Consider the following 64,081-nt stretch of genomic DNA (forward strand, 5'->3'; position numbering starts at 1 on the left):
TTTCATCAAACCCTCCTCTAACCCACTCTTCCTCTAATCCTGTTTTTTGGCTCTGATTCCAACAAACCTCCTTCCACGTGGCCTAATTCTGGTGCCTATCAGGGTTAGGGTTAGGGAACACTCCATTCCAAATCAACAAACGGGAAACAAAAATGCCAACAAATAAATCATCCATGTGTAAATTTGAAATCAGGGTGACATGACAGTTCCATTGCATTCCATTCAGATCATTAGTATCTCTTAATAGGGGCCCATTATTTAGTCTACTTGCCCTCTGAGAACCTAGAAACACAATCGGCAAAACACTAACAACGTACCAGCAATACCACCCCACTACCCAACTACATGCACACACACACATGCACTCAAAAATGCTGTCTCACCCCTCTGCTCAAATATTACCCTGCACACAAGAGCCTCTAAAGTAAACACACACACAAACACAGACACACACACCACCTTTACCTGTGTTAACTGACCTGTAGGTGTGAGATCCTCAGTGGGTTCTGTTCTTAATGCCTAGAGAGAACACAACATACCTGCTGGACCACAGGAACACACACAGCCTTCCACGCAGACCCAGGGAGTGTGTGTGTCCTCACAGCAATAAACACAAACTAAGAAACATAAGCGCAGATACACAAGCAGACACCACCAAACGTACAGAATGAAACAGGGACGCAAACACACTCACAAAGACAGCACTTGAACACAAAAATCACACACATACACACACACTACACAGCAGCTTAAGAAGCGTTTCCTGAGGATAACTTTCGGCTCAGAGGCTAAACCCTGGGGGTGGGATTTATGGCCAATCAGAGTACTTAGAGAGCACTAGCCAATCGAGGTGCCTAGAAAGAACGTACTAAAACAGCATGGAGGTTAGAGACAGGGGTCAAAACTCACCTGACTATTCCCTTTTGACTATCTGCACATACTTCTCTGGAATCCCTGGTGGTTGAGTGTGGCTTCCATCAGGCATTACAGGTCTGGGTTGTGGCGTGAATATAAAGATGTGGCCGATCAGACCTATTAATGATCTGGTCACAGTGGAGGTAAGGGACACACGTCTTATAAGGGAGTTGTTTGAGCCAGTGTCTGTGTGCGTGTGCGAGTGCGAGTGCGTCTGATTATCAGGCTTTAGAGAGAACATGCTAATCGGGCTGACAAGGGATTACCAATCATATGTTGGCTTTTAACCCTGACATCCTCCCCCTTCTCTAGACACCAGAGAGAGAGAGAGAGAGATGTATTAATGTTTAATTTAATATCATCTTAATGTTGGCACACCAGACCAGTCACTTGTTGTGATGGCTGGCTGTAGATCTCTTGCTCTGATTATGAATAGCCATGTCCATCCAGCCCAGGCTTTGATCAAACATGTCAGATAATTTCAGATACTTGAGCTGCACTTGATTGAGCTTGCCCAGTTTAATGGAACCAATGGAATAGTCCTTTCAATTATTAACATAATGACATAATGACCCATGTCTGGGTTGGACATCATTGTCAGTGTTGATTTTATTACCTCTGTTATGACATGCCACCACTAGATGTCGGACCTATAGCTGTATTCAGAGGTAACAGTCTCTCTTACTCGCTCCCTCTCTTTCCTCCGTGACCTCTCCACCAGCTGGTGTTTACACAGGAGTTTACTTATCCTCATTAAGAGGACATTAGAATAAATTATCTGTCTGAACCACATAACCTGTAGCAGAGGAAACTGCTGTGACAGTGTAAAGTCAGCTGTCATAAGGTGACAGCACATCTGTTGTGTCTTTATTGTGACCGTGTTATGTAACCCTTATGGAACACATGAACTGGTGTGTGATCACTGTCCGTAACAGTATCTGTGTGTGTGTGTGTGTGTGTGTGTGTGTGTGTGTGTGTGTGTGTGTGTGTGTGTGTGTGTGTGTGTGTGTGTGTGTGTGTGTGTGTGTGTGTGTCGGCTGGATGCCAGAGAGAGAGAGAGAGAGAGAGAGAGAGAGAGAGAAAGAGTGTGTCATCCGTCACACCGCCTTTAATTCTCCTCTCCGTGTGGTGTTACATTGAAACAGGTCCCCAAACAAACAATCCCCACATTCCAATTGTTCCACTGGTTCCTGCAGTATACACAGTGACACCCGACACAGACCCAGACCAGAGCTGATGACCTGCATAAAGCTAACTAGTCCAGTGGCTCATGGAGGTCTTGTCTAGGATGTGGTTGTGGCTGCCTAGGTTAGTTAGGTAGACCCACAGCTTTCAGATAGATCAGATGCTGGTCCCTGGAGGGGTACAACTGATAACAGGACTTATGTGTCTGTCTGATCAAACACCATCACTGGAACACATAACATGTTGAAACACCCACCTCACTGAGAGCATGTGTGTGCCTGTAGCAGTATCTGGCAGCACTGTGTGACCCTAATGTGGGTTCATTCTCCTCCAGAGTATTGTCTTTACTAATGAGAGAGGGAAAGAGAGGGAGGGGGAGAGAGAGAATGTGGGAGCGGGAGGGAGGGCAGAGTGAGAGAGAGATAAAGGAGGGCAGAGAGAGAGAGATATTACAGAAGGAAGGTCTGCTGATCAGTCTGTTCAGGCAGAATGTTGGAGGATGCAGGGTTTCAGTACTTCAGAGAAGAAACATGATGACATGAATCACTACATCCGTTTACACCCCTCTCACTCTCCCATGCACACGCACGCACGCACGCACGCACGCACGCACGCACGCACGCACGCACGCACGCACGCACGCACGCACGCACGCACGCACGCACGCACACACGCACACACACACACACACACACACACACACACACACACACACACGTCAGTCCTTGGCTCCCCTCCAGTCTAAAAGGCCGAGCCAGGTTTTAGGTCAACCTGAGCAGGAATCCACAACACTCAGCTGAATGTTTTCTTTAAAGGGGGGAGGTACAAAAGAAGAAAAGAGTTGTCCCTGGGGCGGGGGCAGCGGAAGTGGGTCTTTGACACTATGAACAAAATAGAATCTCCTGGGCAGATAGAAGTATGGAAAGAGGGATAGATAGACATACAGAGAAAGGAGTAAATAGAGGCAGTCCATTTAAAGAAGGATATAGAGACCAGAGCAGAGTGAGGCCCTGAGCTGCAGAGTTATTCCACTCCATTAATTCCCAAACTGTGTTATGCGCTGTCGGTCTCCCACATCAAGGCCTCCCACATATTTGTGACCCTAAAAACAGCCCATACAAATGTGTCTAGCCAAATGCTAGACACCAATTATGAAATACTTTTCTCATTGAAAATGTTTTTTTGGGGGGGCTAATTCTTCTGCTCTGTGCGAGTTAACCCACACAGTGCTTAGTGTTGCGACTTTCGGTGTGCTCATGGTATGGCTAGAAGTTTGAGGGAGTTTACCTTCAGGCGAATTGTATGTGCGTGCGTGCATACGTGCGTGCTTGCGTGCGAGAGAGGGGAGAGGATACACAGACATGCCTTGTGCCCAAATTGATGACTTGTTTGTCTCGCAGCTGAGAGCCAAGTGAAAACGAATCGATTCAGTCAGTTCAGTCAGTCGTCCTGATGAGCCCTTCCCAGCAAGCTAGTTTATGCTGGCTAGCTGGCAACGACAACAGCGGTGGCGCTATTTTCAAGTTTTATTAGTCGTATGTACAGGATACACATGGTATACAAGTTTAACGAAATGCTTACTTGCAGGTTCCTTCTCAACAATGCAACAACAATAAGAAATAATACAATTTAAGAATACGAACATGAAGTCAAAACTTGTAAAAGAAAGTGATGTTTATTTTAATGGGCGAGGGAGAAATAACTTATAGTATTGGTCACCATCTGGAATCTTGATGCCACCGTGACATGCCAATTAGCTAACTTAATGACAAGCCAGTGTGAATGACCAGATCAACTGTGTTGTATCTAGGTGCTTCCCACTGATGCTTCCCACTGGGCAGCTGTATCACATGTTGCAGGCGGTAGCTAAAGTCACCAATTTGTTCCATCGGACGTGATTATATTTAGAGTAAGTTAACAGCCTACACGAGAAATAACTTGTAATATGGTAGTAACTATCTGGATGTCACTGTGATACAGTCTCAACACACTATCAAAGCGTCTTGTGAAATAGACCCAAATTACTTATTCAAAATGTGTGACCGGTACACCAAAAAGTTCATTTTTACACGATTTGATCACAACACATTTTGTGTGTATTACACAATTTTCTTTCATCATAACGCATTTGTGTACATTACACAAATTCCAATTTGTTGTGGCGAATATTAGCTAGGCTAGCTAGGTAGCTAAAACTAAAATGATTGTTAGGGGATATGGTTAGGGTTAGGTTTAGGGGTTAAGATTAGGGTTAGGTAACATGCTAGCTAAGTAGTTAATGGGTTAAGGTTAGGGTTAAGGTTAGGAGTTAGGTTAAATAGTTAAGGTTGGGGGAAGGGTTAGCTAACATGCTAAGTAGTTGCAAAGTAGCTAAAAAGTAATAAGTTGTTGCAAAGTTGCTAATTAGCTAAAATGATAAAGTTGATTGTGATGAGATTCGAACAGGCAACCTTTGGTTTGCTAGATGTTCACGTTCGAACACGCAACCTTTGGGTTGCTAGACGTTTGCGTTATATGCCTACCCATCCTCCGACCAACCTCCCTCCTATTGTTTCTGTTTTAAACTTCTTCAGGCTAGGGTCTATTTTCCTCCACTTCCTGTCTGTTTGACGTGCCCAAAGTAAACTGCCTGTTACTCAGGCCCAGAAGCCAGGATATGCATATAATTGGTACCATTCGATAGAAAACATGAGACTATAACACAATTGATATGGTAGGAGAAAATCCAAAGAAAAACCAACCAGAATTTCTTTTTTTTTGAGAGGCCATGCTCTTACAATGGAAAACTATGGGTCATATGCAATTCCAGCTCCCAGATTGCAATTCCTATGGCTTCCACTAGATGTCAACAGTCATTGTTCAAGGTTTCAGGCTTGTTTCTTCCCAAACAAGGAAGAATTTTGAGTTTTGGTACTGGGAGTCAGAGTTGGAAATCAGTCTGTGCGAGCGTGACGAAGAGGACACACACCTGCTAATTTTACTTTCCTATTGAACATACTTCTTTCCGTATGAAATACTATAGTTTAATTACATTTTAGGGTACCTGAGGATTCAATAGAAACGAATTTTGACTTGTTTTAACAAAGTTAGCGGTACCTTTTTGGATTCCTTTCTCTGCATGTTGAACGAGTGTATTACTCAAATCGATGGCACCAACTAAACTGACTTTTTGGGATATAAAGATATAAACAAAACGACCATGCATGTTGTAGCTGAGACCCTTTGGATTGCAAATCAGAGAAATATTTTCAAAAAGTAAGTGAATATTTAATCACTATTTGTGATTTTATGAAGCCTGTGCTGGTTGAAAAATATTTTGATGTGGGGTGCCGTCCTCAAACAATCGCATGGCATGCTTTTGCTGTAAAGCCTATTGTAAATCGGGCAATGCAGTTAGATTAACAAGAATTTAAGCTTTTAACCGATATAAGACACTTGTATGTACCTAGATGTTTAATACCCATAATTTTTATGATTATTTATTTGAATAATTATTTATTCCAATTTCACCGGAAGATGTCGACAGGTGTCCCGCTATCGCAGAGAGGTTTTAAGTCATCTACTGTTTTTATCTAGAGCTGCCGCTTTCAAGGTGCGGGACTCTAAACCGAAAGCTTACAAGAAATCCTGCAATGCCCTGCAACGAACCATCAAACAGGCAAAGCGTCAATACAGGGCTAAGAATGTGGCAGGGCTTGCAAACTATTACAGACTACAAAGGGAAGCACAGCCGCGAGCTGCCCAGTGACACGAGCCTACCAGACGAGCTAAATCACTTCTATGCTCGCTTTGAGGCAAGCAACACTGAGGCATGCATGAGAGCATCAGCTGTTCCGGACGACTGTGTGATCACGCTCTCCGGAGCTGACGTGAGTAAGACCTTTAAACAGGTCAACATACACAAGGCTGCCGGGGCCAGACGGATTACCAGGACGTGTGCCCCGGGCATGTGCTGACCAACTGACAGGTGTCTTCACTGACATTTTCAACATGTCCCTGATTGAGTCTGTAATATCAACATGTTTCAAGCAGACCACCATAGTCCCTGTGCCCAAGAACACAAAGACAACCTGCCTAAATGACTACAGACCCGTAGCACTCACGTCCGTAGCCATGAAGTGCTTTGAAAGGTTGGTAATGGCTCACATCAACACCATTATTCCAAAAACCCTAGACCCACTCCAATTTGCATACCGCCCAAACAGATCCACAGATGATGCAATTTCTATTGCACTCCACACTGCCCTTTCCCACCTGGACAAAAGGAACACCTATGTGAGAATGCTATTCATTGACTACAGCTCAGCGTTCAACACCATAGTACCCTCAAAGCTCATCACTAAACTAAGGATCCTGGGACTAAACACCTCCCTCTGCAATTGAATCCTGGACTTCTTGACGGGCCGTACCCAGGCGGTGAGGGTAGGTAGCAACACAGCTGCCACGCTGATCCTCAACACTGGAGCCCCCCAGGGGTGTGTGCTCAGCCCCCTCCTGTACTCCCTGATCACCCACGACTGCATGGCCAAGCACGACTCCAACACCATCATTAAGTTTGCAGACGACACAACAGTGGTAGGCCTGATCACCGACAACGACGAGACAGCCTATAGGGAGGAGGTCAGAGACCTGTCAGAATAACAACCTATCCCTCAACGTAACCAAGACTAAGGAGATGATTATGGATTACAGGAAAAGGAGGACAAAGCATGCTCCCATTCTCATCGACAGGGCTGTGTTACGTTCCCCAGTTTCTGTGTTGTAGTTTGTATTTGAGTGTGTGTGTTTCAGGAGATGGCTTCCTGAATTCTCCCCAAGCAGCTGATTGGAGCTGACCCCGCCCCCTCGTCAAGTTACAGCTGTATCCGATTAGACTCCTTCTGAAGCTATATAAAAGCCAGTGTTCTGTTCAGAAGAGAGATGATTGCTGAGAGAGGAGGCTGAGGGCTGAGGGTGATATACTGTGTTGGTTGTTCTCAGAGGGAGATGATTAGTGTGTCCTGTATTGGTTGATTGGTTATGTATTTTGTGTGTCAATAGCACGCAGTGTTTTGATTATTGAAATCGTTTGGATAATTCTGTTTAATTTGTTCCCAGGGGGGAAGGGGAAGGGGAAGGCACCTAGGGAGTGCTTAGGCAAGAGGCCCGCGGGCATATACCCGTAGTATATCCACTGTCTAGGCACACTAGGTAAGACCTGGGCGGACCACCCCCTGTATTTTGGTTAGGTAAGTTAGGTAAGTAGTGGGTAGGCAGGTAAGGTAGGAGAGGGGGCTTTGATATTTACATTCTTTGCTTTGGTTCCATCCAGCCCCTTTTCCCCATATTACCGTGTGAAGGAATAAATTCCTAGTAAACGGTAATTCTCTGCCTTTTGTCATCCTTACTCGCACCTACAGTCCATACCTCTTTCACTTGACAGGGAGTTGAGTTGTAGCAGGGTGTTGCGTTCCCTCTTCTTAGAGGCGTGCGTAACAGGCTGTAGTGGAGCTGGTTGAGAGCTTCAAGTTCCTTGGTGTCCACATCAACAACAAACTAGAATGGTCCAAACACACCAAGACAGTTGTGAAGAGGGCACGACAAAGTCTATTCCCCCTCAGGAAACTAAAATGATTTGGCATGGGTCCTCAGATCCTCAAAAGGTAACATCGAGAGCATTCTGACTGGTTGCATCACTGCCTGGTACGGCAACTGCTCGGCCTCCAACCGCAAGGCACTACAGAAGGTGGTGCATACGGCCCAGTACATCACTGGGGCTAAGCTGCCTGCCATCCAGGACCTCTATACCAGGCAGTGTCAGAGGAAGGCCCAAAAAATTGTCGCCACCCCAGTCATAGACTGTTCTCTCTACTACCGCATGGCAAGCGCTACCGGAGTGCCAAGTCTAGGACAAAAAGGCCTCTCAACAGTTTTTACCCCCAAGCCATAAGACTCCATAAGACTATTTGCATTGTGTGCCCCCCCCCCCAACCCCTCTTTTACGCTACTGCTACTCTCTGTTCATCATATATGCATAGTCACTTTAACTATACATTCATGTACATACTCCCTCAATCAGCCTGACTAACCGATGTCTGTATATAGCCTCGCTACTTTTATAGCCTCCCTACTGTATATAGCCTGTCTTTTTACTGTTTTATTTCTTTACTTACCTATTGTTCACCTAATACCTTTTTTTGCACTATTGGTTAGAGCCTGTAAACATTTCGCTGTACAACCACTGTTGTATTCACCGCACCTGACAAATAAACTTTGATTTAATTTTATGTGATTGAAATTCACTGTATACTACAAACTAAAGTTTTTTTGTGTGCCTGTCACGAATTTCCAATCATTTCAAAATAATCTGTGATACTGGGTTGATAGTCTACCCACTGGGCCACACTGGTTGAATCAACATTGTTTCCACATCCAATCAAAACTAGACATTGAAATGAAGTCTGTGCCCAGTGGGTAGCTAGATAGATAATACCAAGCCAGTGTGACAGCTAAAGCACATTTGTTGCTTTTGAAGTCTGATCAAATCTACATGATTCTGAACACTCAAGTCCTGACTTCGGCAGACAAGTTTCAAATTCTAGCCTACAGCATAAACTAGTATAACTACCTAGCTGTGGAGGGCTCATTAGGACGTCTGACTAAACCGAATCCGTTCGTCCCCACTCAACTCGTATGCACCAGGCGTGTCCGTATAGCCTCCCCCGAGATAGAGATCCTGCCTGCATCCAGATGTTTCGTGTTTCTGTGACGCGCATCGCTCGTTGACATCGGGGAAGAAGAGCTGAAGTCCGGGTGGACGCAGTTCAGATAGACGGTGTTGGAATAAGGACATAACTTGTTGGCGCTTCTTTGTTTGTCAAATTAACGTCTCAAATGGATCGATTTGAATGTCAAATTATCGCATTTAACTAGGCTATTTAAATTCCTTGTCACTACTATCGAGTAACTTTTCATGCGGATTTGAGGCGCGCAAAGTGTGAACCGAAGGGGAACTTTCTTTCTGCCGAGGTGTTCACACACTCTCAACCAGCCGTGGGGGAATGGAGGTCCGCTGGCTGAAGACCCTGCTGTGTGTGTTGAGTGTGTGTTCGTCCCTTCGAGCCCACCCTATAGATCAAAACCATGAGAACGGTATGTGTATACGATATTGACTCCCGCAAAACTGTTTCTCAGAACAATGGTTAGGTTGCACGGTGTATGTGTGTGTGCGTATGTGTGTAACATGATTTGATGATAAGATTAAAAGTATGTCTGCCAGGATCTGTTAGTCATTGTATCTCATTAATCAGTGACTGTGTTGAAATGTTAGACTACTTTTTGCATTCATTTAGGATCAGTTACATCATTGGAACATCGACACTGTGTGTAGACCGCACAGTCTCCCTCTCTATCCAGATCTGGCACCACAGGTATAAAAGTGATCTCATGACTTGGTCAGGTAAAACTCTGGGTCCTATCCGTAGGCTATGAAAAACAAGTATTATTTTAGATAGCTTCCCTTTTCATCTGTGCTATGACTATAGGGCATGGGTTTTTCTTGTTGGGTTATGGGAATTGGAAACACTCCTGGCCTCAGGTGGATGAAACCCTTTAAAACTACCAGAAACCTTGTTATTATTCATTCTGAATCTGATATCAAAAGAGCCAGAGACAACCACTTCAATAGACAACATACAGTACTCTGTAGTTTAGTGAACTACTTAGCAGGGCTGAATGTTATGCAAAGAATGGTTATAATGTCACATTAACTCTATACATACACACAATGTTAAGCAGTAGATTTGAAAAAGAAAAGACAGACAGGTTTCAATGCAGAAACGTCATTGAATTTTATGTCAGAATATGTATTATTTGTTCATCTGATCACTGTGCTTTTCTGCAATTATTCATTATGTAAGCTTTATGTGAGAAAGGGTTAGATGTAACACTTTACACAGTGGACTCTGTAACAAGGCAGGGTTACATGTAACACTATACACAGTATGTGCAAGTCATAAAACCACTGACATTGTGTTGTCCTGGTCTCCATTTGGCCGCAGATTATCCATTATATTGACCAGATACTCTAGTGGCCACTCTAACAATGAAAATACATTTCTTAAAAAATGGAAGGCAGTCAGGAGGAGGCTAGATCAGGTGAGACCATTTTAGCCAATGTGTTCTATTTATATCAGTATACTCGTAACAATCTAAACATTACAAAACTTATATTCGATCAAATAAGACACACATAGCAATAAGGCACACATTTACAAATGTTGTTTTGAATTAAAATAAAATTGTACCTAAACACTGAAGAAGGCTGTAAAGCCGAAACGTCTGAGAAAGCTATCCCTGATGCGGTGAAAATAGTTAACATTGAATAATGAAGTAAGCTTTATGCAACATCTTTTTGAGTGCGAACCCATTAAGTGGTTAGAGCGTTGGGCCAGTAACCGAAAGGTTGCTGGATCGAATCCCTGAGTTGACAATGTAAATATCTGTCGTCCTGCACCTGAGCAAGGCAGTTAACCCACTGTTCCCCGGGCACCGAAGACGTGGATGTCGATTATGGCAGCCCCCCGCACCTCTCTGCTTCAGAGGGGTTGGGTTAAATGCGGAAGACACATTTCAGTTGAAGGCATTCAGTTGTACAACTGACTAGGTATCCCCCGTTCATTACACCACTTCCTTTGTCTGAATTTGTAGTATTTACACACCACTCAAGCTTCTGGGAGAGCGCAATGGTTCTCTTGATTACACATAGCAAATAAGCCATTCCATTTTTTTGTTAACCAAATTCGACACTCATTGACCATCATAAAAAAAATCCTCGATTGGTGAGAGAAATAAATAAATAAAATGCCACCAGCTGGAGAAGACAGATTTTGGGCCCAGTTATCTCTCTCGCTTCACCTCTTCCTCTCTGATTTGGCCCACCAGAAGTTGATTCCCTGGCGCTCACTGTAGGAACTGATTGCCTGTAAAATCCATATATTTAATCAGTCTGTTGTCCCCACTTCCTTCAAGATGTCCACCGTTGTTCCTGTAGACAAGAAAGCTAAGGTAACTGAACTAAATGACTATCGCCCCATAGGACTCACTTCTGTCATCATGATGTGCTTTGAGAGGGTATTTTAGGACCATATCACCTCCAGCTTAGCCAACAACCTAGACCCACTACAATTCGCATACCACCCCAACAGATCCAAGGATGAAGCAATCGTCATTGAACTGCACACTGCCCTATCCCACCTGGACAAGACCTATGTAGTGTTCATCACTAAGCTCGGCCCTAGGTCAGAACCCCTTCCTGTGCAACTAGGTCCTGAACTTCCTGATGGGCTGACCCCAAGTGGTGAAGGTGGTCAACAACACCTCCACCACGCTGATGCTCAACACGGGTGCCCCACAGGGGTGCGTACTCAGCCCACTCCTGTGCTCCCTGTTCATCCATAACTGCGTGGCCACGCACGTCTCCAATTCAATCATCAAGTTTGCAGACGACACAGCAGTACTAGGCCTGATTATCAACAATGACGAGACAGCCTACAGGGAGGAGGTGAGAGCCATGGTGGAGTGGTGCCAGGAAAATAACCTCTACCTCAACGTCAACAAAATAAAGGAGCTGATCGTGGACTACAGGACACAGCAGAGAGAGAGAGCACCCCCACATCCACAACGACGTGCCGCAGTGGAAACGGTCAAAAGCTTTATGTTCCTCTGCGTGCACATAACTGATGACCGAATGGTCCCTTCACACAGACAACTACAGGGCACTCCAGAGGGTGGTGTGGTCAGCCCACAACATCATTAGGGGCACACTGCTTGCCCTCCATGACATCTACAGCACCTGGTGTCACAGGAAGGCCAAGAAGATCAAAGACTGACACCGTTATGGCTGTCTCTCTATATATGGGAAAGTTATGGTGGTGCTAGAAAATAAATGATCTCTTTCTGCATTAGCCATCAATCCGTTATGGTTGGACAAATGCGTTTATATTGTCTGTGTAGACTGCTCTGTGGCGGAAGTTTTAAGTTTTTTACTTTTAAGACAGTGAAATTTGCACCACAAACATTTGTAAAAAATTACAAGTAGTGGAAATAAAATAATATGCCAACAAACATTACTGGACTAACAAACTGGCTGACTAACCTTTTCAGGAACTTCAGTATCCCTTGGCCTTGGGTAGCAGCAGCAGATCGTTTCATCTTCGTTATCCTGTGCCAAACACATTTATTCAGTTAGTCTAAATTATTAACATTAGCAGCTGGCTGCATGATTGTATCAACATAGCTGCTAATGTTAGCTAGCTAGCTATCTAGCTAGGCTACTCTAAAGCTAACGTTAGTAGTTGTGTTAGCTAGCTATAGACTGGACCATTCTACCTAGTTTTAGAGGATGATTAAACTGCTTTTATTAACTGCAATTTACCATGAACATTTGTGTTTGCTCTCTCATAAGGCAGGCAACCAGGCATGCAGGATAGGAGGGTTTCTTCCACTAGGTAACACAGCCGCAAAGTCAGATTCCACAGACCGGAGAGGAGCGTGATCGAAGAAAGAAACCAAGTGCAGAGTTAAACAATGAGGTTCTGGTGCAAACGAACAGTTGTTTAAAGGCGTAGTTGATGAGGCTCTGTATAGGCTGTAGCTAGGAGACCACTGTGAATCCACCTGTCGCAACGAGCGTGGGGGTTACCTGCTTTCTTTTCCATTGCAAAACGTTTTTCTATGATGTGAACTAATTAATGTCTGATAAACGCATTCGGGGATGCTGCTTTGAAATTGGTGTGGAGGCGCCCCACCAGATTGAAAAGTACAAGGGCAAAATCTGTCTCGCCACATGTTTTCTGGTGGCTCTGTCTCTTTCAGACCCAAAAATCTGTTTATCATGTCGCATCAGACATGGTCTGAAGCATGAGTGTGTATTAGCCAACCTGACAGTGTGTGTGTGTGTATATGTGTGTGTGTATTTTGATTGGCTCGCTTGTTGATCTTTCTGTCAATTCTCATTCATTGTCTTGTCTGTCCCTCAGTGATCGACCTACTGGAGGCTCTCAACATGTCCCGCCCCTTAAAGGGTGTATCCAAAGTCCAGGGGAAGTGGCCTGGAACCCAGGCCTACAAACTGCGCCCCCGCTCACCTCACCTGACCCTTCCCGAACAATACTCCCACTACCTTGTTTCCTCACTGCAAGGCAGTCTGGGAATTCACCTGATGGGACGTCAGGGTGCAGACTCCAGTGGCAATCTGCTCTCTTTCTCCTCCTCCTCCTCTTCCTCGCCCCTCCTCCAACTCTACTCCTCTACCCGCTCCAAATCTCTGCGTCTGGACCACCAGGCTGGCTCGGAAGGCCAGGAACTTGCCAGTGTCCTGTTCCCAGGAGGAAGTCCCTTCTCTGGGGGAGGCTGGGTGCGGTTGGCCCTGGCCCTGGAGGCTGGCCGTGTGTCTCTGTTTGTGGACTGTAGAGAGGCAGTGGTTATACAGAGAGACAAAGAGGAGAGAGTCAAACTACAGCTGCCCCCAGACCTAGTCATCACACTGGCCAGCACACAGGGTGACATGGAGAGCAAGTTCACTGTGAGTAAACACACTCGCATACTGATAAGAGAATTATGTTCTCCAGGTACATAACCCAATTTAATTATATTACTCAGTCTGCACTCTGACTAGGACTACACATTTATTGATTATGATTTTATACATTCTAATCAATTCCATACAATTATATGTTTCAGGGCGGAATATTCTAATCATTCAATTAACAGATAATTCTCATTTAACACATATACATATTCACATGTACACACATGCAAGTATGCGCTCGATAACGGTTTCTCTTTCTTTCTCTCTCTCTCTCTCTCTCTCTCTCGCCCTCTCTCTCCCCCCTTCTATCACTCCATCACTATCTCTTTGTAGGGTTATGTGCAGACAGCTGAGATCTCTACCAGAGCGTATCAGAGGCGTCCGTGGCAATGTGACAACATTACAGGTACAGGTTTTTTAACCTGGCTACTGGTTTTATGGCTACTTTGCCATTAAGACAAGTCCGTGTCATTCTCTATGAATGAGGAACTGAGTGTACTAATCTATTACTGGAGTATTAGCCCTCCTTCAGCTCCTCACACTCCCTGTCATATAATAATCTAGCCATTATGATTGGCTGGAACAGGGTCATGAATTTTGACCTCTTTGACCTCTAGTCCTCTCTGACCTCACTCTGACAGGACCACCCTGAGGCCAGACCACCCAATCACAGAAAGACGTACGTGTATGTGTGTGTGTGGGGGGGGCTTGTATTAGTATCCTCGTGGAAATCCCCAAAAGTCCCCACAAGAATAGTAAAACAAGGAAAATTCTCCCTCGTGGGACATTTACCAGGTCCCCACAAGGACAAAGGATATTTTAGGCTTAGTGGTTAGGTTTAGGGTTAGGTTTAGGGTTAGGGTTAGAATTAGGGTTAGGAGTTAGGGTTATGGAAAATAGTGTTTTGAATGGAAATAAATGTTAGGTCTCCACAAGGATAGTAAAACATATGCTGTGTGTGTGTGGGCATGTGTGCTCGTGTGTGTGTGTGTGTCCTCTTGTGCTTGCTCGTGCGTGTGTGCGCTCTGGGCTCTGGGGACTAGATATTATCCGTGGTCCCCCAGCTACTTCCTATAGGTTGTTTATTTATGAGTTCTAAGTTTAGAGTAACTGTTAATTCACATTTTCAGACGGATTAACTACTGTTTTTGTATTAGATCAACTGATTACTGGCTTCCTCCCCCCACCCCCTCTTTCACTCTCGCTCCCTTTTCCCCTCATCCCCCCCCCACTCACTCTCTTTCTCTGTTCTTCTCCCCTCACCCTTCCCCTCTTTCTCAGATTCTCTGCATGGCCCTCCCCATGCCCAGCTCAATAACTCTGCTCCAGTAGACAGGGTTGACAGTGGACCTGGGCTGGAACCTCAGCAGGATATAGCCAACTACCAGCCACATAACCCCTCTCTCCACCCCCATCATCCCCAGGGCGACCAGCCCCAGAGGGGTGGGGTGTTTCTGGGTCCTCCAGCACCCCATGGGGTGAGACCTGTCTCTCAGTCCCAGGGCGAGGACAGGCTGAGGGGGTTGGAGGAGAGGCTAGAGGGCCTGGAACGCATGCTGGACATGGTCAAGGCCCAGGTAGCCACAGCAAAGTCATGTATTATAATGTGATATTTTTTAAAGATTTCAATGGGCAATTGAGGTATACTCATCCTTATTCACGCAAGACTGACTATTGACTATGTATTTCTGTGTGTGTGTCTCTGTGTGTGTGTGTGTGTGTAGAATGTGGACCTGCAGGCGCGTGTGCAGTATCTGGAGGGGTGTGAGTGTGTGAGGCGTGGGTGTGTGTGGGAGGGGAGACAGGTGGAGGAGGGGGATCGCTGGGAGACGCACCGGAACACATTCTGTACCTGCACCTCTGGACAGGTCACCTGCTCTGCTCCTACTGACGGTCGGTACCGTACTGCACACACACAAACACAGGCATACCAGTGTTTCCCACTAAGATTTGTTTCAGCAGCAGTGGCAAAGGAAGTGCGGGTGGTGAGGAATCTACACATTTAGCCATGGGGCAGAGATACATTTTCACAGTTTTAATGCTAGTTTCCTGCAATTCTACACATTTTTCATGGGGCTAAGATGAAAAAATGCTGTTTTAAAGCAAATTTCTTGCAATTTTACACATTTTGCCATGGTTTCACACTGGGCACAGACATCAATTCAATGTATTTCCACATTGGTTCAATGTCATTTCATTAAAATGATGTGGAATCAACGTTGATTCAACCAGTGTGTGCCCTGTGGATTTTGCCATGTTCTTATGTTATCTAAGTCACTCAAACATATAACAAAATCAATGGGGGCCCCATGCCAGGACATTTTTGGTTTGTTTTTATTTTAGTGATTGTTAGTTCTCAAAGATGATCCTATTTAAAATATGTAGCTCCATTATATACTTTCCAGTTCCTTCAGAAAGTATTCAGACCCATTGACGTTTTCCACATTTTGTTATGTGTCAGCCTTATTCTAAAATTGATAGAAAATAAAATAGTCTTCAGCAATCTACATACAATACCTCATAATGGCAAAGGCAAAAACATAAAAACTGAAATACCTTATTTACATAAGTATTCAGACCGTTTGCTATGAGACACGAAATTGAGCGCAGGTGCATCCTGTTTCCATTGATCATTCTTGAGATGTTGATTGCAGTCCACCTGTTGTAAATTCAATTGATTGGAGATGATTTGGAAAGTGCATGTCTGAGCAAAAACCAAGCTATGAAGTCAAAGGAACGGTCCGTAGAGCTCCGAGACAGTATTGTGTCGAGGCACAGATTTGGGGAAGGGTACCAAAAAATGTCCCAAGGTTCCCAAGAACACAGTGGCCTCCATCATTCTTAAATCGAAGAAGTTTGGAACCACCAACACTCTTCCTAGAGCTGGAGCAATCAGGGGAGAAGGGACTTGGTCAGGGAGGTGACCAAGAACCCAATGGTCACTCTGTCAGAGCTTTAGAGTTCCTCTGTGGAGATGGGAGAACCTTCCAGAAGGACAACCATCTCTGCAGCACTCCACCAATCAGGCCTTTATGGTAGAGTGGCCAGACGGAAGCCACTCCTCAGTGAAAGGCCCAAAAGGCAACTAAAGAGTTTGCCAAAAGGCACCTAAATACTCTCAAACCATAAGAAACAAGATTCTCTGGTCTGATGAAACCAAGATAGAACTCTGTGGCCTGAAAGCCAAGCGTCACGTCTGGAGGAAACCTGGCACCATCCCTACTGGGAAGCATGGTGGTGGCAGCATCATGCTGTGGGGATGTTTTTCAGCGGCAGGGACTGGTACTAGTCAGAGGCAAAGATTAAAGGAGAAAAGTACAGAGAGATCCTTGATGAAAACCTGCACCAGAGCGCTCAGAACCTCAGACTGGGGTGAAGGTTCACTTTCCAACAGGACAACGACCCTAAGCAGACAGCCAAGACAATGCAGGAGTGGCTTCGGAACAAGTCCCTGAATGTCCTTGAGTATCCCAGCCAGAGCTCGGACTTGAACCCGATCAAACATCTCTGGAGAGACCTGAAAATAGCTGTGCAGCAATGCTTCCCATCCAACCTGACAGAGCTTGAGAGGATCTACAGAGAAGAATGGGAGAAACTCTCCAAATACAGGTGTGCCAAGCTTGTAAAAACATCATACCCAAGAAGACACTAGGCTTTAATCGCTGCCAAAGGTGCTTAAGCAAAGTACTGAGTAAAGGGTCTGAATACTTATGTAAATGGGGATATTTCAGTTTTATTTTTATTTATAAATTAGCAAAAATGTATAAAAAACAGTTTTTGCTTTGTCATTATGGGGTATTATGCTTAGATTGAAGAGGGGGAAAAATGATTTAATCAATTTTAGAATAAGGCTGTAACCTAACATAATGTGGAAAAAGTCAAGCGGTCTGAATACTTTCCAAAGGCACTATAGTGTATATCTGGTTTTAGTATCAGATTTTTTGGGAGTGGCGGCAACGATTTATGAATATGGGGAAACACTGCACACACACACACACACACACACACACACACACACACACACACACACACACACACACACATGCACAAGACACAAACAACACTCACCCACACAAGCATCCAATGTGTTAAACAAACAGAGGCATACATTGCTGCCCCCCCAGAATCCCGCCCCTGTCGTAATGGGGGTGTGTGTGTCTCTTTGACCTCTGACCTTGCTGGGTTCCGCTGCCTCTGCCCCCCCTATACCACCGGGACATACTGTGAAACACAGCTAACACAGGTACTACCACATATAATAGACATTTAAACTATTCTAGATTAGTGTATTAGACTAGACAAAACTTGACCATACTAGTGGAGTGTGTTGGTGTGATTCTTGTGTGATCCTTGTGGCTGCTTGGTTTATCTGACAGGTCAGCAGAACATTTGACAGGCTTGAGGTGGGTCAGAACTCTGACAGGTTTGGACACCACTTTATAGAGTTTTGTGTTTTCTAGAGTTGTGTGTGTTGTAGAGTTGTCCTGTGTCCTGCAGAGCTGTGTGTTTTCTAGAGTTGTGTGTGTCGTAGTGATTTCCTGTGTCCTGCAGATCTGTGTGTTTTCTAGAGATGTGTGTGAGTACTGTAGAGCAGCGATTCACAACTTTTTCCTTTCCGGGGAAATTAAACATAAAATATCTTAGCAGTCAAATTTAGAGTAAATTTTTACAGCGAATGTAACAGATTAAAGGCCTATTATTACAGATGGATGTAAAACAAAAACAAAAAATGTGGGGGGGTACCCCTTTTTCGTGATATCCAATTGGTAGTCTTTTCCCAACGCTGCAACGGCCGTACGTACTCAGGAGAGGCGAAGATCGAGAGCCATGCGTCCTCCGAAACATAACCCCACTAAGCCACACTGCTTCTTGACAGACTGCTTGCTTAACCCGGAAGCCAGCCGCACCAATCTGTCGTACAGCTGGCCGGCCAAACCCTCCCCTAACCCAGACGATGCTAGGCCAATTGTGCGCCGCCTCATGGGTTCCCGGTCGTGGCTGGCTGCAACACAGCACGGGATCAAACCCGGATCTGTAGTGACGCCTCTAGCACTGCGATGCAGTGCCTTAGACCGCTGTGCTACTCGGGAGGCCCCAAGATGGATGTTTGTTAAACAATTTGTGAAATTGTTTATAACATCATTATGTTATTATTTTTGGAAGAAAAACAAATTAAAACAAATGAGGCCCACCTGCAGTACCTCCGCATACCACAAGTTAAAAACCACTGCTGTAGAGTTGTGTTGTAGAGTTGCGTGTGCACTGCAGAGCTGTGTTTTCTAGAGTTTTGCTTTGCTGTAGAATTGCATGCTGAGTAGTTAGTGTTGTAGATTTTTCCTGAGATGTAAATAGCGTGTAGTGATCTGCTGTGGGGTAGTGCTGTATAATAGTTAGAGCTGTGTTGGTAAACAATCTGGGTTGAGTTTCCCAAAGCCTTCATAGCTAAAGTTGTACTTTTCTCTCAAGGACTGAGACCCAAGTTACTCTGAAAGTCGATTTAAGGTCAATCCGAGATCTGCAGTGGCCATATAGCATTTACAGACCTGCATCTCCATCCCGAATCTCACAATTGCCCCCCAGCAAAAATAGCATAGATTTAGGCTATTGTTTATATGTGTATTTCACACTATGTTGAGGTAAAAATCAGAGTATAATGCTTGAGTGTATGTCAACCCCAACACATGTTCATGTCATCGTTATCAATCAACTGCATTACTGTTAAAACCGACTTTGACTACCACCACCACTTTTTCCAAACCTGAAAAGGGACAACTTCTAAATGTTATGCAGCGAAATCAGCCAAATATATCCAAATGGGATTTTGGTAACCATATACTGGGCCTGTTACAATATATCAACCATGACGGATTTGACAAATATAAACTTTGTTAGATCAGATTTGTTGAATGTGTGCCAATCCAGCATCCTTCTATCCCCCACTGTCTGCTCTCCATTGACCTCTTTACCGCATCTATCTCCATTATCTCCCCGATCTATTTCCAGGAGTTCAAACTCATGTTGGTGTGTTTTAAATCCCTACACGAGGTATCATAAAGATGTATTTTGTTTGTGAACTTGTTCTTAACAGTGATGAGAGGAGGACGGCTCATAATAATGTCTGGAACAGCGTGAATGGAATGGCATTAAAGACATGTGTCACGTTCCTGACCCTATTTTCCTTTGTTTAACTTTGTTTTGTTGGTCAGGATGTGAGCTGGGTGGGTAGTCTATGTTATGTGTTTCTATGTGGGGTTCAATGTGTTGCCTGATATGGTTCTCAATTAGGGGCAGGTGTTTGACGTTTCCCCTGATTGAGAACCATATTAAGGTAGGCTGTTCACACCGTTTGTTTGTGGGTGATTGTCTTCCGTGTTTGTGTTAGTACCACACGGGACTGTATCGTTTGTGCTAGTCTGTACCTGTTCGTGCGTTCTTCGTGTTTATGTAAGTTCTTATGTTCAGGTCGGTCTACGTCGTTTGTTATTTTGTAATTTTCCAAATGTTTTTCGTGTTCGTCTTTATTTAAATAAATTCATTCATGTATTCCACCTACGCTGCATTTTGGTCCGATCCCTACTCCTCCTCTTCAGACGAAGAGGAGGAAAACAGCCGTTACAACATGGAAACCATGTGTTTGATACAATTCCACTGATTCCACTCCAGCCATTACCATGAGCCGGTTCTCCCAATTAAATTGCCACTTAACCTCCTGTGGTTCTGATAGCCTTTCATAAAATTTCTCCATGTTTGTTGTCAAGGAAGTGAGTTTGTGTTTATACAGGATGTACCACTCCCACCGACCATCAACTAATCATTTCAAGGCGGGGCTATACGGAGCTATGCATTGTTGCAAAATTTGGGAGTTGCACAGCGTCACCGTACAGAGCTCTATTTGGCCTCCGTAATCCTCTGGAGGCTTAGCAATTGCAATCACACCCGCCTTACGGAAACCTCCTGACCGCATTGCTGGATCAAGTATAAATCGTCTTTTAAACAAAGTGCTTCATTCATTGTCAAAAATACATTTCTCAATTGTTACTCTCTCATGCCTGGTGTGGCTAGGTTGTTGAGAGAAAAACTCCACTTTATCTTTGAGGTTTTCTGGAAACTCACCACTGCTTTGTAGTACTTAATGCCTAACATTAGACTAGCATTGTTCCTGATGTTTAATGGAGAATGCTGCACTGGGTTAGGGAGGGTAAAAGGCACTGTGTGTGTGTAGGCATGCTGGCAGCCCCGTCCAGAGGGCAGCTGTAGAGGTCAGAGTTCACCTCAGCGTCGCTGGTCCTTCAGCCCCGCCCATGGCCGCTGTGACCACTTCCTGTTCTGCACAGGAAACAGCAACAACAACTTCCTCTCCCTCGAGGCCTGCCAGGAGCAGTGCATGATGGGAGCCTGCTGCTTCCGCCTGCCCAAACCGGGCCCTCTCATTGGCTACGACAGCCAGGGCAACGGTCGCCATGGATACAACACAACCTCCAACCAGGAGCAGAGTGGAAGGAGCCAAAAGGATGAAGAGGCATGGTTTGGAGAAATAACTGACACGAGGACATTGGAGGAGGACGGATCTGATCACTTTGGTTACCAGTGGTTCAACCTGACCAGGCCAGACCAGCAGAGAGAAAGAAAGGAGGAGAGAGGGAGAGAGAAAAATGCTCGTGGGTTTGACGGGACGGATGCTGATTTCATCTACAGCTGTGAGTACCTGTCTGTGTCAGCCTGTCAGGCCAGGGTCAGAGACCTGCAGGGAGAGGGAGAGGCTGTGAGTTTCTCCCCCGGCCAGCGCTGCTCTGAGGTGGGTTGCGTCCACGCCTGTGGCTGCCTCTACCATAGTCTGCCATGGAGCTACGGGGAGAGGTTCAGGCATGGCTGTGAAGAGTGTTTGTGTGATCAAAGTGGAGCGGTGCAGTGTGGGTGTAGTCAACTGACACAGCGGAAGGAGATACGAGACCTGACCCTAAAAGAGAGACGTCAGTACCAACGAGCCATCAGGAGGCTCTACGCACAGCCAGGTACACCTGTGTACAGCTAACTCCCAACTAGCTAGGTACACCTGTGTACAGCTAACTCCCAACTAGCTAGGTACACCTGTGTACAGCTAACTCCCAACTAGCTAGGTACACCAGTGTACAGCTAACTCCCAACTAGCTAGGTACACCTGTGTACAGCTAACTCCTAACTAGCTAGGTACACCTGTGTACAGCTAACTCCCAACTAGCTAGGTACACCTGTGTACAGCTAACTCCCAACTAGCTAGGTACACCTGTGTACAGCTAACTCCCAACTAGCTAGGTACACCTGTTTACAGCTCACTCCTAACTAGCTACTGTAGGTACACCTGTGTACAGCTAACTCCCAACCAGTTAGGTACACCTGTGTACAGCTAACTCCCAACCAGCTAGGTACACCTGTGTACAACTAACTCCCAACTAGCTAGGTACACCTGTTTACAACTCACTCCTAACTAGCTACTGTAGGTACACCTGTGTACAGCTAACTCCCAACCAGTTAGGTACACCTGTGTACAGCTAACTCCCAACTAGCTAGTTACACCATTTTTGCTGTTTTGGCTCTGTACTCCATCACTTTGGATTTGAAGTGATACAATGACTATGAGGGTAAAGTGCAGACTGTCAGATTTAATTTGAGGGTATTGTCATCCATATCGGTACATCGTGTAGAAATTACTGCACTTTTTGTGTCATGATGAGTGATCATGTAACAGGGGAAGTTAGCATTTTTGTGGGAGTATGATATTCGTGTGTCTAACTTTCTCACTCATCATTATCCACGATTAATGTAGAATTATCCATAATCATGGTAGCATCCACATTAATGTAGAAGTGTTTAGAAACATATTCTATTGTTATTTACAATAAAAGTTACTCCAAAATGACACAATACCATTTACCATTCACTTCTATTGGGCACAAAATAATCTGAAACATGACCAAAACAAAAAGCAAATGCATCCAACAAATTTGTAGAGTCACAAGCTTGATGTGACATTGCGTGCTATGAATATGGGGCCAAATACTTAACTTTTTACTTCTTTAATACACATGTAAATGAATTTGTGCTAATACTTTTGGTCGTCTAAAAGTTCTGTTTTTTCTAAACGGTTCAACCGATATGGATGAAAATACCTTCAAACTAAAGCTGTCAGTCTGCACTTTAACCTCTTAGTCGTTGTATAATTTCAAATCCAAAGTGCTGGAGTACAGAGCCAACTACAAAAATTCACTGTCCCAATACCTCAGGGTTTCCGTTAGCTAGTAATAGCCGGCTTTTGGCCCCCCAAAAAATTATGAAAAGCCGATTAAATAAAACTGCTGCCGGTCAATTGGCCGGGAGAAAAAATAAATTTGCATTAGTAAATAATCATTTTTAGCCTAATCATTGATGGAAATACCAGTCAATGGAAATACATTTAACTGGTCATGCTTATCAGTCTATAGGTTAATTTACATAATTTTGTGGAATTAAATTGGTGCTTGTGTATTTTTGTTAGTCGTTATTTTTATCACACATGCACAGCATACAGCTACAGAGCCTATGAGTGGAAAATCTGTCAGACAGTGCAAGCTGCTGCTACAGCTCCTCAAAAAGCAAATTTGTTACTGCAAGAGTGAAACATTATTTTATAAGCCCAATCATTGCGCAACAATTATAAATTCAATCGTATGTTAAAAACTGTTTTGATGGCCACGATTAAAAAGAGCTACTATTTAAATTTCTCAACTGATAATTGAAGCGCATTTCCAATTCGCTATTCAAGTGCATAGGCAACGGTAGCCAGGCTTCATCACGTCACACACCAACTTACAATGAGCTGGAAGCATGTTTGCATTTTGAACACATATACTTAATTGTTTGTTTGAAACCTGAATATTTTAATTAATATTATGAGGCACGCCTTGCTTTGCTTCAAAGTAAAATCTGACCTTAAAACGTGGAGGCAATTATTTAAAAAATACTTCGATATGCTATTGACACCAGTAGCCTATTTGTCTCATGTTCTATTGGTTTTCAAATCAACTTTCTTTCATTGTCCAGTAGCCATAGGCACGATCCTAGTCATATTAGCAACCCATGCTAGTTGTTGCATCTTTAGATCTCCCCTCTTTCTAAATTTCGAACAGATATTTTCATCTCTCTCACATAAAACCGCTCGCATGTGCAGTGAGCTTTTGACAACAGTGTGTTCCCGCTAATTGCATTATGCAAAGAACATTTGCGACTAAAAACAACAAGGTAACTAATGTAAAATATACTGTGTCTGTAAAATGTATATACTGTAGGTTCAGAACTTTTGTGAAACAACAGAGATAGATGGGAGGGGTTGAGGGTAGCTGAAGAATGGGATTTAAAAACAAACAAAAGATAAATATTGTAAACTACATTGTGTCTGTAAAATGTATATAGTATGTACAGTAGAAGCTGGAAGTAAAAGCCTAAGTGTTGTTGTCCATTAGTTTACTCCAATTAGGGGAGGGGTGGTAGGGTTATGGGAAAATAATAAACAAAAATATATATTAAATATATATATAATAATATATATATAGTTGAAGTCGGAAGTTTACATACACCTTAGTCAAATACATTTAAACTCAGTTTTTCACAATTCCTGACATTTAATCCTCGGAAAAATTCCCTGTCTTAGGTCAGTTAGGATCACCACTTTATTTTAAGAATGTGAAATATCAGAATAATAGTAGAAGAATGATTTATTTCAGATTTTATTTCTTTCATCACATTCCCAGTGGGTCAGAAGTTTACATACACTCAATTAGTATTTGGTAGCATTGCCTTTAAATTGTTTAACTTGGGTCAAACGTTTCGGGTAGCCTTCCACAAGCTTCCCACAATACGTTGGGTGAATTTTGGTCCATTCCTTCTGACAGAGCTGGTGTAACTGAGTCAGATTTGTCGGCCTCCTTGCTCGCACACGCTTTTCAGTTCTGCCCACAAATTTTCTATAGGATTGAAATCAGGGCTTTGTGATGGCCACTCCAATACCTTGACTTTGTTGTCCTTAAGCCATTTTGCCACAACTTTGGAAGAATGCTTGGGGTCATTGTCCATTTGGAAGACCCATTTGTGACCAAGCTTTAACTTCCTGACTGATGCTTCCTGAAATGTTGCTTCAATATATCCACCTACTTTTCCTCCCTCATGATCCCATCTATTTTGTGAAGTACACCAGTCCCTCCTGCAGCAAAGCACCCCCACAACATGATGCTGCCACCCCAGTGCTTCACAGTTGGGATGGTGTTCCGCGGCTTGCAGGCCTCCCCCTTTTTCCTTCAAACATAACGATGGTCATTATGGCCAAACAGTTCTATTTTTGTTTCATCAGACCAGAGGACATTTCTCCAAAAAGTACGATCTTTGTCCCCATTTGCAGTTGCAAACCGTAGTCTGGCTTTTTTATGGCGGTTTTGGAGCAGTGGCATCTTCCTTGCTGAGGGGCCTTTCAGGTTATGTCGATATAGGACTCGTTTTACTGTGGATATAGATACTTTTGTACCTGTTTCCTCCAGCATCTTCACATGGTCCTTTGCTGTTGTTCTGGTATTGATTTGCACTTTTTGCACCAAAGTACGTTCATCTCTAGGAGACAGAACGCGTCTCCTTCCTGAGCAGTATGACGGCTGCGTGGTCCCATGGTTTTTATACTTGCGTACTATTGCTTGTACAGATGAACGTGGTATCTTCAATGCGTTTGGAAATTGCTCCCAAGAATGAACCAGACTTGTGGAGGTCTACAATTTCTTTTCTGAGGTCTTGGCTGATTTCTTTTGATTTTCCCATGATGTCAAGCAAAGAGGCACTGAGTTTGAAGGTAGGCCTTGAAATACATCCACAGGTACACCTCCAATTGACTCAAATTATGTCAATTAGCCTATCAGAAGCTTCTAAAGCCATGACATAATTTTCTGGAATTTTCCAAGCTGTTTAAAGGCACAGTCAACTTAGTGTATGTAAACTTCTGACCCACTGGAATTGTGATACAGTGAAATACAGTGAAATCTGTCTGTAAACAATTGTTGGAAAAAGTGCGTGTGTCATGCACAAAGTAGATGTCCTAACTGACTTGCCAAAACTGTAGTTTGTTAACAAGAAATTTGTGGAGTGGTTGGAAAATGAGTTTTAATGACTCCATCCTAAGTGTATGTAAACTTCCGACTTCAACTGTATCTACAGTACCAGTCAAAAGTTTGGACACACCTACTCATTCCAGGGTTTTTCTTTATTTTTACTATTTTCTACATTTTAGAATAATGCGTGTAACGTACTGCGTTGTGCGCGTTGCTGCACCTAAAATATGAAGAAATAATAGTTTATCACATTTTAAGCTAAACGATCTGATCTGTTGCATCAGCCTCATTGCTTCTTTTCATGTAGCCTAGGCCTACTGATTGCATAATTTTGGGATCTATCATCCCACAACTGTCCCAGAGTCTGTTTGGAATAGGCTATTTCTTTCTTACACAGAACAACAAGCTGACCAATAGAATAGGTCAACTTTTCTCCTATGGGGGATATTAGATTGACATAGGCTAGTGATTTTGCTGTTCGTTACTCATCTTGTTGGCTGAGGAAAAGTAAAAGTGGCAGTTATTCTAACATCTTCAAAGTGCGCACGCAAATTCGGTTAGAAGGACACGCCGTTGCATCTTCTAGTTGCATGTTCTGTTAAGATGAATAAGCATAAATGTGATTTCTGTCATTCTAAGCATCGTGGGTGGACGCCCTAATCAGGTGACGCACCCAATTCATATGCGTCTGGTAAATGTATCAAATGTCCGCTAAATTAAAAGACTGACGGCCAAATGTCCGGCGCCACATCTTCCTAACGGAAACCCTGGATACCTGTACAGCTAACTCCCTAGCTAGCTAGATACACCTGTATAGCTAACTCCTTACTAGCTAGGTACACCTGTATAGCTAACTCCTTACTTGCTAGGTACACCTGTACAGCTAACTCCCTAGCTAGCTAGGTACACCTGTACAGCTAACTCCCTAGCTAGCTAGGTACACCTGTATAGTTAACTCCCTACTAGCTAGGTAAACCTGTATAGCTAACTCCTTACTAGCTAGGTACACCTGTATAGCTAACTGCCTACTAGCTAGGTACACCTGTATAGCTAACTCCCTACTAGCGAGGTACACCTGTATAGCAAACTCCCTACTAGCTAGGTACACCTGTACAGCTAACTCCCTAGCTAGCTAGGTACACCTGTATAGTTAACTCCCTACTAGCGAGGTACACCTGTATAGCAAACTCCCTACTAGCTAGGTACACATGTATAGCTAACTCCCTACTAACTCTAATAACCAAGTTCACCTGTACAGCTTACTCTAGTAGCTAGATACACTTGTACAGCTAACTCTACTAGCTAGGTACACTTGTACAGCTAACTCTACTAGCTAGGTACACTTATACAGCTAACTCTACTAGCTAGGTACTCTGTACAGCTTACTCTACTAGCTAGATACACTTTTACAGCTAACTCTACTAGCCAGGTACTCATGTACAGCTAACTCTTTACTACCCAAGTGTATAGCTAACTGAGATTTGTTCTCTATTATACCTTGGATCAGTCTTGTTTTCATGTTGGTTTTTGTGTAGGTGTATGGGATGGTTTCACCAAGCTGAGAGCTGAGTTCTCCCCGCAGGCTGGTGGCCACACCTACTTCCTGCCCTGGCAGCGCTACTTCCTGCGGGTGGTGGAGCAGGAGCTCCAGGCTGTGTCGTCATGCCAACTGGGTGTTCCGTACTTTGAGTGGACGGTCGACTCTGGTGATCTTTTGACCTCAGCTGTCTGGCAGGCCGAGATGTTTGGAGGGGATGGAGAGAGAGAGAGGAATGGCGAGATGGAAAGGGATGAAGAGAGGGATAGAGCGAGTGAGGGAGATGGAGAGCAAGAGAGCAACTCTGTCTCAGGCTGTGTCCCCCACCACTCCTTCCAGGGCTTGTCTGCACGGTTCCACTGGTCCCCCTGTCTACGACGGAGCTTCAACACCTCGGTCAGCCTCATGATTTTACAATTTTCCTCATGTTTTGAAGCTGTATACACTATGAAATGATTACTGTATGTCATTGCTAAAGGTCAATAAAGTGATCTTTATTTGTCTGTCATGTTTTCCTCTGACTTGTCCCTTGGTCTCAACAGGTGTCTGTGCCTGACGCGGTGAGCGTCCAGAGGCTACTGTCCCAGGGAAACTTCCTGTTGTTCTCCCAGGCTCTGCAGGGGCTGTCTGGGCTATTTAGGCTCTGGGTGGGGGGCCACATGGCCTCTCCTCTGGCCGCCTATGACCCCCTCTACCTCTCACACGCCGCTTTCATCGACAAGCTCTGGACACACTGGCAGGACAGGCACAGAGACGTGCACACTCATGAAGAAGCTCATGGGCACACTCACCAACACACCCAGTACCCGGTGAGGCAGCGTCACGTCAAGATGAAGCCGTTCGGCATTGCTCCTGATGATGTGATGTCTTCACGGGAACAACTGTGTGTGGTGTATGTACCCATAACCCTCGGAGCTCCCTGCAATGTGACATCATCACTCCTTGCCAAAAGAGGGAAGGGCCGCCACAGAGGAGCGAAAGACACTGCCAGCTATCACAGAAAGAGACAAGATACACAAAACAACCATAAACACAGCACCTATGATTACAATGCACAAGGCTATGATGGCTTTGACCACAGTGGTTACAATCGCAATGGATATGACAGACAAGGTTTCAACCGCATGGGCTGGGACCTGCTTGGTTACAGTAGGGATGGTTTGGACCGTGACCACATCGACAGAGAGGGCTATGACATTTCTGGATACAACCGCTATGGGTTTAACCGCCACAATGTTACATGGTTCGGGATGCGCTGGGATGGATTGTTTATGAGGGAGGAGGAGAGAGAAGAGGAGACTCAGGGGGAGAAAAAGAAGCAGAGTGAGGTGAGAGAGGAGAGTGGAGAGGAGGAGAGAGAAAGAGAGAAGGTTATGTCAGAACTCTTTAGCGACAGTGGCTACAGTGTTTATGGTTTCGACCCCTTTGGTTTGGACCGGGGTGGTTTTGATGCATTTGGATTTCGACCAGACGGTTACGATAAGGACAGCTGTAACTGGTTCTACAACGGACCGCACTACCTACGGTTCTACTACCACACCCAACAGCAGCTAATTTCAACCAATCAACACACTCTTAACCACATTACAAGAACCTGCTCTCCAATCACAGCCCTGCCTCAGCACTGGCCTTTGCAGGATTGGATGGCTCTGGATCAAGAGGAGAGCCGAGTCCTGATTGGTCAGTTGGAGCGGGAGTGGGCGGGGCAGAAGCATTCTGACGACTACTACACCCACAAGGTGATGTCACAGAGGGGACGGGGCATTTGGCTGCCAATCACCCCAGACAGCAGGTAACCATCGGTCAATTAGAGAGGGGATGTAAACAGTAGCCAATGAGTAGTGAATATATCTCTTTAGAGGAGAAGTTGTTATTGTATCTTCTCATAGGTTTGTGTGTGTGTTGTAGGTTTTGTTTTGAACTACACTGGTTTTCCGGTTGTCCTCTTGGCTCTGCCCCCATGACCTGCCCTGACCTCTGCCACGAAGCACGTTGTCTTGGTAACCCGATGGCTGAGTGTCGTTTGCGGAACTGTGGCTCCTGCTTTACTGAGTGGCTTGACCCAACCACCGGAGCGTACGTCATCTGCCAGGGCTGGTAACCAGTGCTGACCGGCGCCCATGTCATTCAGCGTAGTGGAAGATGACTAGAAAATGCTTTTTTTGTCATGAAAAACTAATGCAGTTCGACATTAGAGCTTTCATTACCAAGGCTGGTTACCAAGTCTGGAGTTGGACACTTTTCTCTTTCTGGAATACACTTTGATGATGGGTTGGAATGAAAGCCTGCACACCCTGTAGCACTTCCTTTGAATATTTAACTGAAGTAGGAGATATTTAGACATCAGGAGGTGTAATCAATGTACCACACTGTATTAGATAAAGGGAGTGAATGTTTCTAGTGTTCTTTGTTGCTGCTTTAACTCTTCATCTATTAAGCTGTTTACCCACCACATGATATTCACCACACACACACACACACACACACACACACACACACACACACACACACACACACACACACACACACACACACACACACACACACACACACACACACACACACACACACACACACACACACACACACACACACACACCCTGGTATTCGTAAAATGTGTCTTTGTTCTGCCATGTTCCCTATAGAAATGAAAAGGTTACTTACTTTTCAAGCAAGTTCCATCTCCACACACACACATATACACACAGTAGGCCGGTATATGTCGAATGGGTCTCTGTTCTGTCATGTTCCCTATAGAAACGACCCTGTTGGAATGTACTGTAAACATGATATTATGCCTTCAATCTCTCTCTCTCTCTCTCTCTCTCTCTCTCTCTCTCCCCTCTCTCTCCCCCCTCTAACTCTCTCCGTCTTCTCTTCATTTCTCTCTCCATCCCTACCTCTCTCTCTTATCTTCTGTCTTAATCAGTCTTTCTTTTTCTTTCCCCAGCCTCTCTGTCTACTGTCTTTGTCTCCTCTTGTTTTTTTCTGTCCATCTTTCTTTTCTGTCCGTCTTTTCTCTCTTAATTGTTTCTGATGGCATCCAGCCAACACACACACACACACACACACACACACACACACACACACACACACACACACACACACACACAGTCAGTCACTCTTATGCAGACACAAACACGCACTCATACACTCTTTCATCTTTCTGCGTTGGCCTGCCTGCTCGGATGAGTGGTGGAAATGCCTCCTGGCACAGTTGGTGGGCAGCCTCACACACACACACACATACACACACAAACTGTTGCTGTGACAAGTCAATTGTGTGTTAATGTACTCACCGGGGCAGTCTCTAACTCTGTACCACCACAGGCACCTCTGTTTATGGTTACAGCTGTAAAACATCTGTGTGTGTGTGTGTGTGTGTGTGTGTGTGTGTGTGTGTGTGTGTGTGTGTGTTTGCGTGCGTGCGTGTGTGTGTGTGTGTGTGCGTGTGTGTTATATGAGCAGCATGCTGTTGTGTCATTACTAAAGAGAAAAGCCAGATGTTCTGGAGAGAGACGGGGAGAGAGTTAGAGGGAGAGATAGTCAGAGAGAGGGAGAGAGAAGGAGAGAGAGTTGGAGGGATAGAGAGGGAGAGAGACGGAGAGAGAGAGGGAGAGTGAGTTGGAGGGAGAAAGAGGGAGGGAGGGAGGGATATCACAGAAACACACATTCCAATTACCAGGGTATTATTTATTCTTAGGTCTGATTGTTTGTCAGATGAGTAGATACTGCTGACAACTAGACACTCACCCCCCCTCAGCCCACTACCCCAGTATACCTTAAACACATCCATCATATACACACACATACTTGCTAGCATGTGGACATGGACAGATACGAGTATACAGAACAAACATACACACACCTCCCTAACCTCTCTCTCTTTCTGTCTGTAGGGTGTAAGTTGGACGGTCGTCCCTATAATTCCTCTATCAACACCATCGACGGCTGCCAGACCTGCACCTGCAAGGTGAATATGTCTGCCATACACTGACACACAGTACGTACCAACATACACTTCAACACTTACATACATTGACTAAATTATGATTCTTTGCTCTTTCTGTGGGTTGTGCTAGGAGGGTAGTATGGTGTGTTCCCCACCTTCCTGTCCCCCCCTCGACTGCTCTGAACAGGAGACACTTCATGGAGAGTGCTGCGCTCGCTGTAAAGGTTTGTATAATTCATACTCTGACAGAAGCAATCATATGTTCTTATTACTAACATATGCATGTATTTGTGATGGGTGTCTGTAGGTTGTATCCATACAGGCATCCATTACCACCACAGAGCTAAATGGAGACCATCACAAAACCCCTGTAGTCTCTGTTACTGTCTGGTGAGTCTCTCTCTCTCTCTCTCTCTCACTTGCTTCCTTTCTTTCTCCTTCTTTCTCTCTCTCTTTTGTTCTTTCTATTTCTCATAATCCACTAGAGATGGCTTCATGTGCTGACAGGAATTTACTTTTACTGTAGATTAATGTCCTGACCTTTAACTTTTGCCAGGAGGGTGTTGTTAAATGTGAGACAGAGAGGTGTAGCCCTCCATGTCGGAACCCTTCCTCCCCACCACCCAATACCTGCTGCCCAGTCTGCCATGGTGAGACACCCTGTATGCGTGTGTCTGTCTCTGTGTGTGTGTCTGTGTGTGTGTGTGCGTAGAATTGAGTATACAGTGACAGTGTGTGATTATGTGTGTTTCAGGTTGTGGAATGAACAGCCAGGACTTCCTGAATGGAGCCCAGGTCCCTAGTGTAGACCGCTGTCAGGAGTGTGTGTGTATGGTAAGACTGTGAGAGAGCTCTGTGTCTCTGTATGTCAAATATTTGTGCATACAGTATGTGTCTAAAACAGACCATGACGTGTGTGTGTGTGTTTCTCCTCTCTCTCCTCAGAATGGAGATGTCCTCTGCTCGCCTCGACCCTGCCCTGCCGTTTCCTGTCCCAACTCTGTCCGTCGCCCCGGAGACTGTTGCCCACGGTAACACACACATAAAACCTCCAGTATCATAGCTGTAGTAGCACATGTAGTTAAATATGCATCATCTTTCGCCTGTGTGTGTGTGTTCTAGGTGTGAGCAGTGTGAGTATGACTCTCAGGTGTTGATGTTCCCCTCCAGGACAGATCCCTGTCTCCGCTGCCATTGCTCTGTGAGTACTGACTATGTGTGTGCACGTGTTCAAGTCGGGAATCAGTATGGCCACAACAAAAAAGTGACATATTGGAAGTCTATGAATAGGCTGTTGAGGTGTCATTTGATGCGTTTCTCTCTATCCTATAGGCTGGAAAGTTGTCATGTGATATGTATCTCTCTTACCAATAGGCTGGAGAGGTGTCATGTGAGCGTATGGATGCATCATGTCCTCCTCTGCGTTGTAGCCACCCTGTGACGCCTAGAGGACAGTGCTGTCCCACCTGTGATCGTGAGTTCAGCCTGCCGCAGTCTTTACACTCTAACTCCTAACCTTCACCACTATCTATCCATCCCACCCCTGTGTGTGTGTCTGTCTCTGCAGAGTGTGAATACGAGAGGAGAGTCTACGTTAATGGTAACGTTTTTAACCCAGCTGGAAGTGGACCCTGTGTCCAGTGCAGCTGCAAGGTGGGTCTGAACTCACACACATAGATAGACATACACACATTGATGCACATATTAACAAACAATACATAAGTTCTGAGTGTGTGTGTGTATCAGGATGGAAATGTGAGGTGCCAAGAGGAGAGGTGTCCTCCGGTCCAATGTTCCAACCCCATCAACGACCCCCAGTTCTGCTGCCCCATCTGCAAAGGTACCACATATTATTTTGCAACAATGATAACATCCTATACATACAGAGATAAAGACAGGAATATATCTTGACATAATCAATCCTACACCCCCCCTCTCTCTGTCTCTGTCTCTGTCTCTGTCTCTCTGTCTCTCTCTCTCTCTCTCTCTCTCTCTCTCTCTCTATTTTTCTATAGTGTGTGTGTTGGAGGGGTTGAAGTATGAGGAGGGTTCTCAGTGGCAGGCCGAGGGCTGCTCCAGCTGTACCTGTCTAAACGGAGAAGTGGTGTGTACACACACACACTGTCCCCCCACTGCCTGCACACACCCCACCAAGACCACCGGTAAGACTGTGAGTGTGCATGTCTGTCTGAGTGTATTTATTTGAAATGGCTATCTTTCTTTTCCATTCTCATTCCATGATCTTTTTCCTTTCTCTCTAGGTTTGTGCTGTGCAGAGTGTGAGCGCTGTACCTTCGATCAGCGTATTTATAGCAACAGACAAACCTTTACACACCCCGACCAGCCCTGTCATACCTGCACCTGTCTGGTGAGAGGACACACACACAGCCAAACATACACACATACATAACATACTGCAACATACAATTGCATAACATGGTCCTACCCCCCACTCCCCAGGAGGGTACGGTGCAGTGTGTGAGGAGAGCCTGTCCCCCCCTGAACTGTTCCAACACACACACACCACACGGAGAGTGCTGCCCTAAATGCCCAGGTACTCTTCGCCTAAAACACACACATATATTAACACACATATATATTAACCTTGTAAATACAAAACACCTGTGTTTTCTAAGTGTATTTTTGCCTGTGTGTTTGTTCCAGACTGTTCCTTTGAGAACCGTGTGTTTGTGGACGGCGAGGTGTTCCCCAGCCCGGTGAGTGTGTGTGAGGAGTGTGTGTGTGTGTCAGGGAGGGTTGACTGCCACGCATCAGAATGCCCCCGGCCTCACTGCACCACCCCGCTCCCAGGGACCTGCTGCCAGAACAACTGTAACGGTACACACACACACACACACACACACGTAGGCATACACACACACACACACACACATATGTATAGTGTCAAACCATGTCTAAGCAAAGAACACCTTTTTGCAGGGTGTAGCTACGCTGGGAAAGAGTACCCAAACGGACAAGAGTTCCTCCATCCCACCGACAACTGCAGGACCTGCCACTGTATCGTAAGAACACACACATCAGCGCCAATGTTGAGGGTTAGCTGTAATCCAGTGTTTTGCCCATTCCAAAATGACCATCCTACTGTAGCTCAAGGTTTGAGTGACAGTCCCATATGCCTACAACCATGAACCTGTTAGGCCCATACCTTGTGTGTGTTGTAGAATGGTAACGTCCAGTGCTTGATGAGGAGGTGTCCACCGCTGGCGTGCTCCATCCCCAACCTGCTGCCTGGAGAATGCTGTCCCCAATGCCCAGGTACGCAACTACAGCCAGGTACAATGATTGACTAATTGAAATGAAAAGTAAATGTATTATTTGGTGTCATAAATGATTCTATGTGTCTGTGCAGTCCCCCCTGCTGACTGTGTGTATGAGGGTCGGCCCTACAGACACACTGAGCGTTTCTACGACCCCACTGACCCCTGTCGATCATGCCTCTGCACCAATGGGACGTCTCGATGTCAGCGCAAGCCCTGCCCCCTCGCTCACTGCTCACACCCCATACAGCAGGAGTGCTGCAGGACCTGCGACGGTACGACACTTCATACAGTTTACATAACATGACATTATACTTCATACAGCCTGCATGGCATGACATTACACTTCATACAGCCTGCATGGCATGACATTACACTTCATACAGCCTACATAACATGACATTGCACTTCATACAGCCTACATAACATGACATTACTCTTCCTACAGCCTACATAACATGATATTACACATACAGCCCACATGTGTGTGTTTCAGGCTGTCTGTATGAGGGTCGGGAACGGGCCAATGGGGAGTCGTGGGGTGATGTGTCGGACCCGTGTGGAGTGTGTGTGTGTCGCGAGGGTTCTGTCCACTGTGAGAGGAAACGCTGCCCTGCTGTCAGCTGTCCCTACCCCATACAGAGAGAGTGCTGCCTAGCCTGTGATGGTGAGACACCTTGTGGGATATTGTGTGTGTGTCTAAATCAGTCCCTGATTAGAGGGGAAGGACTAAACCCTTCTCTCCCCCCTTTTCTCGCTCTCTCTCTACAGGCTGTATGTATGGGGGTATGGAGTATCCTGATGGCTATGAGTTTCTCAGTGGAGAGGACCCGTGTCGAGTGTGTACGTGTTACGTAGGTGATGTGGTGTGTAGCCAGCTACCCTGCTACCAGGACTGCACACACCCCTACAAGCCACCCGGCCAGTGCTGCGGAGAGTGTAACCGTGCGTTCACACACACACCTCATACACACACTGTATGTCAGTGTTCCTCTAAGTAACATATTTACAATGTTTCTCCTTTAGACATGGTTTCTATGGCAATTTCTTCCTGTGACAGGTTGTTCCCATGGCAATGTGGTCCTCATCAGTGGCCAGTCAATCCCTGACCCTACTGACCCCTGCTCAGAATGTACCTGCCAGGTAACACACACACACACACACACACACTATTTAGTGTTTAATACACAATGGAAAGAAACTATACCCAAACAAGCATCAGCTAAGCTTGAACAAAAACGGAATCAGGTGCTCAACTAAGGGACTTGAAAATCCCCCCAAAATTATTATCCAAGGACACTTCGACAGGTGACTGCCCAGGAAAATAAAGAAAAAGGATCACTCTGTTTCTGCATAGATCTGAATATTTATTGACGGGACATACATTCAGGCTTCCGTTTCGGCGTAATCTCCTTCATCAGACACCTATTTGTACTTTGTATGTGTAACTTTATTTAAATATTTTTCTCTCTCTCCCACTCTCTCCTCTCTATATCTCTCTCTCTGTCTGTAGGATGGATCAGTGAGGTGTGTGAAGAAGTTGTGTCCTCCAGCCTCCTGCTCTCATCCTGCCACCAGCCCCTGTGGCTGCCCCGTGTGTGACGGTACTCTACCCGCTATAACATATCTGTCTGTCTGTCTTTATTTCTTTCTGTCTGACACTGACATTTATGTTTTTGTTCTGTGTCTATGTCTGTCTGTGTGTGTCTGTGTGTGTGTGTGTGTGTGTGTGTGTGTGTGTGTGTGTGTGTGTGTGTGTAGGCTGTGTGTTCCAGGGCTGGGCTTACGTTGATGGACAGGTCTTCCCTGGAACCAGAGGAACCTGTGATGACTGCACATGCTCAGTGAGTGGTCAAGTATCAGGGTGGGGTCAAGGTTAAGTGGCTGCGTTTGCAATCCTCTTTCTGCGCATGTGTGAGATTCTCTACTTTACAACTCCCTCCCATATCAAACACAAGCAGGACTCAGACAGGCAGTCTAAATAGCGATGTGATGCTCTTTTTTTTAATCCTCATTGCAAACATTGGCTAAGCAGGAAGCAGACAGGGAGTCAAAGTATTAGTGTTCTTTTTTTCTTTTTTTAACAGTTGTATGTTATTTGTGGTTAAAACACAGATTGTTTTTGCCCCAAAGCAATGTGTAGACTGCATTGTAAAACCGGATACATTCTGGCTACTCAAACATTTTTAGGAAACCGATGACCCAAAAAATGACTGGTTAAGAAAGTTAAATAGCTGAAGTGAGCAGTACTACCTTCATATGAGTAATACAAATGCCGTTTTTTGATTAAGGTATACTTAAATGTAATGCCCTCACTAAGCCACGACTCCAATAATTTACCAATGTGCCTTGCCTTTTCGATTGAATTGTAGAGTTACCACCCATGACTGTATTTGTTATTGACAGAGACATGGTTGTTGAATTCGTTCATTTAGTCTGGTGGCCTTCACCAAGTGAGTTCCTAGGTGAATTATTATCAGTATAATTTAACCATTACATACAGTATATCATAAGGCCTTATACAGTGGCCTGAAACTCATAGTTCACAGGGCACATCAGGCCTGCAAAATTCCACTTAAAGTAATCTTCCAACCAGGATTTCTGGAAAACCTGGGAAATTTACCAGAATTTTACAACCCTAACTATAAATCACATTATGCTGGCTTGCAAATTGATGTCTAATTCCTAAATTATATTCACCTGCAACCTGCATCCATAATAACTGCCAGGGTTAAGAACAGTGGGAGGAAACTACCTAAGCCATTTCAACTGGAACAACCATTTCAGTAACGGGTGCAAAAATTCAATGATTGGATTAATTTAGAAAAAAAATATTTATCTTAACATTTAATTAATCAATCACTCAATGTACATGCAAAAACACAGATATAAAAATTATTCAAAAAAATCTACCTCCACTGGGAAAAAAGTTAATTTGTTATCATATCTTTAAAAAATGTAGTTGGTGTGACTTCTCATTTAGTTTTGAGTCAGTACCACATAAACATTTTAAGTAATAATGACTTTTCATTAACTTTTGAGTACAACTTACTACAAGTATTTGAGTTAAAAATTCCTTGGGGTTTACAGTGTGCGTCCCGATTGTGCTACTACAGTATCCTTGGTTACAACAGAAAGAGAAGGTTGCCTACAAAATATATATATATTTTGGAACGTTCATTCAAATCGCTGCAGGTTTTTATGTCGGCTGTTCATAAATACGAGGCAGAGACGTAGGCTACATCAGGGTTTCCCAATCTCGGTCCTTGGGCCCCCCCTGGGTACATGTTTTGTTTTTTGCCCTTGCACTACACAGCTGATTCAATTAACCCACTCTTCATCAAGCTTTGATTATTTGAATCAGCTCTGTAGTGCTAGGGCAAAAACAAAACATGTACCCAGGGGGGTTCCTAGGACGAGTTTGGGAAACCCTGGGCTACATCATCATGTCCATCAAATTGGTTTATAGGAAGGGTCCAGAAGAGGGTGAGTAAAGTGAGAAACGTGAAGGGAGGGTGATGTGTGCGTAAAGTAACACATGCGCAGCCTCCGTCAACAAGTTACCGTGTGAAAAAAAGACAAATAACTGCTCCATGTCAGTTAGACATCTGATCCAATGAAGTATTTGTGTGTTCATGTTTGCATTGATATGTTGTGTGTGACGGCTGTAGATGTGTTTTCTTGTGTTTGTGTGCGTTTGTGTGCGTTTACATTTGTGTGTATGTGTGTGTGTAGAGAGGAGAGGTAGTGTGTGTGAAGCGGAGGTGTCCTGCTGTGTCCTGTCCACACCCTGCGCTGGACGGATGTGCGTGCGGTGTGTGTGATGGCTGTCGCTTCAACGGACGAGACTGTTCCAATGGCGAGCGCTTCCCACACCCCTCAGACCACTGTCAACGCTGCACATGCCTGGTACACACATACACACTTCATACACACATACACTGTATCTGTATGTGACCAACCTTCGATACTTCACTGAGATAAAACTTAAGGCTTAGACAGTAATGGGGGCTAACACAAATCTTCAGGTCCCTGGCGAGACATGATGTTATTACTATATTTGCTCTAGTTTTGGTCAATTTTTCCATGTGACTGTGTGTAGAACGGTGGTGTGGTGTGTGTGTCTGGGTCGTGCCCGCCTGTGGTGTGTGCGCGTCCTGTGATCCCTCCAGGGGAGTGCTGCCCCATCTGCAGAGGGGTGTGCCTTTACCAGGGGGAGGAGTTTCAGTCTGGGGCCTCCTTCACCACGCCCATTGACCCCTGCTCCACCTGCAGCTGTCTGGTGAGAAGACAGCATTATCTCATCCCCTATCCCTCCCTCTATCTCTGTGAAGTCTGTCTATCCTCTTATATCACTGTTTCCCAGCTGTTCCATATTTGTTCTATCCCACACCTCTGTCCCATCTTTTTCTCCCTCCGTCTTTCTCGCTCTCTCCCCCCTCTCTCTAGAACGAGGTGGTGACATGTCATAAAAAGCTGTGTCCTGTTCAATGTTCCCACCCCCTCCCCTTTGAATCATCCAATGGCTGCTGTCCACTCTGTGAGGCCTGCCTCTACGGGGGTGTGGTCTACTCTAACAGGTAGGTCTAATTCCATACACACACCCTCTGACGCCCTTACACACACACACACACACACACACACACAGTTACCCACTGACACACACACCTTCACTGTTATGTCTAGGCCCTGTGACAAGCTGGATGTCTGTAAACACTCTCCTCACTCCCCTAACAGACAAACCTTCACCCCAGCAGCCACACCCCTCACCCCAGGGCTAGGCAATCCCTGTCAGCGCTGTACCTGTGTGAGGGGGAGTGTCACTTGCATGCCCCTCTTCTGCCCCCCCACCTCCTGCCCCCAACCAATCACACTGCCAGGAGACTGCTGCCCCCAGTGTGCAGGTAAACCCACAAACTGAATGAAAACATGGAATATTTCATGTTTTCCCAAAAATCAAATCAAATCAAATTTTATTGGTCACATACACATGGTTAGCAGATGTTATTGCGAGTGTAGTGAAATGCTTGTGCTTCTAGTTCCGACAGTGCAGCAATATCTAACATGTAATCTAACAATTCCACAACAACTACCTAGTACACACAAATCTAAGTAACGGAATTGAATATATACATATAAATATATGGATGAGCAATGACATAGCGGCATAGGCAAGATGCAATAGATGGTATAAAATACAGTATATACATATGAGATGAGTAATGAAATATATGTAAACATTACTAAAGTGGCATTATTAAAGTGACTAGTGATCCATTTATTAAAGTGGCCAATGATTTCAAGTATATATGTAGGCAGCAGCCTCTCTGTCTTAGTGATGGCTGTTTAACAGTCTGATGGCCTTGGGATAGAATCTGTTTTTCAGTCTCTCGGTCCCAGCTTTGATGCACCTGTACTGACCTTGCCTTCTGGATGATAGCGGGGTGAACAGGCAGTGGCTCGGGTGGTTGTTGTCCTTGATGATCTTTTTGGCCTTCCTGTGACATCGGGTGCTGTGGGTGTCCTGGAGGGCAGGTAGTTTGCCCCCGGTGATGCATTGTGCAGACTGCACCACCCTCTGGAGAGCCTTGCGGTTGTGGGTGGTGCAGTTGCCGTACCAGGCGGTGATGCAGCCCGGCAGGATGCACTCAGTTGTGCATCTGTAAAAGTTTGTGAGGGTTGTAGGTGACAAGCCAAATTTCTTCAGCCTCCTGAGGTTGAAGAGGCGCTGTTGCTGTTGCTGTTGCTTTCTTCACCACACTGTCTGTGTGGGTGGACCATTTCAGTTTGTCCGTGATGTGTACCACGAGAAACTTAAAACTTTCCACCTTCTCCTCTACTGCCCCGTTGACGTGGATAGGGGGGTGCTCCCTCTGCTGTTTGCTGAAGTCCACAATCATCTCCATTGTTTTGTTGATGTTGAGTGAGAGGTTGTTTCCTGACACCACACTCCGAGTGCCGTCACCTCCTCCCTGTAGGCTATCTCGTCGTTGTCGGTAATCAAGCCTACTACTGTTGTGTCGTCTGCAAGCTTGATGATTGTGTTGGAGGCGTGCATGGCCACGCAGTCATGGGGAACAGGAAGTACTGGAGGGAGCTGAGCACGCACCCTTGTGGGGCCCCAGTGTTGAGAATCAGCGAAGTGGAGATGTTGTTTCCTACCTTCACCACCTGGGGGCGGCCCGTCAGGAAGTCCAGGACCAGCATAGGGTGGGGTTGAGACCCAGGGCCTCAAGCTTAATGATGAGCTTGGAGGGTACTATGGTGTTGAATGCTGAGTGCTGTCAATGAACAGCATTCTTACATAGGTATTCCTCTTGTCCAGATGGGATAGGGCAGTGTGCAGTGTTATGGCGATTGCATCATCTGTGGACCTATTGGGGCGGTAAGCAAATTGGAGTGGGTCTAGGGTGACAGATAAGGTGGAGGTGATATGATCCTTGACTAGCCTCTCAAAGCACTTCATGATGACAGAAGTGAGTGCAACTGGGCGATAGTCATTTAGTTCAGTTACCTTTGCCTTCTTGGGTACAGGAACAATGGTGGCCATCTTGTAGCATGTGGGGACAGCAGACTGGGATAGGGAGGGATTGAATATGTCCGTAAACACACCAGCCAGCTCTGAGGAGGGTTGACATGTTTAAATGTCTTACTCACGTTGGCCACGGAGAAGGAGAGCCCACAGTCCTTGGTAGCGGGCCACGTCGGTGGCAATGTATTATCCTCAAAGCAGGCAAAGAAGGCGTTTAGTTTGTCTGGAAGCAAGACGTCGGTGTCCGTGATGTGGCTGGTTTTGTCTGTGGTCTGTGATTGTCTGTAGACCCTGCCACATACGTCTCGTGTCAGAGCTGTTGAATTGTGACTCCACTTTGTCTCTATACTGACATTTCGCTTGTTTGACTGCCTTGCGGAGGGAATAACTACACTGTTTGTATTCGGCCATATTCCCAGTCACCTTAACATGGTTAAATGCGGTGGTTTGCGCTATCAGTTTTGTGCAAATGCCGCCATCTATCCACAGTTTCTGGTTAGGGTAGGTTTTAATAGTCATGGTGGGTACAACATCTCCTATTCACTTCCTTATAAACTCACTCACTGAATCAGCGTATTTGTCGATATTATTCTCTGAGGCTCACGTGACCAAAACTATCTTGAAGCGTGGATTCTGATTGGTCAGACCAGCGTTGAATAGTTCTTAACACGGGTACATCCTGTTTGAGTTTCTGCCTATAGGAAGGAGGATCAAAATGGAGTTGTGGTCAGATTTGCCAAAAGGAGGGCGGGGAGGGCCTTATATGCATCGCGGAAATTAGAGTAGCAGTGATCCAGAGTTTTGCCAGCACGAGTACTACAGTCAATTTGCTGATATAAATTAGGTAGCATTGTTCTCAAATTTGCTTTGTTAAAATCCCCAGCTACAATAAATGCAGCCTGAGGATATATGGTTTCCAGTTTGCACAAAGTCCAGTGAAGTTCCTTGAGGTCCGTCGTGGTATCGGCTTGAGGGGGGATATACACGCTGTGACAATAACCGAGGAGGATTCTCTTGGGAGATAATACGGTCGGCATCTGATTGTGAGGAATTCTAGGTCAGGTCAACAAAAGGCCTTGAGTTCCTGTATGTTGTTACAATTACACCATGCAACTATTTTGCAGGTTACGGTGCATTAGAAAACGTTCCTGTTAAACTCCCTGTGTGTTTGTATCTCTCAGTGTGTGTATACCAGGGTGAGGAGTACAGTGACAGACAGCAGTGGAATCCCAGCTCCAACCTCTGCACAGCATGTACTTGTCAGGTTAGACCATATCTCCTCTCTCTTTCTTGCGTGTGTGTGCAGGTGTCTGCGGCGTATGTGTGTGTATAATATGTGTTTGTTCCAGGCAGGGAAGGTACAGTGTGTGGGACTAGAGTGTCCTAAGCTGACCTGTATGCACCAGCTGACAGAACCAGGAATGTGCTGTCCTCGCTGCAGAGGTAAAACACCAGCTTGGGCTTTGTATTTGCCTCCCATATATTTAACTAGTTATTGGTCAGGTTTACACAATTTATCGCGCTCTGGGGATGTAAAATGTTGTGTGTGCGTGTATCTCAGGGTGTGTGTATGACGGAGAGGAGCATGCTGCGGGCAGTAGCTGGTTTGCAGACTCTACTCCCTGTATGAGCTGTATGTGTGTGGATGGAGTGACCACCTGCTCGGAGGTCCGCTGTCTGTCCCCCTGCATCAACACCATCACTGTACCTGGGGAGTGCTGCCCTGTGTGTGCAGGTAACTATAATACACACCCTGTTTACCTTCTGTGTTCCTCTGTTTAGTTCAATATCTCTGTGTGTGTTTGGTCAGACTGTGATCAGTGTCTCTGTGTGTGTTTGGTCAGACTGTGATCAGTGTCTCTCTGTTTTTGGTCAGACTGTGATCAGTGTCTCTCTTTGTGTTTGGTCAGACTGTGATCAGTGTGTCTCTTTGTGTTTGGTCAGACTGTGATCAGTGTGTCTCTTTGTGTTTGGTCAGACTGTGATCAGTGTCTCTCTTTGTGTTTGGTCAGACTGTGATCAGTGTCTCTCTTTGTGTTTGGTCAGACTGTGACCAGTGTCTCTGTGTGTGTTTGGTCAGACTGTGATCAGTGTCTCTCTTTGTGTTTGGTCAGACTGTGATCAGTGTCTCTGTGTGTGTTTGGTCAGACTGTGTGTTTGAGGGCAGAGTGTACGGTCCAGGAGACAGCTTCCACCCTGCAGATGACCCCTGTCACATCTGCACCTGCGAGGTACTACACACACACACACACACACACACACACACACACACACACACACACACACACAGCGTGTCTAGATACAGTATTGTAGCAGGTGATGTCATTGTTTCCTGTGTCCAGGTGATGCCAGATGGAGAGCAGCACCTGAGGTGTTACCGTAAGCAGTGTCCCAGCCTGGTGGACTGTGTTAAAAGCAACATCCTGTTCTCTGGACCAGACTCCTGCTGCCCTGTCTGCGCACGTCAGTACACATACACACCAGTTTAACACACACACACAAACATGCACACACACACACTCTTTTTCTCTCTCTCTCTCCCTCACTCTAAAACTTCCAGTAACCTCTATTAATGAGGCGGGGGTTGACTTATAACGGATTTAGGATCATGAAATATTGTGTGGATGAAGGGTGGATGGCAGGCTGGTTGAATAAAGAGAAACAATACTTTAAAAAATCTAAACATTTATCAAATGTATATACTGTATAGACTACATTGAGGTTTTTCTTTCATTATTTTAGGTTTCTGGCATTAGGACGTAAGCCTAAGCTTTAGGCCTAACTGTACGAGCGCCAAAGGACAATGTCAGAGTTCAATAAGAGAAAAGCTGTGAAATGAAGAGATGAAAATAAAGGAAGGGCCAGAAAAGTATTGTTTGAGAAAGATTTGGTGAAATGGTAAAAGAGGATGATGGCAGTGCCGGGCTACAGTATGTTATATGTGATGATTGTGAGGCGATATACAAATTTGACAGTCTCAAGAAGGGGACTTTAAATAGGCCTATGGCACATCAAGGGAACTTCCTACTGATGGGTTAAATGGAAACTGAAATCTGGACATTGACTGTGGGTCTATAACCTCTCACATAGCCTTAATATTAACTTCTGCAGAATTAAGCATTTCTTGCTGTAAAATTATACACTATCAAGGCAATTTTTACTCAGGAACAGGAGTGGAGAATTATTATTTATTTATTTCAGCGTCTTGAGAGAATGTGAATGCACATTTAGATACCTTCTGTAGAGATGCTATTTTTATCAGCATCATAAAAGCTAATAGTATTTCAACCACAGAAAATATGCATCCAAGCCAAACTGAAATCTTATCCAAAACATGTTGGGTTGTTTTCACAGCTTTCTATTTCCTGACAACCGGTCAAACTGATGTCATTTGGAAATTTTCCACCTAATTATTATATATATTTTTGTTATTGCATGTTCTCCCCGGTCCCTAAACGTCTTTGCTCCACAAAAGAAGCAGAGATGATAGAGAACTTTACCGATGTCAACTAGCATTCATTCTATCAATTCATGACATTATTCTGGTGAGCAAAGGTTTATTTAGTCTACAAGGGCAACATACTTATATAATGACAGAAGAGAAGCTGCATGTATCTAATTAAGTTGACTAACAAATAGCCTACCAATATGTTGTAAATTATAAGCAGACATAAATCTAAATCAGTCCAAAAAAATCCTCCACCCTCTGTCAAAATATTGTTCCGCCGTCTCTGACTGTAGCCTACAGGACATGTTTCTATATTAACGAGTTAGGGTTGGGTTCGGGCCTCAGAATTTCACTTTATCACATATAGTTGGGCAGTTGCGGATGGGTTATTAGCAATTGCGGGCGGGTGCGGGTGAACAAACAGATGACCCGCGCAACACTAACCTGTGTGTGTGTGCACGCATGTGTGTAGAGCCCCTCAGTAACTGCACGGCCACTCTGATCGGTAACGAGGTCCTGGCTACAGACGACCCCTGCTTCACCTGCCAGTGCAAGGTACCATGGCAACAACCCCTGACCTGTGTTTGTTTGTCTGTTTAAAGCTGTATATTGTCTGTAGGAGTAGTGGTATAATAATATAAAACTGTGTGTTGGACTAGTGATATATAACCTGTATCCCTGTGTGTTGTTGCGTTGATCAGGACCTGACGTGGACGTGTCTACACCAGAGCTGCCCCCCTCTCAGCTGCCGCCCTGAAGAACACCACACACCCCCTGATTCCTGCTGCCCCGTCTGTGACGGTACACGCTCAACCCTACCCCCTTTTTGTACACCCTAAACCCCATCTCTTAAACACCAAACCTTAACCTCGAAACCCTGTGTGGTCAAGTGTGTGTGTGTTTCTTTCAGAATGTGTTATCGAGGGTGAGAAGAGGCATGTGTCTAATGGTGAGAGCTGGACAGACAGTGAGGATGAGTGCGTCACATGCACCTGTAATGTAAGTTACACAAACACACAAGCACACACACAAACGTGCGCTAACGCACTCACAGAATCACACAAATGGCACAAATTTCCATTGTTTTTTGTGTGTGTATTCTAGCTGGGTTACATTGAGTGCAGTATAGAGGAGTGTGTTCCTGTGGAGTGTGAGCAGGGCCTGGTCAGAATGAAGACTCCTGGAAAATGCTGTTACGAGTGTCAAGGTACCACTTCTACAGTACTCGCTAACCACTAATATATATATAACTATGCAATGGCCTCCCGAGTGGCGCAGTGGTCTAAGGCACTGCATCGCATTGCTAGCTGTGCCGCTAGAGATTCTGGGTTCGAGTCCAGGGCCTGTTGCAGCCGGCTGCGACCGGGAGACACATGGGGCGACGCACAATTGGCCTAGCGTCGTCTGGGTTAGGGGAGGGTTTGGCCAGCAGGGATGTCCTTTTCCCATCATGCACTAGCAACTCCTGTGGCGGGCCGGGCGCAGTGCACGCTGACACGGTCGCCAGGTGTACGATGTTTTCTCCGACACGTTGGTGCGGCTGGCTTCCGGGTTAAGTGGGCATTGTGTGAAGAAGCAGTGCGGCTTGGTTGGGTTGTGTTTCGGAGGACGCAGGCTCCCGACCTTCACCTCTCCCAAGTCCATACGGGAATTGCAGCGATGAGACAAGACTGTAACTACCAATTGGATACCACGAAATTGGGGAGAAAAAGGGGTAAAAAAACTATGCAATATCCCCACTACACAGCTAAACTGTTTATATACCACTACATTGTGTGTGTGTGTGTGTGTGTTTCAGACTCGGGGGTGCAGTGTGTGTACCAGGGCTCTGTGTACCAGTCTAATGAACAGTGGGAAGTGGATGAGTGTACCAGCTGTACCTGTGTGTTTGGAGACGTACACTGTTACAGCCAACGCTGTCCTCCACTAGGCTGTGCAGCGGTCAATATAACACACACTTGTCTCTCTGTGTACTGTCTAGTCTCTCAGTGTTCTGTTTGGTCTCTCAGTGTTCTGTATGGTCTCTCAGTGTTGTGTCTGACTCAGTGTTTCATATGTTCTTTCGGTGTTCCGTATGTTCTTTCGGTGTTCCGTCTGGTCTCTTAGTGTTCTTTTTGGCTTTTAGTGTTCTGTCTGGCCTCTCAGTGTTCTGTCTGGTCTCTCAGTGTTCTGTCTGGTCTGTCAGTGTTCTGTCTGGTCTGTCAGTGTTCCATCTGACTCTGTGTTCTGTGTTCTGTCTAACTATGTGTTCCGTTTGACTCTTGTGTGTAACAGGATGAGACTCCTGCTGTGATCCCAGGTGTGTGTTGTCCCCACTGTATACCACGGCCAGCCACCTGCGTAGCGTTTGGGGATCCCCACTACAGGACCTTCGATGGCCGCATGCTCCACTTCCAGGGGGCCTGCACTTACATACTGTCTCAGGACTGTGACGGAGGGGACTTCAGGTACAAAGCAATGCATTTTCTGTTAACAAGATTCATGCAAGGTTTGGTATTTGGTTGATTTGAACTAATTTGTGTACACCTGTGCGTGTCCAGTATCCATGCGACCAATGATGACCGTGGTCGAAAGGGAGTGTCCTGGACCAAAGAAGTAACTGTTTTCATAGGAGATGTGGTAGTGCAGCTACTCCAGGACTGGGTCGTTAGGGTGAGTGGGTTTCTGGTTGTGGATGTTCTAGCAGCGAGCCAATCAGAACATGTGTATAGGAGGTGAGAGCCAATCTGAGCTGAGGTGTTTTTTATTCCAGGTGGACTACAAGGTTGTCACCCTGCCTTTCCTCAAAGAACCATACATCTACCTGGAGCGCCAGACAAATACCATCCTACTCAACACTAATATAGGACTAAAGGTATGAAAACTACTATCTATTTACTCTAAGTTGTCTAAACCCTTACCTGTGATAACTCTTACATGTCTGAACTCCTCAGGTGTTGTGGAGTGGGCGGTCCCACCTGGAAGTGAGTATTCCGGGGTCGTATAAAGGTCACACCTGTGGTCTCTGTGGCAACTTCAACAACTACCCCCAGGACGACCTACGAACCCCTGCAGGAAAAGTCAGTCAATCAGAGGCCGACTTTGGAAACAGCTGGAAGGTGAGTGAGTGTGTGTCTGTCTACTTTGTAGGTAGAGTGTTAACCACAACTCCTGTAGTTGTGTAAAATGACACCGGAGAGGAATGCAGATGTTTTACGTGTCCCCAACCGATTGTGTTTTTTTGTTTGTAACTTATTTTTTTACTTATTTTGTACATAATGTTGCCACTACCGTCTCTTATAACCGAAGATAACTTCTAGACATCAGGACTGTGATTATTCACCACGGACTAGCAGAATCCTTTTTTTCCTTTCACGAGTCTGAAGAGCCCAACGAGAAGGATATACTGCTTTCTCGGGAACAGACCCCAATGATCTGCGTGAAGAGGAGGTGGAGAAAAAGGGGCCGGAGGGCGGGCTGCCTTCTGAGAATTGGTAGGCGATCGAATAAACCCCCACTTCCTTCCATTCTGCTAGCAAACGTGCAATCTTTCGAGAATAAAATCGATGACCTACGCGGAAGATTAAACTACCAACGGGACATTAAAAACTGTCATATCTTATGCTTCACGGAGTCGTGGCTGAACGACGACACTATCAACATACAGCTGGCTGGTGATACGCTGTACCAGCAGGACAGAACAGCGGCATCTGGTAAGACAAGGGGCGGCGGACTATGTATTTTTGTAAATAACAGCTGGTGCACGATATCTAAGGAAGTCTCGAGCTATTGCTAGCCTGAGGTAGAGTATCTCATGATAAGCTGTAGACCACACTACCTACCTAGAGAGTTTTCATCTGTATTTTTCGTAGCTGTTTACATACCACCACAGTCAGAGGCTGGCACTAAGACAGCATTTAATGAGCTGTATTCCGCCATAAGCAAACAAGAAATCCTAGTAGCCGGGGACTTTAATACAGGGTAACTTAAATCCGTTTTGCCAAATTTCTATCAGCATGTTAAATGTGCAACCAGAGGGGAAAAAATTGTGGACCACCTCTACCCCACACACAGAGACGAATACAAAGCTCTCCCTCCATTTGGCAAATCTGACCATAATTCTATCTTTCTGATTCCTGCTTACAAATTAAAAGCAGGAGGCACCAGTGACTAGATCAATAAAAAAGTGGTCAAATGAAGCAGATGCTAAGCTAAAGGACTGTTTTGCTAGCACAGACTGGAATATGTTCCTGGATTCCTCCGATGGCATTGAGGAGTACACCACATCAGTCATTGGCTTCATCAATAAGTGCATCAATGACGTCACCCCCACAGTGACCGTACGTACATACCCCAACCAGAAGCCATGGATTACAGGCAGCATCGGCACTGAGCTAAAGGCTAAGGCTGCCACTTTCAAGGAGCGGGACTCTAACCCGGAAGCTTATAAGAATTCCCGCTATGCCCTCCGACGAACCATCAAACAGGCAAAGGATCAATACAGGACAAAGATCGAATCATACTACACCGGCTCTGACATTCGTTGGATGTGGCAGAGCTTGCAAACCATTACAGACTACAAAGGGAAGCACAGCCGAGAGCTGCCCAGTGACACAAGCCTACCAGACAAGCTAAACTACTTTGATGGTCGATTCGAGGCAAATGACACTGAAACATGCATGGGAGCACCATCTGTTCCGGGAGACTGTGTGATCACGCTCTCCGCAGCCGATGTGAGTAAGACTTTTAAACAGGTCAACATTCACAAGGCCGCAGGGCCAGATGGATTACCAGGACGTGTACTGCGAGCATGCGCTGACCAACTGACAAGTGTCTTCACTGACATTTTCAACCTCTCCCTGTTTGAGTCTGTAATACCAATGTTTTAAGCAGACCACCATAGTGCCTGTGCCCACGAACACTAAGGTAACCTGCCTAAATGACTACAGACCCGTAGCACTCACGTCTGTAGCCATGAAGGGCTTTGAAAGGCTGGTCATGGCTCACATCAACACCATCATCCCAGATACCCTAGACCCACTCCAATTTGCATACCGCCCCAACAGATCTACGATGATGCCATCTCTATTGCACTCCACACTACCCTTTCCCACCTGGACAAAAGGAACACCTATGTGAGAATGCTATTCATTGACTACAGCTCAGCGTTCAACACCATAGTGCCCTCAAAGCTCATCAATAAGCTAAGCACCCTGGGACTAAACACCTCCTTCTGCAACTGGATCCTGGACCTCCTGACGGGCCGCCCCCAGGTGGTAAGGGTAGGTAACAACACATCCGCCATGCTGATCCTCAACACGGGCCCCTCAAGGGTGCGTGCTCAGTCCCCTCCTGTACTCCCTGTTCATGGTCAGGCATGACTCCAACACCATCATTCATTTTGCCGATGACACAACAGTGAAAAAGAGGACCGAGCACGCCCCATTTCTCATCGACGGGGCTGCAGTGGAGCAGGTTGGGAGCTTCAAGTTCCTTGGTGTCCACATCACCAACAAACTATCATAGTCCAAGCACACCAAGGCAGTCATGAAGAGGGCACGACAAAACCTATTGCCCCTCAGGAAACTAAAAAAATTTGGCATGGGTCCTCAGATCCTGAAAAGGTTCTACAGCTGCATCATCGAGAGCATCCTGACTGGTTGCATCACTGCCTGGTATGGCAACTGCTCGGCCTCCGACCGCAAGGCACTACACAGGGTAGTGCGAACGGCCCAGTACATCACTGGGGCCAAGCTTCCTGCCATCCAGGACCTTTATACCAGGCGGTGTCAGAGGAAGGCCCTAAAAATTGCCAGACTCCAACCACCCTAGTCATAGACTGTTTTGTCAGCTTACGCACGGCAAGCGGTACCGGAGCACCAAGTCTAGGTCAAAAAGGCTTCTTAATAGCTTCTACCTCTAAGCCAGAAGACTCCTGAACATCTAATCAAATGGCTACCCAGACTATTTGCATTGCCACCCCCCTTTTTTCAACGCTGCTACTCTGTTATCATCTATGCAGTCACTTTAATAACTCTACCTACATGTGCATACTACCTCAACTAACCGGTGCCCCCGCACATTGACTCTGCACCGGTACCCCCCTGTATATAGTCTCGCTATTGTTATTTTACTGCTGTTCTTAATTACTTGTTAGTTTTATTTCTTATTCTTATCTGTATTTTTTAAAACTGCATTGTTGGTTAGGGGCTCTTAGGTAAGCATTTCACTGTAAGGTCTACACCTGTTGTATTCGGCACATGTGACTTATAAAATTTGATTTGTCAGAGCAGCCATACACAGACCCTGGTATCGCTATCTCCCCCTGTAGGTGGGTAGTGGTAACAGCAGCCTGTCATGTCGGCCTGGGGAGGATATTGACCCCTGTAAGGCAGCAGGCTACCAGGCCAGGAAGTCGGCTAATGCACGCTGCAGGTAACACACACACCAGACTTTTCAAAAACATTAGCTGCGCTTGAGCTTGCCTGCTAGATTGATTGATTGACCTTTGTTCCTCAGGGTTCTGAAGTCTGCAGTGTTCCATACCTGCCACCACTTGGTGGCTCCAGAGCCCTGGTATGCAGCATGTGTCTATGACCTGTGTGCCTGCGGAGCCAACGCTGACGAGTGTCTGTGTGATGCCCTGGAGGCCTACGCAGCGCAGTGCAGAGAGGCTGGGGCTAGACTGTCCTGGAGGAGCTCCTCACTGTGTGGTAAATACAAACACAAAACCACAGTATAAAACATTATTTTACCACAGTAAAGGGCCCCATCTCTCTGTGTTGACATCTGTCCCTGCCCATTTCTCTCTCTCGATCTAGCGGTGGGCTGTCCAGTGGAGCGTGGTTTCGTGTTTGATGAATGTGGTCCCCCATGTCCAGTGACCTGTGTTAACCGTGACGTGCCACTAGGGGTGATAGAGAGCCACTGTTTTAAACCCTGTGTGCCCGGCTGCCAGTGTCCTGCTGGACTGGTATTACACAACAACCACTGTGTACCACCAGAGACATGCCCCAAGATCATACATGGCAAGTCCTAACACACACCCACACACATTCCTAAGGACTGCATGGACCTCTCGCAACTCTGACAGTGTGAATGAACTGTCTGAAGAGGTATCTCACTCACCTGTGGACTTTGTTGTTTTTTATTAACATTCTGTGAAGCTGAATTCATTTTGATCAACATTGTAATGAATGCTCTGTATTTTATGACTGTACTGTTAAGTGTTTGTGATGTGACCACTCTGTGCCTCTAACGCTCAGGGTAGGGCTGCTGATACACTATTGTGCTCTGCAGGGATGTAGTGGGAAAACACTGTTGAGAAAATAAAAAGGTGGGTTAACAGTGTTAACATGTTGTTACACTCCACTACATCCCAGGTGCTTTTACTGTATAAACCTCATTCTCTGTTGTATCCACAGGGAATTATTTGAATATATTATGTTTCTTTGTCCCTTAATGTAGGTATTATGTGTTATGCCAGACTACACAGACTTACAATATTGGACACATTCCCTCTGCCATTTCACAACAAATAAAGATAACTATCCAACGTGTGGTTTTTGGGCGTGTTTTAATACATTGTACAGGCCAGGGGAACTAATTGCTCCTAGGTGAGACCAGTAACATGGTCAGGTGTCAACTGTCTGATTGAGGCTGACAGACAACTTTTACTGTTTCCTGGTAAACAAATCCGTCTGTTGTCGGGGCGACTGACGTAACCATGCCAATAGTGTGTATAATTCATCAGTCTATGGCGTAAACATGGAACAGCTAAGACACTGGCTGAGAATGTTTATTTTCCTCAGTACTGTCTTATTCGTATTGTGTGTGTGTGTGTGTGTATCCATGTGTGCAATGTTTGATGTGTAAGCTAGTGTGTTCTCCACGGTGTGATGGAGCAGTGGGTAGGTAGGCTTCACCAGTTTTTAGGTTGTTCTCTGGGAGGACAGCTTTCTCAGGATGTGTGTGTTCTGTTCCACAAGCTGTTGAATGAACACACTGGCATGGAGGCCGCACACACAGCTATAGAGAATTTGACACAAACACAAAAAGGTATAATAAAGTTAGGTTGTGTATAGTCCACTCTTTTTCTGTTTCAATTCAATAGGTTTGACAGGCAAATATGTTATTATTGCCAAGCTGTATTGTTAAAAACCTCTTCCCCTCCCTCTTTTTTGTTGACTGTTATCCTTTCCTGGAGGCAGAAACATAAAAAGCTACGCTAAACTGAACTAGCTGACTAAGCAGAACGCTAACGTTACCTCTTACTAATGCTTAATCATAAAATAGAGTTAGCTAGCTAGGTCTCAAATAGGCCAGTAAATAAGAAAAGTATAACTGTCCATTACGTTTTCTTAAGTTCATATAGCTTATTCAACTTAAAATTTAAATAAAGCAAACGTTAGCTCACTCACTTGTATATTTCACACCTATCTAGCTCTATTTATTCATTCAACATGAGTAGCTAAGAGGTTAATAAATGCTTAGCTAGCATGCTCTGATTAGCTCAGCATGTTGCTGCTATCTTGCTACATTTGACTCTTTGCTTCAAGTCAGCAGACCAGTTCAAATCAAACTTTGTCACATGCGCCGAATACAACATGTGTAGACCGTGAAATGCTTACTTACAAGCCCTTAACCAACAGTGCAGTTCAAGAAAGAGTTAAGAAAATATTTACCAAATAAACTAAAGTAAAAAATTATAAAAAGTAACACAATAAAATAACAATAACGAGGCTATATACAGGGGGTACCGGTACTGAGTCAATGTGCGGGGGTACAGGTTAGTCGAGGTAATTTGTACATGTAGGTAGGGGTGAAGTGACTATGCATAGATAATAAACAGCGAGTAGCAGCAGTGTAAAATAACAAATGGGGGGGGGGGGGGGGGGGGGGTCAATGTAAATAATCCAGTGGCTATTTTATTAATTGTTCAGTAGTATTATGGCTTGGGGGTAGAAGCTGTTAAGGAGCCATTTGGTCCTAGACTTGGTGCTCCGGTACCACTTGCCGTGCGGTAGCAGAGAAAACAATCTATGACTTGGGTGACTGAAGTCTGACAGTTTTTGGGGCTTTTCTCTGACACCGACCTATTATATAGGTCCTGGATGGCAGGAAGCTTGGCCCCAGGGATGTACTGGGCCGTATCTTAAGAGATATTGACACATTTGTCTGACTACTGTAACACAATAATGATTTAAAAACATTACAACTTGTAACTCAACATTATATTCACAAGGTTCTCAGTTCAAACCTCTGCCATGTTTTCAAAAGTTGTGCATAGATTTCAGACAGTAAAGAGAGAGTTGAGAGTAAAAAACCTTGACTGGGTGTGTTTCTGAACCTTGATTCTACAGATCTACAAGGACCTACAGTTGCTGAACACAGGAAAACTGTACCCCACAGACACAAGACTCATATCGCACACCTCAACCAAGCCCTGTACTGCACCGCCGGTCATGCTCAGTATGACAGAGATGCACAGACCATACCCACAGAGAAAGAAAAGGGAGATGGAGACTGAGGAGAGCAGCTAGACAGCGCTGGGCCATTTAAGCTGTTCGTTTGTAAGACTGTCTCACTCTCTCTCTTTCTATCCCCCTCTCACCCATAATCACACTGTGTGTGTGTGTGTCTGTCCCTGTCCCCAGGCTGGTGCAGGAGGGTCTGTGCGGAGCCCTGCCATCTATGAGCTGTGGTCAGACGTCATGGGAGAGAGGTCAGGTGTTGGGTGTGTCGCTCTTTCAGAGCGCCTCCTACTGGTGGGAGTAAAGTATGACGCCGTCACACACACACTCTACACAGAGATGCTGTATGAACACCATGGTGAGACAAACACACACACAAACACAGTACATCACATGTGTATACGCAGAACATCCCATCATGTTTCTGATATCCCAGGGCTGGTTGCCTGGGAGACGCCGTTGCCGTGGGAGGGTGAGGAGAGGGGGGGGGGTGGAGCTAGGTTTGCTATGGGAGGAAAGTCAGGAGACATGCTGAATCAGTCTGACCTACCTGGAGCCTTCAAAATATACAGGTAACACACACGCTTAAGATGGTTTTAGTTTGTGCATAACAATTATACACAATGAGTTGATATAGAGGAGTAATTTAATTGAGTGGGAAACCTACGGATGAGCCAGTGTGTGTGCAGCAGATGGCTACCTCTCTGATCATGTGATGACATGATTAACAGACGCAATGAGGGCGTGTCTCTGAGGGGCTGTCCTGATTGAGAGAAACCCAGTGAGGAATCTTGGTCAGCCATCTCCCTCCTCACTCGGATACACACCAGCCTTGAGCACCAGACAAATACACTCACTGCCCTGGCCAAGAGGTACACACAAAGAAACATGCACACCTCAAATCCACAATAACTGCCCTTACCAAGAGGCAAACACATTTTGCCAATCACAACCATGACTGTGAGAATGTGTCCCTCTGCCCCTGCAGGCTGGACAGGGAGACCCTGCGGCTGATGGGTCTGTACGCCAGCCTGGCCACCATCAGTGCTCAGAGGGAGAAACTGTCCCATGGTGCACTGCTTGCTGGCAGCCAGACAGGACTGGGAGACATGGTGAGGGCTTCATGGCAACCACAATGGGAATAAGTCTCTGACTTTACTGTGTCAATTTCATATAGCTGCTGCCAACATACTGACTCAACTCCAGCCACTTTAATAATGGGAATTGATGGAAATGTATGTAAAAATGTATCACTAGCCACTTTAAACAATGCAACTTAATATAATGTTTACATACCCTACATTACTCATCTCATATGTATATGTATATACTGTACTCTATATCATCTACTGCATCTTGCCATCTTTATGTAATACATGTATCACTAGCCACTTTAAACTATGCCACTTTATGTTTATATACCCTACATTACTCATCTCATATGTATATACTGTACTCTATACCATCTACTGCATCTTGCCTATGCCGTTCTGTACCATCACTCATTCATATATCTTTATGTACATATTCTTTATCCCTTTATACTTGTGTGTATAAGGTAGTAGTTGTGGAATTGTTAGGTTAGATTACTCGTTGGTTATTACTGCATTGTCGGAACTAGAAGCACAAGCATTTCGCTACACTTGCATTAACATCTGCTAACCATGTGTATGTGACAAATAAAATTTGATATCTGCCTTGTTTCCAGACCCAGTACTAGCGGCTCCTGCAGTAGAGATCAAGCCCTGCTCTACCTGCAGGAGGATGAAGAACCCCCTATCTCTCAACAGGTTTTGTCATCGGATCTGTCAGGAACACTGCTGTTGTCTCTTTGCTATACTGTGTTATACCCCCCTGCTCCTGGAGTTTGACCCCTAGCCTCTGACCTTGGACCAGTTGGTCCTGAAGTGTCTGATACTGAGTCAGGAGTGGGAAGGAAAGCGCCTGTTGAGGCTCCTGCATGGGATCTCCCCAGATGAGCTGCAGGGGCCAGGAGAGCAGAATTCACCTACAGAAGGTCAGTATGTCTGCCTGTCTATTTGATATAGCTAAATTACTGCTTTTCCCCATCTTGATCTCTAACGTGTCCTATTATCTATAATAAAAATATAATAATCAAACTTTATCAAATGCGCAGAATACAACGAGTGTAGACTTTACCGTGAAATGCTTGCCTGCGAGCAACTTCCCAACAATGCAGAGTAAAACATAAATAAAAAATTGAAGAAAAAAATTACAAGGAAAAAAATAACAAGAATGGAGCTATATACAGGGAGTACCTGTATCGTATCAATACACTATATATACACGAAAGTATGTGGACACCCATTCAAATTAGTAGATTTGGCTATTTCAGCCACACCCATTGCTGACAGGTGTAGAAAATCGAGCACACAGTCATGCAATCTCCATAGACAAACATTGGCAGTAGAATGACCTTACTGAAGAGCTCAATGACTTTCAACGTGGCACTGTCATAGGGTGCCGCCTTTCCAACAAGTCAGTCCGTAAAATTTCTGCCCTGCTAGAGCTGCCCGGTCAACTGTAAGTGCTGTTGCTGTGAAGTGGAAATGTCTAGGAACGAAAACGTCTCAGCTGCGAAGTGGTAGGCCACACAAGCTCACAGAACGGGCACGCCGAGTGCTGAAGCGCGGTAATGTGTAAAATTGTCTGTCTTTGGTAGCAACACTTACCACCGAGTTCCAAACTGCCTTTGGAAGCAACGTCAGCACAAGAACTGTTCGTCATGAAATGGGTTTCAATGGGCGAGCAGCCGCACACAAGCCTAAGATCACCGTGCGCAATACCAAGAGTTGGCTGGAGTAGTGTAAAGCTCGCAGCCATTGGACTCTGGAGCAGTGGAAACGCGTTCTCTGGAGTGATGAATCACACTTCACCATCTGGGTTTGGCGGATACCAGGAGAATGCTATCTAGCCGAATGCATAGGCCCAACTGCAAAGTTTGGTGGGGGAGGAATAATGATGTGGGGCTGTTTTTCATGGTTCAGGCTAGGCCCCTTAGTTCCATTGCAGTGGTGTGAAGTACTTAAGTAAAAATACGTTAACATAAGCCGTCCCAGAAGAGTGGAGGTTGTTATAACAGCAAAGGGGGATCAACTCCATATTAAAGCCCATGATTTTGGAATGAGATGTTTGACGAGTAGTCCACATACTTTTGTGTATGTACAGTAAGCTTCCAGACCCTTTGCTATGAGACTGGAAATTGAGCTCAGGTGCACCCTGTTTCCATTGATCATCCTTGAGATGTTTCTACAACTTGATTGGAGTCCACCTGTGGTAAATTCGATTGATGGGACATGATTCGAAAAGGCACACACCTGTCTATATAAGGTTTCACAGTTGACAGTGCATGTCAGAGCAAAAATCAAGTCATGAGGTCAAAGGAATTTTCCGTAGGATTGTGTCGAGGCACAGATCTGGGGAAGGGTACCATCAAATTTCTGCAGTATTGAAGGTCCCCAAGAACACAGTGGCCTCCATCATTCTTCAATGGAAGAAGTTTGGAACCACCAAGACTCTTCCTAGAGCTGGCTGCCCGGCCAAACTGAGTAATCGGGGGAGAAGGACCTTGGTCAGGGAGGTGACCAAGAACCCAATGGTCACTCTGACAGAGCTCCAGAGTGCCTCTGTGGAGATGGGAGAATCTTCCAGAAGGACAACCATCTCTGCAACACTCCACCAATCAGGCCTTGGAAGGTTCACCTTCCAACAGGACAATGACCCTAAGCACGCAGCCAAGATAATGGTGCAGTGGCTTCGAGAAAAATCTCAATATCCTTGAGTGGCCCAGTCAGAGCCCGGACTTGAACCCGATCGAACACAACACAACTTATTGGCTCAAAAATGCATTCCAGGTGATTACCTCATGAAGCTGGTTGAGAATGCCAAGAGTGTGCAAAGCTGTCAAGGCAAACGGTGTCTACTTTGAAGAATATATTCTGATTTGTTTAACATTTTCTTGGTTACTACATAATTCCATATTTGTTATTTCATAGTTTTGATGTCTTCACTATTATTCTACAATGTAAAATATAGTAAAAAATAAAGAAAATCCCTGGAATGAACAGGTGTGTCCAAACTTTAGACTGATACTCTATGTAAATGTTATATTTCAGGAGGGGGGGGGGGGGGGTTCAATCAATTTCCCAAAATTTAAAATGTTTTTTCTTTGTCATTATGGGGTATTGTGTGGAGATTGATGAGGGAAAATAACAATTTAATAATTTTTAGAATAAAGCTGTAACGTAACAAAAGGTGGAAAAAGTCAAGCGGTCTGAATACTTTCCGAATGCACTCTACATGAAGGCAGGGTAAAGTTACTAGGCATCAGGATAAATTATAATATGAGTGAAACAAAGAACAGAGTAGCAGCAGCATTTAATGTGTAAAGTGTGTGTGTGTGTGTGTTGTGTCGGTATGCGTGTGTGAATGTAGTGTATGTGAATGTGTGTGGGTTTTGAAGTCGGAAGTTTACATACACCTTAGCCAAATACATTTAAACTCCAATTTTAACAATTCCTGACATTTAATCCTAGTAAAAATGAACTGTCTTAGATCAGTTAGGATCACCACTTTATTTTAAGAATGTGAACTGTCAGAATAATAGTAGAGAGAATGATTTATTTCAGCTTTTATTTCTTTCATCACATTCCCAGTGGGTCAGAAGTTTACACAAACTCAATTAGTATTTGGTAGCATTGCCTTAAAATTGTTTAACTTTGGTCAAACGTTTCCAGTAATCTTCCACAAGCTTCCCACATTAAGTTGGGTGAATTTTGGCCCATTCCTCCTGACAGAGCTGGTGTAACTGAATCAGGTTTGTAGGCCTCCTTGCTCACACACGCTTTTTCAGTTCTGCCCACAAATGTTCTATAGGATTGAGGTCAGGGCTTTGTGATGGCCACTCCAATACCTTGACTTTGTTGTCCTTAAGCCATTTTGCCACAACTTTGGAAGTATGCTTGGGGTCATTGTCCATTTGTAAGACCCATTTGCAACCAAGCTTTAACTTCCCGACTGATGTCTTGAGATGTTACTTCAATATATCCACATAATTTTCCTTCCTCGCGATGCCATCTATTTTGTGAAGTACACCAGTCCCTCCTGCAGCAAAGCACCCCCACAACATGATGCTGCCACCCCCGTGCTTCACGGTTGGGATGGTGTTCTTCGGCTTGCAAGCCTCCCCCTTTTTCCTCCAAACATAAAGATGGTCATTATGGCCAAACAGTTCTATTTTTGTTTCATCAGACCAGAGGACATTTCTCCAAAAAGTACCATCTTTGTCCCCATGTGCAGTTGCAAACCGTAGTCTGGCTTTTTTTAATGGAGGTTTTGGAGCAGTGGCATCTTCCTTGCTGAGCGGCCTTTCAGGTTATGTCGATATAGGACTTGTTTTACTGTGAATATAGATACTTTTGTACTTGTTTCCTCCAGCATCTTCACAAGGTCCTTTGCTGTTGTTCTGGTATTGATTTGCACTTTTCGCACCAAAGCACGTTCACCTCTAGGAGACAGAACATGTCTCCTTCCTGAGCCGTATGGCGGTTATGTGGTCCCATGGTGTTTATACTTGCGTACTATTGTTTGTAAAGATCAACGTGGTACCTTCAGGCGTTTGTAAATTGCCCCCAAGTATTAACCAGACTTGTTTTTCTGAGGTCTTGGCTGATTTCTTTTGATTTTCCCATGACGTCAAAAAAGAGGCACTGAGTTTGAAGGTAGGCCTTGAAATACATCCACAGGTAGACCTCCAATTGACTCAAATTATGTCAATTAGCCTATCAGAAGCTTCTAAAGCCATGGCATCATTTTCCAAGTTGTTTAAAGGCACAGTTAACTAAGTGTATGTAAACTTCTGACCCACTGGAATTGTGATACAGTGAATTATAAGTAAAATAATCTGTCTGTAAACAATTGTTGGAAAAATCACTTTCGTCATACACAAAGTAGATGTCTTAACCGGCTTGCCAAAACTATAGTTTGTTAACAAGAAATTTGTGGAGTATATATATATGACACTATGGCGCAGCAGTGGGCCCCAGAGATGTGTCTGTACAGGCCCACCCCTGTGTGGACATGTCCTTGCAGCCATCAACCACTGTCCTGCTGCCTTGTGGGTTAGTCTGGTACGACAAAGGCTAGGGGAGCACACCCTGAGGGAAAAGCAGCGTGATGGCGGCGCGTGGTAGGCGTACGCCGACAGACTGGGGTTCAGGTGCTGCCTGCAGCTGTGGAAGATACTGGTCATCCTAGGTTTCCCCCCTTGCCACTGGAATTTCACCTTCCTATAGTGAAGTAGTGCTGATGGAGATTGCGCACCCTCAGCAGCACTTTAAATAACTTCCTTTGCGCAGGTATCCACTTCTGACCTCGGTGAAGCCATCAACTGGAAACCGGACTAAAGTCTGGCAGCATTGGGTGGGTTTGGGTGTCTGGTGACGGGGGCAGAAGTGAATGCACCGGGTGCCCTTAATCAGACCCCTGCATGCCAGCGGCACAGGGCTATTAGGGTCACCAGCAGCTGGGACTTGAGTGGTAGCTGCCTTTAGCAGACCCCTGTGTGACTGAGCAGTCCTATTTAGGAGCCACACTGCTCACTCCAGCCAGGGAGAGGCTTAGAAAAGGTGGCCTAAAAATTGGATAGAATTCCACTCAGCGGTCGAAAAATACTAAAGAAAATATTTTCCCTGAAACTAGCGACATGGAACATCAGAACTCTTTTGGACACTGACGATAATACTTACAGTCACCACAACAAGCGGATCGAGCGATTCCACATAAGATGCCTGCAGCGCATCATGGGAATCACCTGGTGCAACTGTGTGCCCCATACAGAAATACTTGCTAAGACCAACTGCAAGAGTATGGAGGCCATGGTCACCCAACACCAACTGCGCTGGCTTGGGCATGTCATTAGAATGTTTCAGGAGCGCTTGCCGCTGAAGATCCTGTATGGCCAGCTACATCTTGGCCGGCGGTTTGCAGGGGGGACAGCTACATCTTGGCCGGCTGGCTGCAGGGGGGACAGCTGAAGCGCTACAAGGACCAGCTAAAAATGTTTCTGAAGTGCAACATCAAACCCACAGACCTGGAGGATGCTGCTGCCGACCTTTCCACCTGGCTGCAGCTCTGCCAGAGCGGTGTACAGAGGTGGGAGGAGGAGAGAAGCACAAAGAGACAGCAAAAACAACCATGCCTGCCCCCGCCAACACAGACTGCATATGCCCCACCTGCAATAAAGTTTGTGGATCTCAGATTGGACTCTACAGTCACCAAATAATTAATTGTTAAATCTGAAGTGGAAGTCATCATCGAATACGATGGACTACCATAAGCAAGCGTCTATATATTTTATTGTTAGTGTGCGTAGAGTCAGTGCAAAATATGGTCAGTGCAGATAGTCCGGGTAACTATTTAATTCAATATTTATCAGTCTTGGGGGTAGAAGCTGTCGCGGAGCTTGTTGGTCCGAGAGCCGATACCGTTTGCCGGATGGTAGAAGAGTGAACAGTCTATGGCTTGGGTGGATGGAGACTTTGGCAATTTTTCAGGCCTTCCTCTGACATCGCCTGATATAGAGGTCCTAGATGGCAGGGAGCTCAGCCCCAGCGATGTACTGGGCTGTCTGCACCACCCTCTGTAGCGCTTTGCGGTCGAGTGCGGTGCATTTGCCATACCAAACAGTGATGCAGCCAGTCAAGATGCTCTCAATGGTGCAGTGGAAGAACTTAGTGATGGGGTTGCAAAGGAACTTGAAGCGCTCGGCCAGCTCCACTACCACCCTGATAGAAGAATTTGTATGTTTAAGATAATGACTAAAGTATTCCACCCTGAAACTGTATAACTGTGTGAAATGTGTTAGAATCATAATAATATGATGTGTGTAGCTTGGTTAGAATTATAACTAGTGCATTGTATTCTTTTGTAGCTATGCAAGCAGGGTACAACTGTGAGACGAGATAACTATGTATGGGGGTAGTGGGGAAAATATTGCCTGCCTAAGCAGGGAGTAGCCTATGATAAGAAACTTGTGTGTGTGTGTGTGTATAAAAAGAATGGCTCTGCATTTGAGGGCTAGAGCGCTCTCTCAATAAAGGAGTGATCTATTGCAGACTGGGACTTTGTCTAATTCTTCATTAACCAGAGCCTTACAACCTCTGGGAATTGGTCAAAGCTATAAAATAGTTCAGTTAGAACATTGGGATATAAATTCTCGTGACACACCCCTTCAATGTGGATGGGGACGTGCTCTCCCCTCTTCCTTCTGTAGTCCACGATCAGCTTCTTGATAATCAGTGATGCACAGAAACCAGTATTGTGACTAATCTGTGAGGTGTTGTTTTACCAGAGTGGGTCCAGCACAGGGAGGGAGCTCTGAGAGAGGGGTGTGTGAGGAGGCTGAGTCACACACACACTGTGCTGCTGACTCAGCACCTAACACAGGCCCAGCTCCAATCCTGTCTTGGCTCTGCCTGGCCCCAGTCCCAAACCTGGTCCCAACCCCAGTCCTCTCTCCAGCCTCAGTCCCAGTGAGGAGGCTGTGCTCTGGTACTGCTGGTTGAGCTGATGGATCTCCAGGAGGCCCTGGTCACTGTGGTGCTGTCGGCTCTACTGGACACGGTCACTCACAGTAAAGCTTTAAAATCAAAGCAACGTTCCATTGTGGCTACACTGGCAATTGTATTTGGTGCTCCATTTGAATTGTTCTGTGTGTGTCGAGTGAGGAGCGCCTGCTGGGCCTGGAAGAAGTATATACGTCTGAACTCAGAGTGCCTCGGCTCTCCTGCCTGCTCACACTCCTCACCTCTAATCGCTGCATGACCTCTGACCCAAACACACTCCTGACTGCTAACACCTGCCTGGGACCCTCCAAGCCAATCACAGTCCAGAACATCTCCTAAGCTGCCCCATCTCCAGACCTGACCAGAGGTGAACAAGAACACAGTGACGACCTCTGCACTGGTAAAACATAGGCACACACACATCCACTCAAAATGGCACTTAACATATTGTGTGTATGCGTGTCACCAGGCTGTGGAACGGCCTTGGCTCCAGAGGACCTGCCCTACCTGGAAATCCTGTGTGTTTCAGACACTTTCGACTCCTCCGACACACACTGCCTCCGATGGACTCTCTGCAGAGTGAGAGGTGTGTGAGGGGCGAGGGAGGGCAGTCCCAGAAAGATTCCTCAAATCTACAAGAAGCAGGGTTCTCTCATCACTCTGGCCTGGAACAAACGACCAGATACCCTAAATTACTTCACACACAGATCTAGGATCAGAAACAGTACCTCACACACAGATCTAGGATCAGAAACAGTACTTCACACACAGATCTAGGATCAGAAACAGTACCTCACACACACACACACCAATCTAAGATTAGAAACACTACCTCACACATAGATCTAGGCTCAGAAACACTAAAATCACACAGATCTGAACTCTGTATTCTTTGTGTTTGTGTTGTGGTTCTGTACGTCATGTCTACTGCAGCAAAGGAACAGGAAGTCAGTGTGTAGGATGAGAGTGGTCACTGTGACACACACACTGCAACGACACAGCTGGAGACAGATATTGTGAGGATACAGTCAGAGACAGAGACCAGGTGGAGGTTTTGGACTCGTCTCTGTTCCCATCCAGCTCTGAGGTTGACCAGCACCCCACCACTGGCCAGGGCGTCTATGTCTGGCTGTCTAAGATTCCATCTGGCTTTCCGATTCTGCCTGGCTGTCTTAAGGTTTTGTCTGATAATACTGTAACTGTGTGATAAGTGTTTGGAATTCAGCCAGAGTTAAGACACCCTCTCCCCTCAAATTAAGTGGACACTTCTGATGACGTCTGACGAGTTTACACTTGCAGGGCAAGGGAGGAAGGAATTTTAAATGAACCGCACTTGCCCGGAATTTGTAGGAGTAAAATGAGACACATGGATAACATATAAAGGCATAGGACAGCTGAACATTAAAAAACAGACCACATGAAGAGAAGAGACACATAGTCTGCTGATTCCACTAAAGGCACACATACCAGAGAAATATGCACTTAGGGCACTTGGACACACTAGACATATAGTCTGCCCATTCCACT

General features: G+C 45.3%; 1 protein-coding gene across 1 annotated transcript; it reads left to right on the forward strand.

The window, feature by feature from the left end:
- The first annotated feature begins 8,885 nt into the window (after window positions 1-8,885).
- Window positions 8,886-52,043, forward strand: LOC120020912 (kielin cysteine rich BMP regulator). The gene is made up of 48 exons (XM_038964537.1): window positions 8,886-9,231; window positions 13,119-13,663; window positions 14,003-14,075; window positions 14,951-15,246; window positions 15,394-15,562; window positions 31,207-31,280; window positions 31,390-31,483; window positions 31,567-31,649; window positions 31,816-31,909; window positions 32,014-32,093; window positions 32,205-32,290; window positions 32,382-32,460; window positions 32,634-32,733; window positions 32,827-32,912; window positions 33,006-33,099; window positions 33,275-33,421; window positions 33,521-33,627; window positions 33,720-33,813; window positions 33,924-34,097; window positions 34,200-34,282; window positions 34,442-34,535; window positions 34,630-34,812; window positions 35,034-35,204; window positions 35,309-35,482; window positions 35,598-35,680; window positions 36,051-36,141; window positions 36,299-36,381; window positions 38,273-38,446; window positions 38,640-38,819; window positions 38,987-39,117; window positions 39,275-39,441; window positions 42,251-42,333; window positions 42,419-42,512; window positions 42,631-42,804; window positions 43,218-43,300; window positions 43,412-43,532; window positions 44,990-45,072; window positions 45,219-45,318; window positions 45,428-45,516; window positions 45,622-45,724; window positions 46,316-46,458; window positions 46,792-46,964; window positions 47,058-47,169; window positions 47,270-47,371; window positions 47,451-47,615; window positions 50,828-50,931; window positions 51,016-51,209; window positions 51,318-52,043. Exons 1-48 carry the CDS (start codon window positions 9,141-9,143, stop codon window positions 51,533-51,535), a joined length of 6,321 nt encoding a protein of 2,106 aa, XP_038820465.1. The 5' UTR covers window positions 8,886-9,140; the 3' UTR covers window positions 51,536-52,043.
- Window positions 52,044-64,081: the final 12,038 nt, after the last annotated feature.

Source organism: Salvelinus namaycush, chromosome 2 (genome assembly GCF_016432855.1).
Source record: "Salvelinus namaycush isolate Seneca chromosome 2, SaNama_1.0, whole genome shotgun sequence".
Lineage (NCBI taxonomy): Eukaryota > Metazoa > Chordata > Actinopteri > Salmoniformes > Salmonidae > Salvelinus > Salvelinus namaycush.

Bases quoted from the DNA above. Each gene is read 5' to 3' on its own strand.
- LOC120020912 (XM_038964537.1), top strand. From the start codon at position 9,141: ATGGAGGTCCGCTGGCTGAAGACCCTGCTGTGTGTGTTGAGTGTGTGT. The intron at 34,536-34,629 runs GTACGCAACTAC...GTGTCTGTGCAG, and splicing joins ATGCTGTCCCCAATGCCCAG to TCCCCCCTGCTGACTGTGTG. The intron at 46,459-46,791 runs GTCAATATAACA...TGTGTGTAACAG, and splicing joins CTCCACTAGGCTGTGCAGCG to GATGAGACTCCTGCTGTGAT.